Consider the following 61,803-nt stretch of genomic DNA (forward strand, 5'->3'; position numbering starts at 1 on the left):
TTTTTTGTGACCTGCCTACATCATAGTGTTATTTTAACAAAACAATATATCAGATCGGAATAGACAGAGAATATCATAACTCAAAAGATAAAATGGTGTCCTTAGTTTAGATAGGGTGTAGGACTACAGAACTAATTTTGTCTGAAAATTTGACAAATCTTCTCTTTGGGCAATGTACCTTATCGTGTCATCAAAATGGACAAAAAAGTAATATAGAAAAATGTAACTCTGGCCTGCACTCTCAGAAAAAATGGTACAATGTTGTACCAAAAAAGGTACAAACCCTTGTCACTGGGGCAGTACTTTTAATGGAACAGTACTTTAAGACAAAGAAACAACCATTGCAGTTTGAACCTTTAAGGACATGATTTGTACCATGAGAAAACAAAATGTTCCTTTGGTTTTTATAACCTGCAGATACAATATTGTACCTTGATCAAACGTAGAAATCTGATCCATGAAGGTACCACTAGTGACAAGACACTTTGTACTTTAAGTGTCAAATCTGTTCCTTTAAGAACTATTTAAAGGCATTTTGCAATATTCAAAATCATGGGTCAACTTATTTTCAGTAAATATCAAACATCAAATAAATGTTTAAACAAATGTTTTTTTTTAAAAAGGTTTATTTTTGTGTAAATGCACCTTTTCCATTTACAAAAAAAAAAAATAATAATAATTTAACATCAATCAAAAGATCTATTTTTGCTAATCATTTCACAACACTTTTCACAAAAATGTTACAGAAATACATTCTCCCATCTACAATAAAAAACATTTTACTCCTACTGCTTTGTAATTGAATTTACTTATTTTAAAACAGAAATTGAATTATGCAAAAAGTATTGTAACGAGAAGGCAATGTGGTGGCGCAGTGGGTAGCACTCTTCACCTTGCCCTCCACTTAAGGGGTCCTTGTCCCCAGCAAGCTACCCAGGGGCCAACCTTTCTCCCTTGACTTGGAGTGTGGACCCCAGAGGGCCCCCTTGCCCCACACCTAAGGGGTCCCTGACCCCAGCAAGCTACCCAGGGCCCAACCTCTTTCCCTGGACTTGCAGTCTGGGCCTCAGAGGGCACCCTTGCCCTCCACCGAAGGGGTCCCTGACCCCAGAAGGCTACCCAGGGCCCAACCTCTTTCCCTGGACTTGCAGTCTGGGCCTCAGAGGGCACCCTTGCCCTCCACCGAAGGGGTCCCTGACCCCAGAAGGCTACCCAGGGGCCAACCTCTCTCCCTTGACTTGCAGTCTTGGCCCCAGAGTGCCCCCTTGCACTCCACCTAAGGTGTCCCTGACCCCAGCAAGCTACCCAGGGGCCAAACTCTCTCCCTAGACTTGCAGTCTGGGCTCCAGACAGCTACTTTGCCCTCTAGCAAAGGGGTCCCTGACCCCAGCAAGCTACCCTGGGGCCAACCTCTCTCCCTGGACTTGCAGTCTGGCCCCAAGAGTGTCCTTTGCCCTAGACCTAAGGTGTCCCTGACAACAGCAAGCTACCCAAGGCCCAACCTCCATCCCTTGACTTGCAGTCTTGGCCCCAGAGGGCCCCCTTGCCCTCCACCTAAGGGGTCCCTGACCCCAGCAAGCTACCCAGTGCCCAATCTCTCTCCCTGGTCTTGCAGTCTGGGCCCCAGTGGGCGCCCTTGCCTTCCACATAAGGTGTCCCTGACCTCAGCAGGCTACTTAGGGGCCAACCTCTCTCCCTGGACTTGCAGTCTGGGCCCCAGGGGGCCCCCTTGCCCTCCACCTACGGGGTCCCTGACCCCAGCAAGTTACCCAGTGGCCAAGCTCCATCCCTTGACTTGCAGTCTGGGCCCCAGACTGCCCCCTTGCCCTACACCTAAAGTGTCCCTGACCCCAGCAAGCTACCCAGGGCCCAACCTCTCTCCCAAGACTTGCAGTCTGGGCTCAAGAGGGCGCCCTTGCCTTCCACCGAAGGAGTCCTTGACCCCAGAAAGCTACCCAGGGGCCAACCTCTCTCCCTTGACTTGCAGTCTGGGCCTCAGAGGGCCCCTTTGCCCTCCAACTAAGGGGTCCCTTACCCCTGCAAGCTACCCAGGGCCCAACCTCCATCCCTTGACTTGCAGTATGGGCCCCAGACTGCCCCCTTGCCCTCCACCTAAGGTGTCCCTGACCCCAGCAAGCTACCCAGCGGCCAACCTCTCTCCCTGGACTTGCAGTCTGGGCCCCAGAGGGCACCTTGCCCTCCACCTAAGGTGTCCCTGACCCCAGCAAGCTACCCAGGGCCCAACCTCTCTCCCTGGACTTAATGTCTGGGCCCCAGAGGGTGCCCTTGACTTCCACCTAAGGGGTCCCTAACCTCAGCAGGCTACTTAGGGGCCAACCTCTCTCCCTGGACTTGCAGTATAGGCCCCATGGGGCCCCCTTGCCCTCCAACTTAGGGGTCCCTGACCCCAGCAAGCTACCCAGGGGCCAACCTCTATCCCTTGACTTGCGGTCTGGGCCCCAGAGAGCCCCTTTGCCCTCTAGCTAAGGGGTCCCTGACCCCAGTAAGCTACCCAGGGGCCAACCTCTCTCCCTGGACTTGCAGTCTGGCCCCCAGAGTGCTCCTTGCCCTCCCCCCAAAGGATCCCTGACCCAAGCAAGCTGCCCAGGGGCCAACCTCTCTCCTTGGACTGGCAGACAGGGCCCCAGAGGGCCCCCTTGCCCTCTAGCTAAAGGACCCCTGACACCAGCAAGCTACCCAGGGGCCAACCTCTCTCCCTGGACTTGCTGTCTGGCCGCCAGAGTGCCCAATTGCCCTACACCAAAGATGTCCCTGACCCCAGTAAGCTACCCAGGGACCAACCTCTCTCACTGGTCTTGCAGTCTGCGCCCCAGTGGGCCCCTTGCTCTCCACCGAAGGGGTCCCTGACCCCAGCAAGCTACCCTGGGCCCAAACTCTCTCACTGGTCTTGCAGTCTGCGCCCCAGTGGGCCCCTTGCCCTCCACCTAAGGGGTCCCTGACCACAGCAAGCTACCCAGGGGCCAACCTCTATGCCTTGACTAGCAGTCTGGGCCCCAGACTGCCCCATTGCCCTCCACCTAAGGTGTCCCTGACCCCAGCAAGCTACCCAGGGCCCAACCTCTCTCCCTGGACTTGCTGTCTGGCCGCCAGAGTGCCCAATTGCCCTACACCAAAGATGTCCCTGACCCCAGTAAGCTACCCAGGGACCAACCTCTCTCACTGGTCTTGCAGTCTGCGCCCCAGTGGGCCCCTTGCTCTCCACCGAAGGGGTCCCTGACCCCAGCAAGCTACCCTGGGCCCAAACTCTCTCACTGGTCTTGCAGTCTGCGCCCCAGTGGGCCCCTTGCCCTCCACCTAAGGGGTCCCTGACCCCAGCAAGCTACCCAGGGGCCAACCTCTATGCCTTGACTAGCAGTCTGGGCCCCAGACTGCCCCATTGCCCTCCACCTAAGGTGTCCCTGACCCCAGCAAGCTACCCAGGGCCCAACCTCTCTCCCTGGACTTGGAGTCTGGGCCCCAGAGGGCGCCCTTGCCTTCCAACGAAATGGTCCCTGACCCCAGAAAGCTACCCAGGGACCAAACTCTCTCCCTTGACTTGCAGTCTGGGCCCCAGACTGCCCCCTTGCCCTACATCTAAGGTGTCCCTGACCCCAGCAAGCTACCCAGGGTCCAAGCTCTCTCCCGTTGCCCTTTTTTTCAAAAAAAAAAAAAAAAAAAAAAAAAAAAAATTTCTACTAATGTTTTGCTTCTTAGACTTTTACACACCTGAAACTTGTCTATAGCGCTTGTTCACTGCTGCTCTTATAGTTGTGTAAATTGCTTCCTTGTCCTCATTTGTAAGTCGCTTTGGATAAAAGCGTCTGCTAAATGACTAAATGTAAAATGTAAATGTAAATGTAAATGGACTTGCAGTCTGGGCCCCAGAGGGCCTTGTTGCCCTACACCGTAGGGGTCCCTGATCCTAGAAAGCTACCCAGGGGCCATCCTCTCTCTCTTGACTTGCAGTCTGGGTAACAGAGGGCCCCCTTGCCCTCCACCTAAGGGGTCCCTGACCCCAGCAAGCTACCCAGGGGCCAACCTCTCTCCCTCGACTTGCAGTCTTGCCCCCAGAGTGCTCCTTGCCCTCCCCCCAAGGGATCCCTGACCCAAGCAAGCTACCTAGGGGCCAAACTCTCTCCCTGGACTGGCAGGCTGGGCCCCAGAGGGCCCACTTGCCCTCTAGCTAAAGGACCCCTGACACCAGCAAGCTACCCAGGGGCCAACCTCTATCCCTGGACTTGCTGTCTGGCCGCCAGAGTGCCCAATTGCCCTACACTAAAGATGTCCCTGACCCCAGTAAGCTACCCAGGGACCAACCTCTCTCACTGGTCTTACAGTCTGCGCACCAGAGGGCCAACTTGCCCTCCACCTAAAGGGTCCCTGACCCAAGCAAGCTATCCAGGGGCCAACCTCGCTCCCTGGACTTGCAGTCTGGGCCCCTCAGTTCACCCTTACCCTCCACCTAAGGGGTCCCTGACCACAACAAGCTACCCAGGGGCCAACCTCTCTCCAATGACTTGCAGTCTGGGTCCCAAAGTGCCCCTTGCCCTCCAACTAAGGGGTGCCTGACCGCAGCAAGCTACCCAGGGGTAAAACCTCTCTCCCTGGACTTGCAGTCTGGGCCCTAGTGGGCCCCCTTGCCCTCCACCTACGGGGTCCCTGACCTCAGCAGGCAACCCAATGGCCAACATCTCTCCCTGGACAAGCAGTCTGGGCCCCAGAGACCCCTTTGCTCTCCCCTTAAGGGGTTCCAGACCCCAGCAAGCTACCCAGGGGCCAACCTCTCTCCCTGGACTTGCAGTCTGGCCCCAGAGGGCCCCCTTGCCCTCAACCAGAAGTGTCCCTGACCCCAACAAGCTACCCAGGGAAAAACCCCTGCCCCTAGATTTACAGTCTGGGCCCCTGAGAACCCCTTTGCCCTCTAGCTAAGGGGTCCCTGACCCCAGCAAGCTACCCAGGGGTCAACCTCTCTCCCTGAACTTGCAGTCTGGGCCCCAGAGGGCCCCTTGCCCTCCCTCTAAGGCAGCCCTGACCTCAGCATCCCTGACCTCAGCATCCCTGACCTCAGCAGGCTACAGTGCCAGCCACTGTCCCTGGGTGGCAGTTTGGGCTCTTGAGGGCCCCTTGCCCTCCAGTTGCACGGTCTGTGGCCCCAACGGGCTACCCCAGGGGACAGCCACTCTCCCTGGGTGGCAGTTTGGTCTCTTGAGGGCCCTTTGTCCTCCAGCTGCAGGGTCTGTGACCCAGGCAGGCTGCCCCAGGGGCCAGCCACTGTCTCTTGGTGACAGTTTGGGTTCTTGAGGGCCCCTTGCCCTTCAGCTGCAGGTTCTCTGACCTCAGCAGGTTGCCCCAGGGACCCGCCACTCTCCCTGGGTTGTAGTTTTGGCTCTTGAGGGCCCCTTGCCCTTCAGTTGCAGGGTCTATGACTCCAGCAGGCTGCCCCTGGGGCCGGCCACTCTCCCTGGGTAGCAGTTTGGGCTCTTGAGGGCCCCTTGCCCTCCAGCTGCAGGGTCGGTGACTTAGGCAGGCTGCCCCAGGGGCCAGCCACTCCCCCTGGGTTGCAGTTTGGGCTCTTGAGGGCCCCTTGTCCTCCAGCTGCAGGGTCTGTGACCCCAGCGGGCTGCCCCAAGGGCCAGTTACTGTCCCTGGGTGGCAGTTTGGGCTCTTGAGGGCCCCTTGACCTTTGGTTGCAGGGTCTGTGACCCAAGCAGGCTGCCCCAGGGGCCAGCCACTGTCCCTGGGTGAGAGTTTGGGATCTTGAGGGCCCCTTGCCTTAAGCTGCAGGGTCTCTGACCCTAGCAGGTTGCCCCAGGGTCCAGCCACTCTCCCTGGGTTGTAGTTTGGGCTCTTGAGGGGCCTTGCCTTCCAGCTGCAGGGTCTGTGACCCCAGCAGGCTGCCCCAGGGGCCAGACACTGTCTCTGGGTGGCAGTTTGGGCTCTTGAGGGCCCCTTGCCCTTCAGCTGCAGGGTCTCTGACACCAGCAGGTTACCCCAGGGTCCAGCCACTCTCCCTGGGTTACAGTTTGGGCTCTTGAGGGCCCCTTGCCTTCCAGCTGCAGGGTCTGTGACCCCTTTGGGCTGCCCCAGAGGCCAGCCACTCTCGCTAGGTTGCAGTTTGGGCTCTTGAGGGCCCCTTGCCCTTCAGCTGCAGCGTCTCTGACACCAGCAGGTTGCCCCACGGTCCAGCCTCTCTCCCTGGGTTGTAATTTGGGCTCTTGAGGGCCCCTTGCCTTCCAGCTGCAGGGTCTGTGACCCCCAGCAGGCTGCCCCAGGGCAATCGACTGTTCCTGGGTGGCAGTTTGGGCTCTGAAGGTCAAAATTGCCTTCCAGCTGCAGGGTCTGTGACCCCAGCAGGCTGTCCCAGGTGCCAGCCACTGTTTCTGGGTAGCAGTTTTGGCTCTTGAGGGCCCCTTGCCCTTCAGCTGCAGGGTCTCTGACCCCAGCGGGTTGCCCCACGGTCTAGCCACTCTCCCTGGGTTGTAGTTTTGGCTCTTGAGGGCCCCTTGCCTTCCGACTGCAGGGTCTGTGACCCCAGCAGGCAACCCCAGGGGCCAGCCACTCTCCCTGTGTTGCCGTTTGGGCTCTTGAGGGCCCTTTGTCTTCCAGCTGAAGGGTCTCTGAACACAGCGGGCTGCCCCAGGGGCCTGCCACTCTCCCTGGGTGGCAGTTTGGGCTCTTGAGGGCCCCTTGTCCTCCAGCTGAAGGGTCTGTGACCCCAGCGGGCTGCCCCAGGGGCCAGCTACTGTCCCTGGGTGGCAGTTTGGGCTCTTGAGGGCCCCTTGTCCTTCCAGCTGCAGGGTCTGTGACCCCAGCAGGCTGCCCCAGGTGCCAGCTACTGTCCCTGGGTGGCAGTTTGGGCTCTTGAGGGCCCCTTGTCCTCCAGCTGCAGGGTCTGTGACCCTAGCAGGCTGCCCCAGGGGCCAGTTACTGTCCCTGGGTGGCAGTTTGGGCTCTTGATGGCCCCTTGTCCTTCAGATGAAGGTTCTGTGACCCCAGTGGGCTGCCCCAGGGGCCTGCCACTCTCCCTGGGTGGCAGTTTGGGCTCTCGAGGGCCCCTTGTCCTCCAGTGAAGGGTCTGTGACCCCAGCGGGTTGCCCCAGGGTCCAGCCACTCTCACTGGGTTGCAATTTGGGCTCTTGAGGGCCCCTTGTCCTCCAGCTGCAGGGTCTGTGTCCCCAGTGGGCTTCCCCAGGGTCCAGCCACTGTCCCTGGGTGGCAGTTTGGGCTCTTGAGGGCCCCTTGTCCTCCAGCTGCAGGGTCTGTGACCCCAGCAGGCTTCCCCAGGGTCCAGCCACTGTCCCTGGGTGGCAGTTTGGGCCCTTGAGGGCCCCTTGTCGTCCAGCTGAAGGGTCTGTTACCCCAGCGGGTTGCCCCAGGGTCCAGCCACTCTCCCTGGGTTGCAGTTTGGGCTCTTGAGGGCCCCTTGTCCTCCAGCTGAAGGGTCTGTGACCCAGGCAGGCTGCCCCAGGGGCCAGCTACTGTCCCTGGGTGGCAGTTTGGGCTCTTGAGGCCCCCTTGTCCTCCAGCTGCAGGGTCTGTGACCCCAGCGGGCTGCCCCAGGGGCCAGCTACTGTCCCTGGGTTGCAGTTTGGGCTCTTGAGGGCCCATTGTCCTCCAGCTGCAGGGTCTGTGACCCCAGCGGGCTGCCCCAGGGGCCAACTACTGTCCCTGGGTGGCAGTTTGGGCTCTTGAGGGCCCGTTGTCCTCCAACTGAAGGGTCTGTGACCCCAGTGGGCTGCCCCAGGGGCCTGCCACTCTCCCTGGGTTGCAGTTTGGGCTCTTGAGGGCCCCTTGTCCTCCAGCTGAAGCAACTGTGACCCCAGCGAGCTGCCCCAGGGGCCAGCTACTGTCCCTGGGTGGCAGTTTGGGCTATTGAGGGCCCCTTGTTCTCCAGCTGAAGGGTCTGTGACCCCAGTGGGCTGCCCCAGGGGCCTGCCACTCTCCCTGGGTTGCAGTTTGGGCTCTTGAGGGCCCCTTGTCCTCCAGACGAAGGAACTGTGACCCCAGCGGGCTGTCCCAGGGTCCAGCCACTCTCCCTGGGTTGCAGTTTGGGCTCTTCCAGCTGCAGGGTCTGTGACCCCAGCAGGCTGCCCCAGGGGCCAGCTACTGTCCCTGGGTGGTAGTTTGGGCTCTTGAGGGCCCCTTGTCCTCCAGCTGCAGGGTCTGTGACCCCAGCAGGCTGCCCCAGGGGCCAGCTACTGTCCCTGGGTGGCAGTTTGGGCTCTTGAGGGCCCCTTGTCCTCCACCTGCCGGTATCTGTAAAGTACCAGTGGCGAAGCTCTCAGCATCACTGATGCACACAAGCCCTCACAGCACGTCAAGCTGCAAACCACATGAGGGACCCTAACCTAACCTACCCTACCCTAACAGACGCCACAAATCACTAAACGCATCGAAACACTCTGAAGAGTCCAGCGACTGACCAGCAACACGAGAACAACCGATCAGAAACCCTCAACAAACGTGCAGAAACCCACCTGAAGACCACAGCAATGCAGTAAAGACCACCGAGAGAACCAAGAGCCTCAAGTCAACAACACCAACAATCAATAAAAGCCAGCAATTTATGAAACAAAACATGCAAAAGGAAACTTACTGTGAACTTGCTCTACATCTATGTACAGTATATACATACACAGGCCTGCAGTGTGGTTTGGGACACTGTGAAGATTCAGCATCTGGGCCTCTTTCTGCTGGGCTTCTCAGGCAGTGGCTCTCCACTGATGTCCACATGGACTCGAGGAGCGATGCTGTTTGGTCTGGATCCACATCTGCTCTCCGTGATGAGGATTCGTCCATCAGCCTGCTCCGTCTCTTCCACTACAGGACACCTGAGCGCCTCCCACAGCCGCTGCTTGATCTCCAGGCCCAGCTGCAGGCTGTAAGGACGGTTCTTTATCATGGGCTCCACCACAGAACGGTAGATGTCCTGGTAGGCCTGAACACTGTAGCCATGAATGGTGAGTGGCTCCTCCTGCTGTCCCGCATCCACTGAAGACACTGGGGATGCTGGATGGAGAGGTGGACGTAGAGGTGGAAGGACAGCCTCGTTCCTCAGGTGATGCTGCTCCAAACCTGGGTCAGAGATACTGTAAGTGTGATCTAACCTGACCACAGCTGCAGGATCCTGAACAGATGGGACACCCTCCAGGCAGAAGTCTTTCAGATGGGCTGGAAGAGTCCTGGTCCTTCGGAGGCGTCGTTGCTCCATTAAGATCAACTTTCCAAATCAGACAAATCTGCTGAAACTTGTCAGACTGGAGAGTTCAAAGAGCTTGAGTGAGCAGATTCAGAGAGTTGTGTTGATTTCCAGTGTAAACTCAAGTCGCCGTGGTGACAGAATATTGAACTGGTTTAAATGTAAACAACAGTTGATCAGCAGAAAGTCAATCAGAGCAGTAGAAGAGCTCTTCTCCATTGATTCTCTGTTACACATTTGGTCTTTTTACAGAATAAATATGCAAATATAGTGTACACATTTAACAAATTTTAAGTTAAATGTGATTATATAATAATAATAATAATAATAATATTAATTAATTTTTTAGATCATAACTGGGTTTAGAACCCACAATAAAAATAAAAACTAAAACATACTATCTGCAATTATTTATTTATTTATTTATAAAGAAGATTTCAGTGATTTTTTGATTTATAGTGCCATTTTCTATATTAGAAATGCGGTCCCTTTTTTAATTTATATTACCCTAAAAATAACAGTGGCGTGGTTTTAAATATAAAATATAATATAAAGTACGAACAAACAAAGGATATTCGAGCAATGTGGCTAAATTGGGTAGGACCAGTGGGTATTTTTTTAATGATTTTAGTTGATTTTCTATATATATATATATATATATATATATATATATATATATATATATATATATATATATATATATATATATATATATATATATATATATATATATATATATATAGGTCTGCGAAATGGACAACTTGAATCACACCAAACCACAAGATGGCAGTATGATTATAAATGTTTAGTTGAAGCCAGACGGAAAAAAAACCCCGGAAAAAGCGTGTTGATCACTTGACCATCAGTGGATGCTTAGTGTTTTTGACAAGTTTTCGATTTATATATATTTCTTTTTCCTTTTTTTGTCCTCCTATGCTGCACTTAACGGATTTATTACAACTTAGCAACGGATTCGACCAAACTCATATGATAGTAGCGACTTAATAATATTAACACAGACATTTTATATAAAAATTGCATATTTAAAGTGAATAATCTGTTTTTTTTGTGGGGTTTTTTGTACATTTTAATTGTTTTCTGGATAGGCTAAGTTATACCGTCGTGTTTCATAGTGGACCGTGTCTGTTCGAGCTGACAAGACTTCCATATGTTTTCCAAACATTAAAAAGATATAAACTGTTTTAACTATAAACATAGCGTATTAAAACCAGACTACGCTGAATAAGTTATGGGATATGGCTACACCAGAGCTGATGCTGAGCCTTGGACTAATTGGTAAGTTAAAAAAACTGAAGTGTTAAACCATTTATATATGTGTAGATTATGTGTTAACAAAAGTTACATAAAATAAAGTGATAATTAAACAAGAAATACAATTCTCTTATTATTAATTGACCCTTATATATATTTTTTTAACCCATGGAAGAATATTTTTCTTTCTGGCCTGGTCACCATTCACTTTCATTCTGTGGTGACAATATACAGTGATAGTCAATGTGGACTGAGGCAGCCACTCTCTAGCATTTTGTCATTTGGTTTTGTGTAGAAGAAAACGCCATGAAATTGAATAACATGAATTCAGTATAATTTATAAAATAATTATTATATTGCTAGTAACATAATTTCTCTTTTCCACAGAGAAGGATGTAAATGCAGACACACTTTGGGTTTGGTGTTATCCTTCCATCGATGCTGATCTTCGAGAAGTGATGTTGAGAAAATGCTGCTTGACGCTGGACAATCAGGTACTGCACACCTTTGTATTTGGACAGTACTGTCGGACGTGGTACTACATCACCACTGTCGAGGTCCAGGAGCCCACTGTGCTTAAAAAGGTACGAGACTTAGAGATTTAACCTACTATCTACCTAATTCTAGAGTACTTTAATGGGTGAAAATTACAATAACATCACAAATGACTGGATGAGTTATGTAAATGGATAAACTTAAAAGAGTGGGGCTGAATAAAAATGTCTAGCATTGTGTTAACCACTTATTTAACAATCTCTGTGAGTGTGCATGAATAAAATTACTATTAGATAATAATTTAGTTTGAAAAAAAATCTAGAGTTGTGTTTGACAAGAATCTCAAAATGAGTCCCCAAAACATAACTTCCATCTGGACAATGTGGAGCATTTCATTCAGGTTTTAATATTTTTGTGGACAATTGAGAGGGTGGGAGTTATAAAATATTACAGTGCGTACTAAAATGTATTTTGTGACTTCTTCTATTTATATGTGTGTTAGCCTAAAGTACATATTTTTAATGTAAATGATAACTGAATGTTCCATTTCATTCAAAGGTGACACATTTCTCAATAGTTGTCACAGCTAAGGACTTCAACCCTGAAAAATACGCTGCATTCAGTAGAGTTCTGTGCAGGTATGTTTAACACACTCCCTGTGTTGTATGTGAATGAATGGTTTTAGTGTTAAAGTGCCACTAGGAGGAATTATAATAAATAAATTAAATTAAGTCCATATTTTGGTTTCGGAAGTCCCCAAGAACAAGTTGACATACAGGCAAGTAAAAAAAACAACAACCTTTTTTGTTTACAATACGCATTTATATATATATATACACACACACACACACACACACACACACACACACACACACACATATATATATATATATATATATATATATATATATATATATGTATTTGCTTTTTTTATAAACATTTATTTAAAGATTTGCAATGACACTGGTATAGGTGTCTCATGTCATCATATACAATAATATATTATACAATTATACTATTATACAATCGTCCATCGGCTAGTAATTCAAGTCTTTTATGAAGTGTAAAATTAACAATTTTTTTTTAAAACAAATATGAAATAATTATAAAAATAGTCTTTTAAGATACATTGTTCAAAAATTGCCATAGAGGATTCCAGATATGCCAGAAATCATCTGATTTTTGACGCAAGTCATGAGTCAGTTTTTCTAAGAGTAAGAAAATGGCCGATTTATCCACATATTGACAGAAGGAATGTTAGGAGGATGATAAATAACTGGAGATAGGGCAAAAGATTTACCAATAATCTTCTGAACTAATTTGTGGATTTCTATATATATAATATTTTTATATATTATAAATAAAAATTAAAGTATAAAATATTAAAGTTTTATCACAGTACGTTTTTATTACAATAGACATAACTTTTTTTATTTAAATGATATAAAGTCTGTTCTTTAAAACAAGATCAGAATGAGAATTATATTCAAAAGCATTCCAGAATTATATTCATAATTTCCAACGTTACTTTTGCTGGCCTACACCATTATTTATTATTTGGTCATTATTTTTGTCTGTAAGCATCTTTTTGATTTTGTCCAGGACATACATGAAACATGGAAGTCCTGTGAAGATGATGGAAGGCTACATTGCTGTTCTGACTAAAGGAATATGCCAGAGTGATGAGAACGGCTCTTTCCTTCTTAAAGATTATGATGTCAGGAAGGCTCTCCTGGCTGGCTCTTTAAAAGGTAACAATGAACATTTTAATGCACATTACAAGCACTTCCAGTAGCATTTAGCAAGAACTGAACAGCTAATGTCACCTGATGTAATGCATCATATACTTTTACTTATCATAGCCATGTGCTTAATAATAAATTTTATTTAAACCTTTCCAAAAAAACGTCTCATTTCAGTTAAAAAAAGCTTTATAGTTTGTTGCAGTATAGTTAAGACTTTATAAGACATATCATTTAAAAAAAATTTTTTTAGATGTTGTGTCACAGTTTGGTATGGAAACCATCATCCTATACACAGCACTAATGCTGAAGAAACGAGTGGTGGTGTATCATCCACGAATTGAGGCACTGCTGGAGTTCACAAGGTAAACACTGAAATTTCTATGAAAAATAAATTTCCTTAATTAGCATTCTTAATCCTATTGAGGAAGATTTACTAAAATATGTAGAAGTTATATTGTAAATTTAAAAATTACTTCTCTTGATTTTGTTATTCAAAATATCTTCATTGTCACATTGCTATTGAGAAATCATTCTGACATGCTGTTCTAGTGCTCAGAAAACAATGTTTTAGCAGTTTTTCCATTAATATAATATTATGGACATTTTGAAATTCCAGCTTTAAAAAAATTATGGATTGAAATAATGGATTGTAAATGAAAATAAAATATATAGATTATATATATAGTATATAGAATTATTAGCCCCCTTTGAATTTTTCTTTCTTTTTTAAATATTTCCCAAATGATATTTAACAGAGCAAGGACATTTTCACAGTACGTCTGGTAATATTTTTTCCTCTGGAGAAACTCTTATTTGTTTTATTTTGACTAGAATAAAAGCAGTTTTTAATTTTTTAAACACCATTTTAGGGCCAAAATTATTAGCCTCTTTAAGCTATATATTTTTTTTGATATTCTACAGAACAAAACATCATTATACAATAACTTGCCTAGTTAACCTAATTAACCTAGTTTAGCCTTTAAATGTCACTTTAAGCTGTATAAAAGTGTCTTGAAAAATATCTAGTAAAATATTATTTACTGTCATCATGGCAAAGATAAAATAAATCAGTTATTAGAAATGAGTTATTAAAACTATTATGTTTAGAAATGTATTGAAAAAAATCTCTCGGTTAAACAGAAACTGTGGACAAAAAATAAACAGGGGGGCTAATAATTCTGACTTCAATTGTACACGTCTAAAATCTACATAAAATATGTACATATACACAAGTATAAAATAATTACAAACTCAAATAATTACAAACTCAATTTAGGTGGAGATAGGTGGAGATATATATATATATATATATATATATATATATATATATATATATATATATATATATATATATATAGGACAACATGAAAAACTACAATAAAACCATTGATCAAATATAAATATGTGCAACAGAAAAACTCATATGACTTGACCACAACTGATCTCATGTGATTGGATAACAAGACAACTTTGTTGTCTTCGCAGCTTTGCTAAAAACATAATCAAAATATTTTTGCAGAAACAAAATACATTTGCAGCAAGATTCTTTGATGGTCGTAAAAGAATAATTTACAAATTTTATGAACCTTTGATAAAAAAGTGGTAAATTTTAAAACAAAACAAAAAATGTAACATGAAACTTTTAAATATAATTTTTTTGATAATAGTGATTTTTTTTTAAAAATGGTAACACTACATTATGGTGTGTTAGTTAATGATAATGAATTTCCTAATATGAACAAACAATGAACAAAACGTTTTTGCTAGTGATTGTTGGTTAATGCAAATTCAGTCATTCATTGTTAGCTCACGGTGCATTAACTAATGTTAACTAGCATGAATTTGGATGTTAATAATACATCAGTAAATGTTGGACTATGATTTATAAATGCTGTACAAGCATTGTTCATTATCAGTTCATGTTAGATACATTATCTAGTGAAACCTTATTTTAAGGTGTGATTTAAAAAAAAAAAAAAAAAAAGTTTTTTTTTTTTTTTTTTTGTGAAAGCAGAGCTCTTCCTGGTCTAGTGTGGCATAGGAAAGATTGGTCCATCCTTCACCCTTTTGTTCACCTGGACAATGATGAGCTGGAAAACCTAAAGGTCTGTACAGGTAAGGATCATTTCTTTTCCTTCTAATACACTAGATATTGATATGTTTACCACACTTTGCTACATGTAGTACTATTATTAATCATTTCTGTGTTCTCTGCAGGGTATGTGGCAGGGTTTGTCGATCCTGAAGTCAGAGACCGATCAGACTTGTATGATGTGTTTGTTAATCTTCCAGACAGTGAGATTACTGTTTCACAAAATGCCAAAGGTGAGAGATTTGTGACTGGCACTGAGCTGAATCGACATGTGGATGTTTAACCCACTGTACCGTCTGTTTATAGAGGCAATGTCAATGGGGAAACTCCATAAAGAGATCGGCAACTTCATAGTTCAGGCTGCAGAGGACGCTGATCGCACAGATGCACAGGTTATTAAGGTGAACTATGAATAACTACACAACATGCTGTATTTTCTGGTAAATACTTACAGTATTTTAACTTCTTTCCACAACATATATTACAAAAATGACTTGCATAATGCAACTCAAAATTATCAAAACATGCACAAAAAGTCTTCCGGAGATATCTTCCGGAGATTTGCGGTCATCACCCTCAGATGTATGATAAAATCAATATTTGTCCACTGATTTGTGCTATAAATGCAATTTCTGTATGATTCAAATCATTTCAATCGATTTTATGATCAAAATCGCTGTATTTTGCATATCTCCTGTTTAATTACACTGTAAGCAGCGAGGTGAGGCAGCACCGAGCTATGCCTCGCATCAAATTGTGCAATCCCTTGCAAACTGGGTTGAGCCAATGTGATGGTTTATTAAAATGTTTTTATACACTGTAGATGTTTTTATTGTATGTCCTCACTTTCCATGTAATAGATAATGTATTTCACGAATGTCTGGTAGTGTAAGGACATAAAGCCCCACTGAAAAGACATAAGGTGAGGCAGGCAGTAGCTCTACCTCAATGAAGGGGGCGCACGCGGGTTCACAGTTATTCTTTTTCGGTGGTTGCTCTTCTTCTACATAGTCAAGTAAAGTTCAAGCAGTCCGTTAGTTTATGTTTATCTCTGCTCAAAAATTTCTCAAAATTGAAAGAGCGAGCGAGCGAGCGGTCCGCGTATCCGCTGTGGTCCTGTGATGCTTATTATAGACGATTTCAATGTGTCAATTTCACCGGCCCATGAACATTTCCTGCTTGTGAAACTATTTCATAACTGTGACAAGAGGCAATTAAATTATATCTTAATGTTAAAACGGCTGCCATAAAATTTTTATCAATATGTGGACCTTTTTTGGATGATCTGAAGCTATAGATATTAAAAATCTAAAACAGGAACTAGGTTAGAACCATTGTTATTGTTTGCATCCCTCAAAATGGTCTATAGTTGTCTGTGGCATCCACCTTGTTTTTTGGGAGGCAAATAAATTGGGTGCATATATTTGTAAGTCAATGCCTCACCAGCCACAAACCTCACTGCACGTCACTTGTTATCTTCGGATCATGCAGACAAAAGCCCCCCAGAAAGTATTGTAAGAATGGGTTTTAACCACAGCAGTTCGAACTGTTGTTCTGTCGAGCGACTAAAAAGTTATCAGCATGATGGTATAATAATGGCAGTATTAATAGCTAAAATTGTGGGAGAGCGTTGATATTATGTGATTGTAGTGTATGCAATATGGAGCAATTATGTGTTGATGTTAAATCAAATGTAATTCACAAATACTTGAAAATGAAATGATTTAATGACAATAATTCTCTATGGTTACAACTGAATTAGTTACAAATAACTGTAAAAAATATGATAAAATTTGAAATTATAAAAACATATGATATAAGTTTTACCCAGCTTAAATGTAAAAATAAAGTTACTAAAGAAAGAGAGAGACAGGGGGAGAGAGAGAGAGACAAGTAGGCCTCAAAGAGGCAGAGAAGATGACCTCCAGAGCAGGAGAGAACCAGATCAGGAAAAGACAGGCCAAGAAAAGAGGCAGAGCAAAAGTTTACCAGCTATTTTGTCTCTTTCTTGACCATGTGACCAAAGCATAAATACTGAGACATTCAAACTGACCAATCAACATGGGACCACATCGTAAACCCCCCCCTAAGTCCACACACCAGGCCCTGACCTTATCAGTATCCGCCTTTGGAATTTGTGTGAGCCTTCTTTGGTGGAAAAAGACATATAAACAAATGCATATGATAATTTTCATTCCTACAGTATTGACATTTATAAGGCAAACCATTCTCAAATAAATGAAAAATGATTAAAACCCAAAGCCCCTTAGATTTAGACCATAAATGGCTGAACTCTGTTTGAACTGTCTGTGTCTGGCATTTTGATGTTCTTTTAAAATCTACTCATTCAAACCCTTTTTAGACTGTTAGTCTGATTTTCAACAAATATGACTCTTTTATAGTTAGATGATATCTTTTTCAGATTACAGAAACTTTATCCAAAAATGCAAACCCCACAACGTTAGTTTAACCTAACCACTTTTTTTTCCATGTTTCAATTTATCTCCAGGAGATTTCAGTCAAAACTAAAGAGATCCTCAGTAACTTGATGTCTCTGGCTGATGATGCAGACAACTCTAAACTGACTTTGGAGAGTCTGAAGCAGCGGCACTATCCTCCAGCGACTGAGAACTTCCTGTTTCACTTAGCAGCGGCTGAGCAACTGCTGAAGATCTGAACAGTCGCTGGATCCTGACCCACAGGCATGAACACATTCAGGAATTTACCATTTACAGTGAGATCACATATTGAACTGGAACATTCAAAAGAATATTGGTCTAATTTTGAAGATGCGAGCCGGTCATATAGAAATATAAAGGTATAAAGACATACAAAATATAACTACAAACAGTTAAGACACCCTATTAAATTATGTTTCTTTTTATATCATATTAAGACATTAAAAATGATCTGAAATCTGGCAGGTCTTAAAATTTCGGAAATAAAACCTCAGATGAACAACAACATGTAGTATTGACAGAAGTCAGGCACTGCTAATCAAATGCCTGAAATTATCATTGGGGGCCTTCAGGTGTTAACAATACACATCTGAGCTGAAATCATTTCATGCAACAAGTCAATGATCCCAAGCAAATCGACAACAGTAAGAAAAAATGTCAAGTGTTGCAATAGTCCCGTCAAAATCCAAACCTCATCCTCACAGAAAAATTGTGTGGGGATGAAAAAACTCCAAAAGTCCTCCAGAATGTTCTAAAAGACTGATAATGTCTTAAGGACAATCAGTACATTAAGGCCCAATCCCAATTCTATCCCTTCCCCTTCCTCTTGGCCCTTGAAACAGAGTGTGAAGGGGACGGGCTTCAAAATTTACCGCTAAGAAATGGCATAACACTACAACACCTGCACAGGTCGCCATATGTCATTATGATCTCTTGCTTCATATGAGATTGATGACGGAGACCGCTGTAGTTATTCCAGTTGCACTATTTTTTTGGTATTTATCTTCAGGAAATCACTGAAGGCAATGATATCATGACGATGTAATGTGGCAATAAGATCGTAACTGTACTGTGTATTTACACAGTGGCCATATTCATCTATGTAAACACACCAAAAACACCATTAACATTATAGCAGACACTGTAAAAAGGTCATTCACAGCCACTAGACTTTTCTGACAGGGTATTCGAGTGTCTTCGAGTGACAATGTTGTGGGACTGCTATATAGGAATTTAGCATTTGTTTTTAAAGCATGATTGTAGAACACGAACGCGGTTATGAATGTATTAAAACATGTGCTTGTTTGTTGTAAAAATTCGTAATGATGACAAAAATACTCATTTGTGCATCTCCTGACTTCTGTGTGCTGCCGTTGTGGCTGGTGTATTCTGTGAAATTTTCTTACCCCTTGGTTTCGAGTGTGGTCCTGGAAAATCTCCATTTCAAGGGCAATCTAGCCCTTCACTTTAGCCCTACGCCTTCAAGCTAAAGAGAATCATGAACACTCAAAATGAGGGGGAAGGGCTAAGGGGTAGAATTGGGATTGGGCCTAAGTAACTACTGCTAAAAGTGGATCTACAGTAATCGGAATCATAAACTATCCTAAGTTTGTCACCCATGGCTTTTATATCTTGGCTTTATATTGTAAATAATAACATGGTGTGATATGTCATGTGATGTTGTTCATCTGAGGATTTATCTTCCAAATATTAAATCCTGCCAAGGACTATGAAAACCATGAAATTCAATAGGGTGTCCTAAATTTGTTCATGACTGCTTAACGTGTCTATTTAAGATTTAATGCTGAATGCGATATTTCTAAGCATCAACACAGGTTTGATTTAAAAAAATAATAATTTTCAAACCTTTTGGTAGCACTTTGATCCAAGTTAAGGAACAATATATGCATAAGCATTCCTGAGGTATCTAATTAAGTTGTTCATAATCATAGTTTTGCATGCGGTTTTAACTTTTTTTTAAGATTAAAACATTGCACATTGATGTAAAAGGGCTCTCAGCTGCTTACTTCATACATAACTAAAAGACATTTAACTGTAAAACAATAATAGTGTTGTTAATGGCTAGTATGCACACAGACTTTAAATTTTCAGCCAGCCCAAGTGCTTCCAGTCACGCCATGACAAAGTTTCCACGTTTAAGATCTAATTTCTTCAAAGATCAGTGATCTTCAGTGCCTGATAGTTATATGATATAAAATGGGTATCAGACCAGGCAAGATGCACTGCATTAAATTCATTTTTTTGCACCATGTCTTTAAAATATGGAAATTTATTTTACAAATATAATTTTAATGGAGTTTCTGCCTGCTGCTACTGACGGTGCTAGTGTTTACATGGTCTTTCATCTCATTTTACGCTTGAACAACTAAATGAATGCTTAAGTCTATTTAACAGATTATATTTTAATTACATTACATAAGGAATATACATGCTGTATAAGGAAACTTATGAAATTTAAAATAGCCATGTAAACCTTTCACTGGAAGTTTATCATTGGCTGAAAAACAGTAGCCGTGAATATATGTCTTTGTTAATCTAAAATAGAATTGGGTTCCATTAAATGCTGAATGTAAAGAAATTAAATCCTGAAAAACCAGAGTGCCAAAATGATTGGAATGAATATGATTTTAATTAACAATCTGTAGGTATATTCCTGTAAAAGTACTTTTTATTAATATATAGTATTTGAAAGTATAAATATTCATTCCTAATTTTTAGATTCCTAACTTTGTTCCCACATTTTGCATTTCCATTGAGTGCATATAATATTGACATTTACATTCCTTTGTGCTTTTTGTTTAATCTTCTTAATGGTAATCCCCTTGTAATCAATTACTAATCTCTGTGCCTAAAGAGATCCTGAAAGACATTCTGATCATACATGCAATATGTCTTGTAATATATGAGGATGGTCAGACTCTACCTAACTCAAACATTGATGTTTCCTCTGATGTTTGAATAAATGTGAACAATTAATATATTTAAAACGTCCAAAAGTGAAAAAAGGGTCTGATGACGTGATGAATGTTTAAGTGTCTTTTAGTATTATTTGTTCAGATCCATTTCAGTGAAGTGTTTAAACCATTTTCATCCTGAAATGCAGCTATTAAATTAATACAGATTCAAAAACATATATTTGTCCCTCTTCCTTTAGCCATTAAAGTTCTGCTATGATGGGTTTTTAATTTAGCAGAGAGGTTTTTTGACACTGAGAAAAGAGTTAATGCTGCAATTTATATTAGAAGCATTTATTCATTTATTTTACCTTTTGTTGGAGACCATAATTTCAATCTTTTAAAATGGCGTAATCAGGGCTGTTTAAGCACTACTGTAGCATTGATTCATTATTAATAAAATATTTTTGTAAAGGCTGAGTTGCAAAAAATGAACTAGGCATTTAGTATACTGTATTATTTTTATTGTTCTTTTGTGTCTGCAAAAAATGTCAATAATAGTCACCCTCAAATAGGCAAGTTTGCAATGTCAGCATTACAATCCTCTGTGGTAAAACAGCTCCTCATTACCGTCAAGTGACTGAAACTCCTTTTCTAAATTCTCCTTCTTTATCTGCAAAAACAAAAGTTGCTTAACTTTAATTATACTCATCAATGAATGCATTTCTGATTTGCTTGAAACAATAATTATTTTAACAAGCGCTATACAACTAAACTTTAATTGAATTGAATTTTAAAAGATAAATGTGCTGTATGTAAGTTTCTGACTCTTTTAAAGCATGAAAATACAATAATATATTTGCAGATATTTAAGAAACATGCCAAGTGAACATTCTTGTTTATCTGAAAAACAATGCTGAAGTCAGATATTATGCTTTGAAAATGTGCATTGCGTGCCGGAACGACTGTCTTTGTTTTGGTCATTTAACCCGCCCAATGCCAGTTTAGCCAAATATATTTCAGCACCCCAGGTTGCCTTAGTGGAAAACCGCGTATTTCGGTCAGGAGGGCTCTCAAAGTGTGTGTCCTTGACAGAAATGTGACCTTCAGTGGACAGTAGCAGACTCCGAAATGAGACGCGGATTCAGAGTTCCACATGAGGTTATTCATTAGCAAACAATATAAAAATTATGAGCGTTAACATTAGGTGAGCAGGTAACATCGTAACCCTGTGTTCTAAAAACACTGTGAAAAAAAGCTATGTGATGAGATTTGCAGTGATAAGCAATCTGGCGAAACGCGACAGAAATTTAAATACAGCCATTCAGAAGCACAGAATAGTGCACTTACTGCATTACATCAAAATGGTAAGGTTTATAATCTAATTAATACATATTAAACCTCTTTAATAATATTAAATGTGCATGCTGAATCACTGATATGTGTTGGCTTGCACAGAGTAACAGTTCTAAAGTTCAATTTCAAATGGTTTATTTCATTTTTAAGATCTGAGGTTAATTATCTGCTGCCGGTTTCAGTAGTGTGGCAATAAATGTCATGTGAAATGACATTCAAGCACACATTATTAGCATTTAACACTAAATAAAAGCACATGAGGTGTACCTGAGGTGATCATTGTCAGTTTTCTGATGTTCAGCTGCAAGAAATAGAAGCTGTTTCTAAAATAATAATTTCAGGTGTTGGTTAGGACAAAAACTCCTTTTAATATGGAAAATATTCCTTCTATCGGGTGCCGTTGCTTTTATTTAGAACACGATTTAAATCAGACTTAAAGCTTGAGCACACTTCTGTGGCATGTGTTTTGAACCAGGCGTGCAATACCTAGTTCAACCACTGGGTGTCAATATGACATACTTCATCTTTAAAAAAAATCAGAAACTTGACGATATATTTATAAATATGAGCTGATTTGTTATGGATTAGCACTAACAATTAACATATGTCACACATCGAATGTTACCTTGCCCAGCTGCGGAAAAAGACTGAAAGACACAGGAATCATCAGGCCAAAAGTAATGACAGTACACATGCTCCCAATTGGAGCGATTAACCTTGGGTTCCTTTGGACAAACTTGGCCCTGAAACAACAAGAGCAGAGTACATGTTATTTATAACACCATCTCAGTAGTGTAGTTTGCACCGAACTATTGCGTTGCTGAAATCTTATACGGTGTTGATTTTTTAATATAACATTGTTTCAAGAAGTATCCTAGTGATCTAAATATAATTTAAATATATTCCTTTTGATGTTTTTTTAGCTCTGGTTTCCAAAAGACGTGCACTATAGGTGAATTGGGTAAGCTAAATTGTCTGTAGTGTGTGTGGGAGAGTGTGTGTGTGGATGATTCCCAGAGATTGGTTGCGGCTGGAAGGGCATCCACTGCGTGAAACATATGCTGGATAAGTTGGCGGTTCATTCCGCTGTGGCGACCCCAGATTAATAAAGGGACTAAGCTGAAAAGAAAATGAATGAATGAATGTTTTTTTAATTTATTTAAATAATTGATGACGTAAATGTAATAGATTTAAAATGAGGGAGGTGGGAGTAATTGGTTTACACACTAATGAAGGCACTTAGCCAAAATGTTTAGGGTTTTGTTTCCCCCCAAAAAAGTAAAATTAAAAAATAAATAAATAAATAAATGAACCCTTGTGTGCTGTCGGGGACATTTTCATCAACTCTGAGGTGATTTTGAGTCTTAATTTGGCCACGACTTTCTCCGTGCTTCAGCAAATAGAAAGATTTTTGGTGACAAATTTTGGGAAAATGCTCAACAGTACAATCTGGGCAAATCTGCTACCATTTTAAGTTAGTGGCTGTTTTTGCCCCATTGACTTCCATTATAATGACAATTTTGATTGCAAAGCCATGACACCATATTATTATGAATTCTTGATTGTTGGTGGTCTCCCTGTTAGGAAGAGGTCAAATTTGTAATTTTAGCTGTTGATCATCAATTGCAGTGCAAAAAACTTGGTTTCTGGCTTTTATATGGAGTTAAATGGAGTGCAGGGTGTGTATAAGTAAACTTTGTGCACTTACCTTGATATGTCTGAGAAAAGCTAAATAAGCTCCTCAGCTCTCAGAACATAGAAAATATAGTAAGTGTATTTATGCACATGTACTATAATTTCTTGTTTTACTCTGTAGAACTTCATAAAAAAGCCAGAAACTTTTTTGCACAGGCCTATCTAAAGGGTTAATGATGCCAACTGATGATCAACAGTAAAAATGACAAATTTGACCTCTTCCCAACAGGGAAAACCAATAACAATCAAGAATGCATTATTATATGGTGTCAAGGCTTTGCAATCAAAAAAATGTCCAGTGTTTCCTCTAGGATTTTTTCCAGCTGTGGCAGCAGACTGTTGGGCCTTTTACACAGATCTACCAACTACCTGTGGCGTTATTTCAATAACAAATGTTGTGAGCGCAGTATTAGTAGTCGAGAGCGCATTCAAGTAATATGAGCATGTGCTGATTTCCTCTGTTCGTGCACAAAACTTTTTGCGCACCCTCAAATATACGCTGCTCGAGTGCAGATTATCTTGTGTGCTCTCAAATAAACGCTGCTGAAGTGTGATTTAGTGCGTTTATGTAACAAGTATGTCTCCAACATTCATTAGATTTGCTAGGAATATTTATGAATGTCTCCAATAGACCTACCAAGCGGCATTACTGCGTCCTGAAGTAAAGTGAAACGGAAACTGTGTTCATCTTAACTGAAAGCTTCGCCGTGTTTGCTAGCATCACACACCTCTCAGTCAGTCATTCAGTCAGTTACCATGTCATGTTAAAGGGTAAACAAATGACGCACTGCACTTCTATGATTACAGAAAAGGTCGCGCTGTTATAATTCACTTACCTTTTAACACGTTTTGGTGAGGTTATATCCCGCTATTAAAAAAACAACCAGACTGAATGTTTTGAATGAGAAGTAATGTAGCCGTGGCGGGGTGAATTTTGGTGTGGCGCCCCGCCATGGAAGAATGAATGTAGCGGAAACCATGATGTAATATTAATGAAAGTCAATGGGGCAAAAACAGACACTAACATAACGAAAGGGTAGTCAATTTGAACAATAGACAGATGTTACTTCCTAAAACAATTTATAACACTAGCAAAATATTAAGGATCAAACTGTGAAGTGGAAAGCAAACAGTTTTGATTTGTACCTTTCTAAGAGAGCCATCAGAAAAGTAGGAAGAGCTGCAGTGGTACCAAAGAGAGTCGCTCTTGAGATAGCCGTTTCCTTTACAGCCTGAAATGAAATGATGCCAATAATCCATAAATGATTATGTGTGAGATATCAAAGAAAATGCACACAGTATTGAGTTCTGTTGCAGTCGCACCTTAAAACCAGCTTCCTTTGAGACTCCGACAACATTACCATTAGAATCGAACACGCTTATTCCATTTTCAGACTCTTCGCTTCTCACCACCAATATGTTAAATGCAGCTAGACCAGCTAAGAAAAACACACTTGATTTAAAATGTTTTAAAGGTTTTATTACTCTGGAGTAACAATATTGAAAAAAAAAACATGGATGATTTTGTACCTGCGAGAGGAACAGGCAAAAATGACCTACAGATGGTCTGAGTCACAGAACTGATGAGTCTCAAACGCTGGAGTATAATTTGAGGAAGAGCCTGGAAGAGACGGCAAAATCAGAAAAAAACATTTTAATTATAGTGTAGAATAGTACTGCGATGTATTAATTCGAAAATGCAAATAAATTCAAATGGCATGCATGTTCTCCACAAATTATTTGTTGTATTTATTTATTAATATTGTTGCCTTGCCAACATTTAATCTGCAAAACCAAAAATAAGTTTTAAAAAATATTTAGAGCCATGTTATCTTGTATTATTATGAACAAAATAATATTAATGACACCAACATTTGAGATAGTTATATACTATATATATATATATATATATATATATATATATATATATATATATATATATATATATATATATATATAGTTGAAGTCAGAATTATTAGCCCCCATTAATGTTTTTCCCAATTTCTCTTTAAAGGAGAGCAGATTTTTTTCAACACATTTCTAAACATGATAGTTTTAATAACTCATTTCTAATAATAAATGACTAATAATAAATAATCATCCTTATACAATAACTTGCCTAATTACCCTAATTTGACTAGTTAACCTAATTAACCTAGTTAAGCCTTTAAATGTCACTTTAAGCTGTATAGAAGTGTCTTAAAAATATCTAGTAAAATATTATTTACTGTCATCATGGCAAAGAAAAAATAAATCAGTTATTAGAAATGAGTTATTAAAACTATTATGTTTAGAAATGTGTTAAAAATCTCTCCGTTAAACAGAAATTGGGGAAAAAAATAAATAGGGGCTAATAATTCAGGGGGGACAACTGTATATATTTATACCTTAGTCTTGTTTATACTCTTTTATTATTATTATTATTATTATGAATCAGTTTCACAACTCTTGATTCCAATTTTACTGGCTAATAAATATAACGCTGAAACATCAAACATTGTAGGTGTTTAAGTACAGAATCAAATGTAAAAAAAACTGCATAGTCATCAATCTACAAATTAAATATAGATTAATCTTTGTAAAGGTTATTCAGAAAGAACATTACATTTTCTCTTTCTGCTTTTTTGAGGGATTAACAAACCTACAGACACCTGGCTGGTAAATTAGGATGCAGTCAATATATGATACAATGCACACATCCAGTAATAATGCACATCTTATTTATATCTTAGCTGCTCAATCCAATTGCTATTGAAGGCAACGTCCTCATCAAGACTGTTATATTTTGTATGTATTCGTTTATTCAAGAGTAAAAAGATGGAAAACAGTATACCAAATTGAGTAATTTCACATCACAAGCTTTAACACTATATAGGACACTCACTAAAACATTCTTTGGAAAAACCCTAGCATGTTACCAGGGGTAACATTTTTACTTTTAATCTTTATGACTTAATAAAAAATTAGGTTTTATGTGTTTGTTTAGACTATAAGATAAATAAAATAAGTTACATATATAAAAATACATTACTATTAATAAAATTACATTCATACTGCACACCTTAGTTTCAAACAACGAGTAGACACTAGTTCATCTACAGTATTAATGCTATTACAATCCAGCATAATTCATCTAGTATGACTTTGGTTATACAATCTGATCACTGTTGGTAAAAAAGACTTCCTGTATCATTCCCTGTAACACCAGGGCTGAATTAATCTTGAGCTAAAGAGCTTGCACATGATTGGACTGTATCAAAAAGGGCTTGACTATCGTGGTTCATCATACTAACAAATTTTGTCAATCATTCGATCGTGTGCAATCTCTTCTATAGTGGGTAGTACACACCCCTACAACAGAACCTGCCCTTTTTATAAGCTTATTTAATTTGTTTTTCTCTTTCACCAACAGTCCCCCTCCCCAGCAGGTTACAGCATACAGAATCACAGAAGACACCACAGATTCATAAGTCTTTAACAGTGTCTGACACAGACCAAAAGATCTGTCGTCCTAATAAATTAATGCAACTCTGACCCTTCTTGTACACCTCAACTGTATTTTCAGACCAATCGAGCTTGTGATTCCAATATACACCCAGGTACTTAAATGATGAAACTTTCGGCTTTCAGCAGTGACATTTGCATTACACTGAACTAAACTGAACTTCAACTGTGATAAGTGAACTGAAGCTTTAAAGTTTTCTGAAGTTTATTTTACTAGAACATCTATGTTAAGCTGCTTTGACGCAATCTACATTGTAGACATAAAGATGAGATTCTCTGAATTGTAATCAATGTCAATGAAGTTATCATGTATGGTTCTTTGCACAATAAAAATACAAATTTGCCAAGGTTTAAAAAGATTGGGCCAGTGACAAATTCTGTTGATCTGTAGCAGTTCTCTTTTATGATGACCCTAAGCCATCAGTAGGGCCAGACAGAATCTGCGGACGTTTTTTGCTATTTCTGCAAAGAATTTGTGTAAAATTTGCAGATTTATGCAGAATGATTTTAGGAGTATTATAACTAAAAACTTAATATTCATTCATTCATTTTCTTTTCAGCTTAGTCCCTTTATTAATCCGGGGTCGCCACAGCGAAATGAACCGCCAGCACGTTTAACGCAGCGGATACCCTTCCAGCTGCAACCCTTCTCTGGGAAACATCCATACACTACGGACAATTTAGCTCACCCAATTCACCTGTACCGCATGTCTTTGGACTGTGAGGGGAAACCGGAGCACCCGGAGAAAAACTTAATATATGAAAAAAATATATATACACATTTAGAACTTTTATTTAATGTTTACAATGCAAATCCAATTAGATATCTTATTTGATAAATAAAGCAAGTCTCTCATATAATATATCTACTTAAAGAATAATATATCTACATAATACTTTACAACCTGTATTGTAAATAAATCATATGAAAATTTTCACATTACTATTATTATATCATAATATTATTAGTGAAATGAATTTAAAAACTGAATAAATATAAATTTACACACATTTACACAATTAAATACATAGACTTAATGATGGGCAAAAAATCTGCAGATATCTGTGTGCATAGGTTCCATGTGAGCTTAGCCATCAGGAAGTCCCTATTAATGATCCCCAATGTGTATTAAAATCATATTAATATTAAAATGCACAACATTTTGATGAATTCAAATGGTCCTACATTACTGTACGTTTAATTTTCTTTAACTGAAATATTATCTCTTGAAATAATCTCTGTTTTGACACTAATGAAGCTTTCATGAGATTCACAAACCTGTCAACAACTCTCTCAACATAAGATATCAGAGGAATATGGTTTATTACTGAGAAACCAGGACTGTGACATAAAAAAGCTCTCTTACCCCTGTAACTGTTGAGTAGGAAACAGCTCCAAGTATAAGAAGGGACTGCTTCACTGAGGTTTTGTTATCCTAAGAAAAAAATAAATAACTGGATATAACAGTCTGCTAAGCAACACAAAGACCATTTGTTTCATTAAACTTCATTATCATGCATTCATTTTTTTTTTATCTTGGTCCCTTTATTAATCAGGGTTCGCCACAGTGGAATGAACCGCCAACTTATCCAGCAAATGTTTTACACGGTGGATGCCCTTCCAGCCACAACCCAACACTGGGAAACACCCATATTTAACTTATATTTCACCAAATTCAACTTATTCAATTCACCTGTCTCGCATGTCTTTGGACTGTGGGGAAAACCGGAGCACACGGAGGAAACCGCACGGGAACATGCGGAGAACATGCAAACTCAAACCAGTGACCTTCTTGCTGTGAGGCAATTGTGCTACGCTCTGTGCCACCGTGACTTAATTATAATAATGATGATAATAATACAAAATAACAAGTTTACCTTAGTTGCAGTTGCATTTCTGTTAGCATGATTGAATCCTGCACAGTATGTGTGGAGCACAAACTATAGAAAAAAATATTACAAAACAGGTTAATTTGACAAGAAATGACATAAAATCAAGACATGTAGACAATGTAGAATGTACTTACTTGCCAAAACATTGCAGATTTGATGCCTTTGTGGGCTATTAAACTCCCAACAACCTGCGGAAACAAGATTTTGAGCAATCTTTCATTTGAAAATTATTAAAAACATTTAGTCTTTAAAAACTCAACAATCATGCACGGACACCACATTTTACTATTTTTTTAACTCACCAAGGGGGCAGAAATAGGCAGAAAAACTGAAAAATCAAGAGAAACAGGTGTAATCAGAGCACATTCTCAATGCAAAATTAATGCAAAATGCTGTAAACAGCTGAAGGAATATTTTTATCTTATAAATTACAACAAACCACAAAAAAAAACTCAATTCTGCTACCTTGAGAACGATATGCTGGTGAAATTACGGATCCAGTATCGCTATGGACCGATGACTAAAATATGAATAGCAAGGTTTAGATTAGTGCAAAACAAACAGCCTTAAACCACATTTAGATATCCATTCAGTGATGTTAAGTTGGTTTTATATTCGCACATTTGTTCATTTTAACGGACCCTATATTGTTTACCATGCTAATTTGAATACTGTGTCTGAAATCTCATTAAACTATGCCTTCAAAACAACATTAGCACTATCTAATAGACTGCAAATGATGTTGTACTTTGATAGTCATTGGTGGTTAATATGATTTTAGAATTTTTAAATGACACTTTTCTGACATTATAATATTAAGGAGAATGTGTGAATATAAAACCAACTTTACCTCAGTCTACCATTCTCATCTGTAAAGTAACACTTTATAAGAATGATCTGTTTCATCTATTTTATGTTTAGCTAGTACTCTAAAATAAACAAATGTTTTTATAATTTTTGTTAATCCTTTTTAAAATACTCTGTGTTTATACATTTTTTGGCACTTGAGGGAATGCCTTAGCCTCTATTGTGACATTAGTGAGGAATCAGTTATCTGTGCATAGAAGTTATTCTCACTTGAAAAATATAAATGACAAAATAAACAATATAAAGCTATACAAAATAACTTACAAGAGACAGTAACCAGGCGTTAGAGACCTAAAAAGAGATAAAGAAATGCTGTCAGGTTATTAAACTCCTTAAATCACGGAAACAAACAGACAAGAGTTGCTTACCTTATTATTTTTTCCCTGTGTATTTCCCTCATTCTGAATAAGCGTCCGGGCCTCCTCTATTTCAGCCTATACAAAAGCAAACAGGGCATTATACTGTCGTTCATTTCATGCAAACAATATTATTTTTCGTTCTGTCCATCCTACATAATACATATAAATAGAGCTTTATATCATGTTGTTGTGCTGCTGCAGCAGCTACACACCTGTGATAACAGTAAAGTGGGGTCGAGGATTTTGGACCAGAGACCCAGTCTGCTCAGAAAAGACTGCGAAATCAAGGATGTATTATTTTAGTTCTGCACTCGTCATTTCATAAAGAAGACAAATATAATTCACAACGCGAATTTACAACAACACACTGAGTTAATGAAGTACCTGTCCATTGTTTTGCCAGTACTGTAAGTTGGGGTCCATTTTCGCTTTTTTATGAATGCTCTATTAAATTGAACAATTCATATTCTGGCTAATAAAGCTTAACTTGTGTAGGTCACGCAGGAGCGACATGCTTGAGTCTGCGACGCTTCCGCATGTCACGTGCTCACACATCATCCAATTACATTCCAGCATGGTCTGGGGGAATAAATAAATAAGGAAAATACTCCCAAAACGAAATTATTATTCTATAATTTTTCTTATTGATGAATTAAAAAACTGAAATATATAACTTTGTTTTTTAAGGTTGGATGATTTCAGAAATATTTCTTTGGTATATGACTTTCAAGGCATCCAAATTACCTTCTGATGCCTCACAGTTTAATAATTCCCTTTTATAACAAAGTTTTGTATATTCTAAAAGATATGTCTTCGTTATCCTTCAGAAGCCCCTTTTACATATACATTGCTATACATAAAACCTTTAATATATTTTAAATACATATTTTGCTCATTACTTAAGATTGTATAGGTCATGGTTTAACACAAACTTTTAAAAATACAGAATCCTAATAAAAAACAAAGACAATGAAAACGTGCATTTTAATAGACTGATGTAACAATGCATTTTTTTTCTGTATACAATTCAAGCAAACTGGTCATTTTAAAAATATGTCAGGCCATACAATTTTATAAATGTAGTTTTCAGAACTCTTTTAAACTATATTATGTATTTGTATTATTTGGCTATTTTTCAGAAACTGCTTGCAAAGGAGGCTGTGCGTCAGCAGCCTATATGGGGCACTGTTATGCAAAAGCAAAGCGCAGCTTTGACGCTCAAAGTGCTTTTCACGTATTGCACTACACATTGGCAAGATGGCAGCCACCATCGGGAGACTTCTCGGGACTTCTGTAAGTTTCATTTTGCAATAACGATAAATAAAGTGTCTGCGGCGAACAGTTATAATGTTGACTAACTGTTGATGTACCTTTCTTGGTAAATGTAATTGTGTTTGGTTCGGTGTTCGTCGTTTACTTAGCAGATGCGATTCACCGTATTTAACCTTTATACAGATTATACAATATGCACTAAGCGATTTACAAGTCATGACAATAATTAAGAAACACTATATATTTTTCAAATATTTTGTTATAACTAAGTTATTAAAGTGGGTATCTTTTTAACCCAACTTGAAATGTAACTTAGCTAGTTAATTATTAACGTGTGACACCTGTCTAATTATGCACAAACAAACACTTAAGCATGGTTTAATTTAAGTGAAAAATGGTAACTAGAAATAGTAAATTAGTATGTTTTTTGGTGCATTGATGAGCATTTGTATTACCGCCGTTAGTGTAGCTAAACTAGGCATGGCCCTTTGAACACAATATATTTTATTTTGAGAAACATTTAAAAATATTTTGCAGCAAAAAAAAAAAAAAAGCATGTCCGTCTAAATGAATCATTGACTTCTGCTGTCTTTATTAGTTTCAAAAACACTGATTTCTTTACAATTTAAAATGGCATCTTTAGATATCTTTTCTGCTGGAGATGCTGTGGTTCTAAAAAACCCAAAAAAGTTAATAAAAGTCTTACACATACCTTAGGAACGGTATAGCAGAATTTTTTTTTCGGTTTTAAAAACTTGACTTTTCCAAACCGCGGTATACCTTGAAATGGTTATCGTCCCATGCCTAAGCTAAACCTTGGTGATTTTGTAGTTATCATGATACAGCAGGCGAATGGGTAAAAAATTGTTAACAGGTATCAACATTATGTAAAATGATTATATTTAAAAGTTTTTTTTTTAGTATTACAAGTTTTCTAAAATCATGTTTGAATGTGCTAATCATTCTAGCACAAAATCTGAGTGAAGGTGAAGTCAGTTCAAAGATCTTATGTATTTATTCTAAATTTAATATTTATTTATTTTGAATCTCTTTTTACCATTCTAAAATTATAATTCAATTTTTATCCGAAAGTGTCGGTCAAGTGATGTCAATGTGAACAGCTGAAGCTGTCAAATTATTTGTAGTTCATTTATTATTAATGATGATGATGACTAAAAATAGTAATACTATTAATTTTATTCAATAATGCAATTAAAACATGTAATAGGTCTACATTAATGTGAAACGAGCTAAATATCGTCTTTAAAATCGTCATAGGTCTCAGCTCTTGGCGATATCTTTGCCTACCGTCAATACATGATTCTATAGGCACAACCCTAAGGCAAACATTATTTATAGAGTACAATTTTACACAACAATAGTTGATCCAACGTGCTTTACAATAATAAAAATAAAGTATAAATTTGTATTACAAATACAAGAGAAACCTAATATATGTATAGGGCGGCACAGGTTTCCTCCGGGTGCTCCAGTGTCCCCCACAGTCCAAAGGAGTTAGCTATAGGTGAATTGGATGAACTAATCTGGCTGTAGTGTATGAGTGTGTGTGTGTGAATGCGAGAGTGTATGGTTGTTTCCCAGTACTGGGTTGCGGCTGAAAAGGCATCCGCTGCATAAAACATATGCCGGAATAGTTGGTGGTTCATGGTTCATTCTGCTGTGGCAATTTCTGAAATAGAGACTAAGCTGAAGGAAAATTAATGTATGTATAAACTAAAATACAGGTAAAAAAATAACACTCAAAGGCTAGAGAGTAAAATGACGTATTTTAATATATTTTTTTATGATTATTTTAAAGAACTCGACTGTTAAACTTGGTGTATTTAAGTGTTGCTAATATAGAGATTTATGGCCCAGTGCAGGACAAAATAAAATGTAAATTAAAAACAACAGTGTCTTTTCTTAACTACATCCACATAGTTGACATTTTGTAGTAGTAAGGTTATAGTTAATTTTCATGAGGGAAACCCCCACTTAGCAGCACTGTACACATTATTTGTTCTACTTATTTAATGGGCCTGTTTAGTTTAAGAGGTGAAGGGCATGCTGCTATCTGTTGAAATGTGATAACCAGTCCATATAATGGCTCTTTCATTCATGTCCCTCCTTTTCACAACAGGCCAGAAGAGCTGCAGTTTGTGGATTGAAGACTTTGGTCCCTCGTAATGGTGCGCCTGTGATCAGGGCCCCACAACCACTCACTTGCATTGCTGCACAAAAAGCTTGCTTCTCAATCAGTAAGTCTTAAATTTGGTGAGTTTTTTTAGTCTTCTATTAAACACAGTATCATGACTAATCCATCATGGGTGTTTGTAAATATCAGGCACTGCCAGATGGGCTCCAGCGGTCACTCAAGCGGCGCCTCCCTTCAAGGGCACTGCTGTTATCAATGGAGAGTTCAAGGAGATCAGCCTTGGAGATTTCAAGGGCAAATACCTGGTCCTTTTCTTCTATCCACTCGATTTGTAAGTTAGGCATTATTTTCTGTCAAATAAAACATTATGCTTTAGTATTTGTCAGTATTTGATTTAGATGTTTTTAGTTTTATATTTCATTGTATGTATTTAGTTTTTATATGTACCTTTATGTAGAACTGTATTTGTAGGTTGTGACATATTTGTAGTGTGTATAGCAGGGTGTCCATGCAGTTTTGTATTGCAAAGAGATGCTTATTTCACAACAGCTGATAGACATTTTACAGCAAATTCTCTTAATTAAGAAAAATAATTCCTTATGATTATAACAGCAATATATCCCTTTACATAGGGGTGTCCAAACTCGCTCCCTCCTGGAGGGCCGGTGTCCTGCACAGTTTAGCTCCAACTCACTTTAACACACCTGCCTGGAAGTTTCTAGTACACCTAAAAAAGAGCTTGATTAGCTGGTTCAGGTGTGTTTAATTGGGGTTGGAACTAAAATATGCAGGACACCAGCCCTCTAGGATCGAGTTTGGACACCCCTTATTTACATGATCTTCCATTTACACAAAAACTATTTACGGAAGTAAGTGTGAGTGGACATAATATTGATAAATAGGCATGAAACTTAAGGTTTAATAAATTTAAAAAAAAAGTGTATACAACTAGAGTTTTCTTGTTTTTTTACACATTAAAATATGTGGTTAAGAACACCAACAACATTTGTTTTTTTTTTCCAATCCCATTGGACCAACTGGGCTGTTACAAACATCCTTAGTGTTTTGCCCATAGACTGTAAAAGATATGGACGCAGTATCTGTGACGTCACCCATAGGTTTCTGAAGAGCGCAATGTAGGCGTGGCCAACGCGTACCATTTTGTTTGCGCAACATCACACCGACTGGTGGATACCAAAAAAGGGCAAAGAGGTGGAGCATGAGCGGAACTACAGATGACTGCTAGCATATTGCTTAGACTGGCTTTTCTTTGGGAGGAACGCTCAATACTTCATTACCTGCGACTTGTGTCCTGACCGCTTGGTTGTGTACTATATTAATAAAGTGTTTAGTCTTGAACACTGTTGTAATACTTTTGAGCCACTAAACATTGTTCTTATGATGTTTTTCTTCAGGAGGAAAACCGAATTACTCCCAAAAACTTCAAATATAGTGTGCATTTGTAAATGCAAGGCTATTTTCTGAAATCCAGGCCTAACACTGTATGACAACGTTTCAGATGACTTATGATGTTTTATAGCCTAAAGCTAATCAATCTGTCAGATTCTGGAGTGCTTTACATGTTTAATTATATATGATAAATTATCTTAAGTAAAACAAATACTTTTATAGATATGGTATAAATATATAAATTCACTCACCTTCACTCACAGCATGACTTATTATCTGATAATTGTTGGTAATAATTCCAAAAGGCAATTGACTGTGTAAAGCCACATAAAACAAAACAAAAAAACAATATATATGCCGAATTCAGCAGCTAATCAGCCGGAATCAGCTGAGGTTACATAACGATGACCAGCGAGACCTAGCTGTCACTCAAGTGGCCACGCCCTTAATTATGCAGACTTAATAAATCTTAATAAAAATAGAACAGATGAGTTATAAAAAATTCACCCCCCCCTTACAGTTGTCATGAAGGGCAACATTAGTTATATGCACTAAAACCAACTTTTGTACCAAGCTGTAAAGATGTTTTTATCAGCTGTAAATTTGGCCAATTTAGCCTTGCTGTCAGTGAACATCTGGAGTTCCTGGAGCTAGCCCCCAAAGGCGAGTCGATGAATTGCAGTTTCAGTTACTTCCGTATTGGCTTCATGAGGGATAGTGTGATGTTTCCGCTTGGTTTAGCCCCGTATAACTCTTAAATCTCATTCATAATGGTCTTAAAAGGGTCTTAAATTTGACTGCAGGGTGCAGAAACCCTGGTATAGTGATTTCTGCGGACATCTTTCAATGGAAGCATACATGACTCTCATGACGTCAAAGCAATGGAGAACTTTAGCGCCAGCCCAGTTTTACAGCAGTGCTGGTTGTAGAGTATTTTTTTTTTCACATTTCATGTTTCTCATCTGTTTAAGGGATGTTTCACACAAAAATTTAAATTTCCTCACCATTTATGCACACTAAAGGGCTTCCAAATGTTTATGAATTTCTACTGTTGAACTCAAAAGAAGATATTCTGATGAATGTTGGAAAAAGCAGCCATTGACATCCAAAGTAGAAAAAAGTACTATGGAAGTTACTATGGCTGTTTTTTTTTTCACCAAAGATTCCTCAGTATTTCCTCCTTTGTAATATTGAACAGAAGAAAGAAACTCAAACAGGTTTTGAAAGAGTAAAGAATGAGTAAATGATGACAGAATTTTCATTTTTGGGAAAATTTTACCTTTAATTGTAATATGCATCATGGTACCATAGAAAACTAGCAACTTTTTATATAGTAACATCTTTATTTGTAAGTAACTGCTAATCAAAATCAATATGGAACATGCAAACAGAAAAAGATTCTCATTATGAGAATATTCAAAGAAACAACTTCCATTGTGATTTTATAATGGTTTATTTTTGTATTAATTTATGAAAGTATTTTAAATGCTTTATATTGTTGTTATTATACAATTATTTTGCATGATTTACAATAATTTAAAAGGATAGTTCACACAAAAATGAAAACGTACTCCCTATTTAGTAACCCATGTGTGGTTCTAAACTTTTTTTGTTGAACAAAAAAAGAATATATTTTGAAGAAAGCTGAATACCTGCAACCACTGACATCCATAGCAGAAAAAACAAACACCAAAGATGTTAATGGTTTTCAGCTTTCTTCAAAATATGTGAAGGGAGAATAAATGATTACAGAATCTTCATTTTTGGGTCAACTATCTCTTTTAAGTTACTTTTGTTTAATATTTCTTTATATCTGCCCACCCGGCAGCACATTTGTATGCCCCACAGAGATTGTCGCCTTCAGTGACAAAGCCAACGAGTTTCACGATGTAAACTGTGCAGTGGTTGGTGTGTCTGTGGACTCTCACTTCACCCACCTGGCCTGGACCAACACCCCGAGAAAGGTTTTACTACTACACTTTGCAAACACCATGCACACGCAGCCATGAATGCAGTCTAAACAGTGCATGTGACTGAAGTTGCACACATTTTGATTTACACATTGAAAACATTCTGGATTCTCTTAAGGAGGATCAAGGGATTGGGGAAACTAGCAGCAGAATTGCCAAATTCCTGCCAAACGTTAAGCTCATAAACTAAACTCTGCTTTTCCTGTAGAGTGGAGGATTGGGGAAAATCCAGATTCCCCTGTTGGCTGACCTCACAAAACAAGTGTCTAGAGATTATGGTGTCCTGCTGGAGGGTCCTGGAATTGCTTTAAGGTAAATAAGTTTTGGATTTAGCCTACTTGGTGGTTTGCTCTTCAGTTTATCCTTCACTAAATGATGCTTCACATTGTAGGGGTCTTTTTATTATTGATCCAAATGGAATAGTCCGCCATATGAGTGTAAATGACCTACCGGTCGGTCGCTCTGTTGAGGAAACTCTTCGTTTGGTCAAGGCCTTCCAGTTTGTGGAAACCCACGGTGAAGTCTGTCCTGCCAGCTGGACCCCAAAGTCACCCACGGTCAGTGGTGTAAAGTAACTAATTACAAATACTCAAATGACTGTAATTGAGTAGTTTTAAAAATGAGTTCTTTTACTTTCTCTTGAGTACATTTTTAGTGCAGTATTGGTACTTTTACTCCACTACTTTACGTCAACCTGCAGTCACTACTTTATTTTTTCTTGTCTATGGGGATTAAAAAACCAGCCCTGTGATTCCTGTCCAATCAATTCACACATAGACGGTAATTAGCACCATAATGAACTACTGCTTTACTTTGCGCTTTACTTTGCAGCAAACTGTTTGGAAGCATTAAAAGTGTCCAAGAAGATCTTTACACGCAATGACCCAGACACTGTTTAGATGCACATCTGCTAATGAGAAGATGACGAATGTTTACTGTATGATGACCGAAATGGCCTTAAACACCCAGCAGGCACAAGACGTCAACATGCCGTCAGATTGATATTGTCATTGTCATTAATGTCGTGGGGACACTTCATTTTGTTTGGAAAGGAAAATCGGGTTGACATCAGTACTCAACGTCAGACCGACGTTAATGTCAAACCTAAAATCAACCACATATCAACGTCTAATGATGTTACAGCTTGATGTTGTGTCAAAGTTACCACTATGACATCTATCAGACATTGGATTATGGTTGCCATACCTGACGAATAAATGTCAGTATTTGACATCAATAGAATTTTGGTCACTTTCTAACAACCAAAAATTGGCCAAATATCAATGTCATTTGATATCGTTATTGGACGTCAAAATAACGTTGTCCATAGCTAGCTAGACATTGAATTTTGGTCACCTGACATCATAACCTAAATCTAACCTGATATTAACATCTTATGATGTTGTGTGCCTGCTGGGCAATAACTAAATGTACTACAGAATATTACGTTTACACACAAACATCCACAAATGACATGTAAATGCATCAGCTTTTCTCAGCATAATACTCACTACTCATGAGTACTTTTAAAAGGTCTACTTTTTACTCATACTTTGGGTAATATTTACAACAGATACTTTTACTCTACTACATTTTTAGGCAAGTAATGGTACTTTTACTTAAGTATGCTTTTTCAGTAATCTTTCCACCCCTGCCCACAGTACAGTTTTACAGATATGCCATTGTTTGATTACATGATTATTGCATAAAAGACATCAAAAAGTTGAGACATCTCAACTTCTTAAACCAGCTAGACTACTAACACATCAATCCTTTTTATAAAAGTTTATGTGGTTATAAAAGATTTAATGGACAAGTCGAATAAATGTGTCTTTGTCCATGTTGATTACAAAGATAAATTCCAGGTCTGTGTGCAGGTGTCAATGAGTAACCATTTTTTTCCAATTTACTATTACTAATATAAAAAAACAGCACAAATATGCAAATTTAAGAACAATTTAAATATTGCATATATTATTATCAAATTTAGCACTTCCGTCTTATGTGGTTAGGAGAACAAAACCAACAATTCACGAGAAACTGGCTCAAATGATCAATAATGTTGGTGCAACCGGGGAAACCCCATGTAGCATTATTTTCCTATGAATTCCATGCAGAAGACATGTACAATAACAAGTGCTGTTGTGTCTCTTGAATTCGGAGGTCGATACCTGATTATTCACCATATTCACCATAGACCATTTCAATGTGGTCATGTCATTGGCCCATGAATATTTCCTGCTTGTTATCAAACTATTTCATAACTGGAACAAGAGGAAATTCAATCATAATTTAATGTTAAAACAGCTATCATAACACTATCAATATGTGGCTCTTTTTGGATTCTCGGAAGCTGTAGAAATAAAAAATGTAAGACAGGAAATATATTGGGACCATTGTTTTTGTTTGCAACCCCTAAAAATGGTCTTGTGAAAATCTTGCGAAACCGTTATATATGATAATTAAACAAAATCATTATGAGGCTTCATGTGTGATTTTCTGATTGGATCGCTATCTAATCGTGAAAAGGGCAGGTGTAAATGCCCCCTGAAAATGCAGATTTAAACCTGTCCAGTTTCTCCTAAAGTAGTTTGAGTGATCCGATTTATATTAGGAATATCAGGAATACTACTATAAATTGGATCACTCAAACTACTTTAGGAGAAACTGGACAGGTTTAAATCTGCATCTTGTTGTTGAAACGATGTATATGTAAGTTTAGACAAACAAGTGTAACAACATTATTGCAAACATGCAACACCACAGATTACTATTTGGGACGTTTCATCATATTATATTTTTTCATTTCATTAACTTGATTAAATTAGAATGTTACATTAATATCATATGATAGCATGAACAACAGACACATAATGTACCTGTAGTAGCCGATCTCTGTGAATGGGGAGAAAAAAAACAATAGAAAAATACATAATTTTGTTTGTTTACGAAGGCACAGTGTTTTGGCTGAGTAGTATAGGCAAATTAATATAAGGTCTTGTGTCTGTATGATAAAAACAAACGTTTTATGTAATAGTAAAAACTATTTTTATATGTAAAGAGTAATAATAATACTGAAATAAAATGCAGTTTATCTGACACTTTAGTCAACGTAACCTAGTCAAATTTACATATAGTGCAGGATTTGAAGATCGGAATCATATCCGTTTATCAGAGACACGTTTAGCCAAATGTAAATAGCTCTGTTTTATCAAATCGATTTCCAATCAGAGAAAATGAATTCAAGTGAAAACATCCCCTTTGACAGACTTTTGACAGGAATTCTAGAATGATCGAAACAACATTTGAGATAAATTGGGATTGGACTACTGGAATAATCAGCAGACCAATCACATGATCTGCAAAGTCATCCTTTTTATTGTTGCTCATCAATTAATTTATTAGCTAAACGCAGGATTCTCTCCTTCAGGAACAGCAGAATCAAGGACTTTAAAGCACCATTCATTTTAAATCAAGCACCTTTGTAATTCATACCCTAGCATATGTAGTGCCATGAAAGTTCTTATTGTACTTAACATTTCACTTACATCTAATTTTACATTAAATCTAAACATCTAAATTTACATTAAAATGTCAGCGTAATTATTTTCAAAAATTTGGACTGTTTTAAAATGTCATGTCCAAAGAATTGTAATCCAATTTATTACATTTAATCAGGGTGTCTGAGGGGTCTTAAAATGTCTTAAATCCCAAAATCAAACTTTTAGGCATTAATAATCTTAAATCTACTGAAATATTGTGTTGTACAGTTGAAGCCTTTAAATGTCACTTTAAGCTGAAAGATATCTAGTCAAATATAATTTACTGTCATCATGGCAAAGATCAAATAAATCAGTTATTAGAAATGAGTTATTACAACTATTATGTTTAGAATCTTCTCACCGTTAAACAGAAATCGGGGGTAAATAAACTGGGGGGCTAATAATTCAGGGGGTTTAATAATTCTGACTTCAACTGGAGGTCTTAAATCATCTTAATTTCACTTTATTCACGTATAGCTATTCAATTTGGCCAACACCCATACAATCACCAACAGTCCATCTCAATAAAACTTTCAACTTTTTATTTAAATAGGTCATTTTTAGGTTTGTTTAAAAGTGCTCCATGCTGAGGACACCGACCTGGGCATATTGTTGTGCATACATTTAGTTTATTATAGTTTTTCAAACTTTTCAAACGTTTGTTCATTTTTTTCATTTTAAAGAAAGTTTATGTTTGAAAACAAAATGTATAAATACAGCTTGCTTGTTTTTAAGAAAGATCTAAATATAAAATTGTTTTGTTATTAATGTATTATTACATGTATTAAATGAATTTTTTTGATAGGACAAATAAAAATATTTTCCAGTTGGGCCATTTGAAAAATTCCTTAGCCTTTAGCCCATTATGATGAGTCCAAAATCTCATTTATAATGCTCCTAGAAATGTTAAAAATTAAATAATTTTTTTTTAATTTAACTCTGTGAAACCTGCAGAAACCCTTTAAATAATGGTGATATTCAAATACAGTTTGTGAAATATTGATGATAACGTGGATTATTTGTCAGGGTTATTGTTCAAGATTTAAATGCAAGACTTTTGATTTAAGAATTCCTCGGTTTTTTCTTTCTGTGTTTGACAATTGAGTACAACGGTTGAAATAAACCCATAAACAAATTTAATTCAAGCACTTTAAAGGACATATGTTTGTTTTTAAGTACTTCCATTTATCTGAAATACAAGTACTTTTAAGAAGCGTGGGAACCCTGGAAATGTGTTTCCAATTTATTTACATGTATTTTTGTCAATTAAAAAAAATAAAGCTCCTCAAATGAGAATACACACTTTTATGCACATCATAAGATTTTACGGACTTGGCATTTCTATTCAGGATGGAATAAACAGCAACTGTAACAATGCAAACTTGATCAGAAGAAGTCATATTTTATTAGCCATGAACTTTGTCTGTTTTCAAGGCTCTATATAATGTTGGACGGCGTAAGGTTTGTTGTTGGTATTTTTTTATTGTGGATTTATGTATGTTTGTGTTTTTTTTTTTTAGATTAAACCCACTCCAGATGGCTCTAAGGAATACTTCGAGAAGGTCAACTGAAACCACACACAAAAAAATACACCTGTAATGAAAGATCACACAGATCTTAACCGTAATCTACATCCAAAATAAATCGAATTATTTCTAGCTGTCGTGTATCAGTGTGTTGGCAGTTGATAGGGAATGGGATCTGTTGTGATTTATGTATTTGTTAAGCTGTTCAAATAAAAGTCAAAAACACTGTTGAATTTGTCTCTTTGCCAGAGCAGATGCTTTCATTTCAAAGTGCTTCGCTATCACACACAAGCTATTGAATATTTGACATTTTAATGAAAGATTGTGGTCTTCAAATTTGGATAAAAGTCATTAAGGAACTGTTTGTAACTCAATAAAGCAATAACTGTAGGACTAGAGCATGAAATTTTGATTTGCATTTTGAATATAGCTGTTCAGGCTGATTGTGTGCGCAACAATTCAAATTTCCCCTGCTATAAGTCATTGAGAAATGCTTGTATTTTCCAAGAAAAGGAATAAATTCAAAGATTTTTGACTAACTTTAGAGATTTCAGATTAGCGGTGTGCAATATTTATTCAATTGTTTTAATGATGTGGTGGAAAAATGAGCAAAAACACAGTAGCAGGAGAACATTATCCTAATTCCGGCTATGAAGGCAAAGTATATTCCTGTAAAAATGTTTTGAAATGTAGTAATATCACATAAGAAAGAGACATTTTCATACCATTTCATGTGCATCAATATCAATGCATTAATGTGATAGCATATGTGATTGATTTTACACAAGTTTAACTTCATATCATAAAGGTAACATCAACAGAGTTATGTTTTTATTATTTTAGAATCAGAATCAGAAAGAGCTTTATTGCCAGGTATGTTCACACATACGAGGAATTTGTTTTCGTGACAGAGCTTCTACAGTGCAACAGGATAACAGAGACAAGACAAAAAACAGATAATAAATATATAAAAAAAAATAGAAGTAGTGAGTGCAAATATACAGATTGACAAGTGTATGTATGTGTTTATTACTATATACAATGTTATATGTGCAGCTGTTATTTGCAAATTGGCATGTAAGTGTGTGGTTAAATAAGTGTATATGTGTATAAAAGTGTATGGCAAGTAGTGATGTTGGCTCCACAATTATTATCATCAAGTGTTCATGAGATGGATTGCCTGAGGGAAGAAACTGTTTCTGTGTCGGGCTGTTCTGGTGCGCAGTGCTCTGTAGCGTCGACCAGAAGGTAAAAGTTCAAAGAGGCAGTGTGCAGGGTGTGAGGGGTCCAGAGTGATTTTGGCAGCCCTTCTGCTCGCTCTGGATAAGTACAGTTCTTGGGGAGTAGGAAGGGTTGTACCAGTGATTCGCTCAGCAGTCCGAACTATTCGACGTAGTCTTTGGAGGTCGTTTTTAGTAGCTGAGCTAAACCAGACAGTTATTGATGCGCAGATGACTGATTCAATGATGGAGGTGTAGAACTGTTTCAGCAGCTCCTTTGGGAGGTTAAACTTCCTCAGCTGACGAAGAAAGTACAGCCTCTGTTGAGCTTTTTTGACAATGGAGTCAATGTGAGTGTCCCACTTCAGGTCCTGAGAGATGGTGGTGCCCAGGAACCTGAATGACTCCACTGCTGCCACAATGCTGTCCATGATGCTCAGTGGGGGGAGAGCAGGGGGGGGGGGGGGGGTTCACCTGAAGTCCACTATCATCTCCACTGTTTTGAGCGTGTTGAGCTCCAGGTTGTTGTGACTGCACCAGACAACCAACTCCTTAACCTCCTGTCTGTAAGCAGACTCGTCACCGTCCTGAATGAGGCTGATAAGTGTGGTGTCGTCTGCAAACTTCAAGAGCTTCACAGAGGAGTCTTTTGATGTGCAGTCATTCGTGTACAGGGAGAAGAGCAGTGGGGAGAGGACACACCCCTGGGGGGCGCCAGTGCTGATTGTGCGGATACTAGATGAGAATTTTCCCAGCTTAACCAGCTGCTGCCTGTCCGTTAGGAAGCTGTTAATTCACTGACAGACAGAGGTGGGCACAGAAAGCTGAGTTAATTTGGGCAGGAGAAGTTTTGGGATGATAGTGTTAAACGCCGAGCTGAAGTCAACAAACAAGATCCTCACATAGGTCCCTGGTCTGTCTAGGTGTTGCAGAGCATAATGCAGTCCCATATTTACTGCATCATCCACAGACCTGTTTGCTCTGTAGGCAAACTAAAGAGAGTCCAGTGAGGGTTCAGTGATGTCCTTCAGGTGGACCAGCACCAGTTTTTCAAAAGACTTCATGACCACAGATGTTAGTGCCACCGGTCTGTAGTCATTTAGTCCTGTAAGTTTGGGTTTCTTTAGGATGGGGATGATGGTGGAGCGTTTGAGGGAGGAGGGCACTTCACACAGCTCCAGTGATCTGTTGAAGATCAGGGTGAAGATGGGGGCCAGTTGGTCAGCACAGGACTTTAAACAGGCTGGTGTTATAAAATCTGGGCCTGGTGCTTTTTTCCTCTTCTGTTTCCGGAAGACCTGGCGCACCTCATCTTCACTAAACTGAAGTCCAGGTATGGGGGAGGCGGGGGGTGGTGGAGGTGTTAATGGTGGCGTGAAGAGCAGTTCAGAGTGGGTGTGGGGGGTTTTCTCAAACCGGCAGTAAAACTCATTCAGATCGTTTGCAAGTCGTTCATTGTCTTCAGTGCTGGGGGATGGTGTCTTGTAGTTTGTGATGTTTTTCAGACTTTTCCACACAGATGCTGAGTCGCTGGAAGAGAACTGACTCCTTAGTTTCTCAGAATAGTTCCTTTTTGCGACTCTGATCTCCTTTTCCAGTGTGTATTTGGCCTGCTTATACAAGGCTCTATCCCCATTCCTGTAAGCAACCTCCTTGGCCTGACGTAGCTGTCTGAGTTTTACAGTGAACCATGGTTTGTCATTGTTGTATGTGAGTTGAGTCCTGGTAGGAATGCACACGTCTTCACAGAAACTGATATAAGATGTTACAGATTTACTGATGAAAATTATTTCAAACAAAGCTAGGGCCCATTTCAAAAAGGAGATTTAACCAACTCTTTAGTTTAAACTTGAGCTTTGAGTAGACTTTAAGATGGGAAACTTGTGTGTTTTCAGTTTGAACTCTGCTTAACGGAGTTATTCAATCAACTCAGAGCAGGTCGAGTTTAACCTTGTTTGACATTTTAAGTTGATGCTACTCTAAATTTGCACTTAGTAATTGTCATGGAGTAATCTGGTTTTCAATTACTACCAAACTGGCAGATAATTTTATTTGGCAAAATGCACATAATTCCGATGCCCCAAGTGAACTAAATATAGAGACTAAATATCTAATCATTTTCTTATAAACAAATATTCTTGATTTAAGATTAATATTTTATATTTGGCATGCGATTAAACTTAGTTTTGCAGTGCACAAGAATTAAATATTCAAACATTGCTTGCGCTTTCTAAGGGGTTTAGCAAAAAAAAAAAAAACTTGTCTTGACCAGGTTAGGGTCACAGAAAGTTACCATGGTAAGTTTCAGCTCTTTTTGAAATGGTTTTACTTGCTTGCTCGAATTTGACACTTTCCATTCTTAAACAAAAAAAAAAACTGTTATTCGAGAATGGTATAAACCGAGGTCGAAGCCAGCTCCAAGTGGGTCGGACTTGAGCTCCAAGTGGGCTGTACAAAACTGGAGATTTTTACTATTTAATGTTTGGAACATGACATGAAGTCCAATATGGTAATATGGGGTTTATGAATGTCTACACCTAGCCCAACCTCACATGGACTACGCTTACATGGACATCAGTAATCGAATGATTAGCTTTTATCTGAATAAGACAATCATATGATTAACGCGTTTACTTGAGTTGCCTTTTGAATGTTCCTTTCATGATCCTGTTTTACATGTTAAAGCACATAATTCAAGTAACTTCATTGCATCACCAGGTTATCCACATTTCCTCTGCAGTTTCATGTCATTTCTGGTTTCTCATTTTTTCTTTTTTGACTTTAACTGCAGTTTGGCACTTTTACTTTCATTCAGGAACATTTCATGCATGCCCCCCATGACAAACGAGCTATTGGATGCGAGTATAAACTGCTGAAAGTGTGTTTTAGTGGAATGTGATACCACACACTGAATGGGGGAAAAAATCTCTGCATTTTGTGATGCAGGTATCTGTGGTCCTTACTAGGTGCAAAGAATAGGGTCAAACAGCCGTGTGTGTATAGACCATCCTGTCGCAAAATGTGGCGAAAATCTGTAGTGCACTTCAATAATGCGAGTGAAATCAGCATACTCCACGTCCTAATTTGATTTCTGTTTAGTTTGATTATGACCTTAATCTGATTAAATGAATCAAAAATCACTGTTTACATGGTCGACTCTTGATCAGAATATTGTCTTATGTATTAAATATTACAATAAGTATTCAAATATCATTATCTGGTCCGTGTAAACATACTCCGTAACCTGTTGTGTTTTATTAATGTCTACTCCACCTAAACCCAGCCCACCTGCAGCACAAGTCCCTCCCACTTGGAGGTTACCCAACCTACTTGTGGTGTAATCCCTCCCACTTGGAGGTCTCCAGGGTGCAACAATACCTACCTGTAATTTTCCATTATTTCAAAGTTAACCTACTCAGTTTTTACTTAGCCCAGTGGACTCAAAACTCAATTCCTGGAGGGCCGCAGCTCTACATAGTTTAGCTCCAGACACAATCAACTCACACCTGTTTAATAGTCTTAAACACCTTGATTAGTAGGATCAGCTGTGTTTGATTAGGGTTGCAGCAGAACTGTGCAGAGCTGCGGCTCTCCAGGAATCCAGTTAAAGACCTATTAGACTCTTTTTATGAAATGGCTGCTCGAGCAAAAATGTGAATCTCAGAGCAACAATGTTGTGTTTTCCTGAACAAATCTTTGTTTTTTTTTAAGGAACTGACTCGAGTCTTTCATAAAGACAATAGGTGCATCCCAAATCGCATACTTATGCACTACACTACACCATTTTGTAGTATAAATAATGCATTCACACAGAAAACTCTGAAAATAATAAGTGCACTGTAATTACCTAGATGATGCACTTATTCAGCCGTTAAAATGAAGTGTAGACTGTTGGACACTTCACACACTCAACAACCACAGCTTTGATCATGGAGCGGAAGGGGCGGAGCTATCAGGCGTTGATGTTGGATTACTTTATTTTGGATTGTGAAATCAAAATTCTCCTATGAGAGTGAATATATCACATCCTGATTGTGAATGCGCTTATACTCATGGCAGGTATTATTTGGTAGTTTGGTCATTTATTTCACTAATATGTCAAACATCATCTTGGAAACAGTTTGAATTTCCGCTTAGTTAAAAACCCACTAGTGTTCCACTTGGGATGACACTACATACATATACCATGCTGTTTAGTGTGTAAATTCATAAGTCCATAGTGTATAGTGTGCCATTTGGGACGCAGCTCACCATTTGCTTAATTTTAAACAATTCTCCACTTTGAATGAATCATCTGAGCAAATGATTCAAATGAATCACTCATTAAAGCTGCGGTCACACTGGGCTTTGTGTGTGTGCTGCGAAAAGGGGCGGGATTAAACAAGATGATTAGACATTTTAAAAAGCTTGTTTAATCCCGCCCCTTTTCGCAGCGCCGCATGACAGAATATCGCATGCCCAAACTCTAATGTGACCGCAGCTTCAGACAGGGATGTGCCACCACCTGCTATTGGTTGTAATATCATTAGGGATACTCCAATCTGATCTGGCCGATCTCATCAACTGATTTATGAGTTTACAGATGCACGTGCACACCCGGGTTATGCATCAGCAGCGCTACAACACATGAGCAATGTTTCCAAATTGCATTCTTAATCATTTTTCTTACCATTTTTTGTAAAGTTGCTTCTGACCATTACATGCATGCGACATCCTTAAATTATTATCTTAGCTAAGGCGAGGTCTTATACTTAAAGGGTAACTGTGCTTATGTAGTGGCAAAGTTATATAAAGCTTGAAAAATCTGAATCGGTACTCGGTATCGGCCGATCACCATGACAAGGAATCGGTACTCGATATCGGCTGCAAAAATCCTGATTGGAGCATCCCTAACTATATTTCTCCATGACAAAACATGACAATGTTGATTGTAGAATTTGTTAAATCCCTAATTCTTTAATGACTGCCATCATCTCACAATTGATGTTGACAAACACACTATGTTGAAGACATATGAAGCTGCCATCCCACCATTAGTTTATTCTATTGAAAAGTGCAATCAGTTTTACATACTGAGAGTGTGTGATTCTTGTAGTTCCCATTCAATGACTCTGCTCTCCTCCTGCAGAAATCTTTAATTAGAACAACTGTTCCTTCATATATAAACCATGCCTACATAACCTCAAAAACAATGTTTATTTCTTTTTTCTCCTTTTTACAGCAAGTTAATATTGTGTTTAAAATGTCTCTTCAGACTTCACATGGAACATGACATGAAGAACCAGAAATCAATATGTTTTTTTTTTTTAAACTGGGAGAAATGAGGTTTAGAAAAAGGCTTTGCCACTTCTCAAACGTTTTTTTTAGTTACATACTGTATTTACACAATGGAACATAAGAAAAATAAGAACAACAGCTTGGTCTAAGTGTGTCTGCACTTAGCGACCATGAAAAACATCGAGTAAAGTGTACAATAACTTCACTTTGTACAGTATGTCTGCAGAGATTTAGCATGTGTGCCTAAATTGTGTCTTGACATTCACAATTTTGGTTCAGATCATGGATACAAAAATAAGCACGAGAGAATCGGCCATCCAAGACAACGAATAGCCTTTCAACTCTTTAAAAAAACCCCGAAACAAATTATAATAAAAAAAGCTGATGACTATCTCCTCTATGAGCAGCACAAAGTCAACAAAGCACTTATTTTTGAGACCGTCCTACAAGATGCAAATGAACAAGGGTAGTGATGGGGGTCACCTTAAAAAAAAGTGGAATTCTGATTAAAAACAAACAAACAAATAGAATTGGATCGTATGATTTGGTGAATAATCCATGCAATATCAGGCAAGATGTAACCAAATGTGCCACCCCAACCTTCAGATAAAGTAACAAACAAACCTTAAACCTTAGACTGTCCATAAAAGAAAGAAAAGACACCCTTTAATAAATCTGTACAACCAAAATACATTTGAGATCTACATCTACAGTTACATTATTAAGGTTATATACATGGCCACCCCCTCCATATATTATCTTTACCAGCAGACTTCATTCAAACCCAAACGACAACATAAGACTAAACTGGAAAAAAGGAAACATCACGTCACACAAGCCATTAAAACTATCTCAGATCGTCTCACTAAATTCTGCCGTGGATCGTGACGTGTATCTGATGTACCAAGCGACAGGAAAGCAAACGCTAGAGCTAAACTTGGACGCTTCGCATCGTATCCCATCAATTTATCTATGGAAAAAGCAAAGAAATTAAATATTTTGGAATTTTAAACCACATTGTGTTTTTGGTGTGATTTGCAAGCGCGTAAAACGATACCACAACAATGGCGACTCTAATACAAAACAGACAAGCAAGAGGATGGACGTAAACCCCACTCTCCAAAATATTCTCATATAATAGAACAAAGGCTCTCAATACACTTTGGCCTCTTCACTGAAGAGAGCTAGACCATTCCATCAATAAAGATCTGTTCAATGGTTGTTTTGGGTGGGATTGAATTTCTAAGAAATAAAAGCAATGCTGTGGTGTACTTTCCCCTTTTACTGCCTGCGTTTCCTCTGGAGAGAAAAAAAACATCAACGATTTAAAAAAAAAAAAAGAAAGAAAAAAAAATTAAAAGTCATGTTTATTTAACCTCTCGGTTTCCCCTTGTGTATGCATCATGCCGCAACGTTTAATTCATTGAGAAAATGGAAAACTAGATTTTGTACAAGATACCACAATCTCATCTTGCAAAATAAATGGAGACTTTGTGCCCGCTTCGATCGGGAGGAAGTGTCGGCTCTTCCGCTGCGTCTCTGCAGAGTTTTAGTCGATTTTCACATTTGTGTAGATCTTCCTCACGAAGGCACTTGTTCCCATGTAACCCACCGCTCCTAATAACGAAAAGTTGAGGTGTTGTGTCTATTACGCTTCATTCCCATGCAGCAACATTTGATTTAAGAGGAGTTTTTCTTGTACTCACCACACATGATTCCCAGAGCAGTGCTGAACACAGCCATGTAGCCAAAGTAGAATGACGTCTGGAATAAGCCATACATCCTGGGGGGATAAATTCAGAAATCAATATAATGACATGTAGTTATAAAATACCTCTTGTGGATCCATTCAAAATAAGATAGACAGGTCCATATTTTGAATAGCCAATGGAAAAAACAAAGTCACTTTCAAGAAAAGTCAGTTCACTTGGCAGTCATCCGAGACCAAAGTCCAATCTAAATAAATGGGGCAATCCTGAAATCTCAAAAACTGTTTGCAGAAGTCACGGTTCGATTACATAAATCAGCAGCAGAATCTGAAGTAACCCGTCCCATTGTGGCTGTTGCTTAAGCTACTCTGCCAGAGCTACTGCAGGTGTGCAAAGATCAGTGAGACGCCAATTTCCTTTAAGACTGTTTCAATGGTAATCAGAAAATGCAAACACTGAAAGACAGAACTTCAATGTACGTCATTGATTACATTAAACATGTGCCCACTATATTCAGAACAACTGAATGTGTTTAAACCACAGGTCTCAACCTGGATTCCTGGAGGGCCGCAGCCCTAATCAAGTACAGCTGATCCAACTAATCAAGGTGTTTAAGACTAGCCAAGCAGGTGTGAGTTGGAGGTGGTTGGAGCTAAACTGTGCAGAGCTGTGACCCTCCAAGAATTGAGCTGGAGACCACTGGTTTAAAGGGAATGCCCTAAATCCTTGAGACTCGAGCACCTGGAAACTTTGGTGACATCGCATCCGTATGGCATTCTGGGACATATAGGTGCTGAAGTGTAAGCAGACATGCTCCCTCAGTGGAAATCGAGGAGGCGAGGAAATGTCTAATTAAGCTTCCTTCATTGACTTAATGAAGTGGAACGCACTTTAAAACAGCGGCAAGGATTCCCCAGAGATGTCTAAAAATGGAGTGGAAAGCAGCCCCCAGTAGTCACCAAATGATGGCTTATCAGCGTTCAAGAGAATCTGTACAGACTTCTACCCAAAGAACCATGAGATATAAAGATTGATGATTGGTTTCATTGGGAAGGCGGAACTTCCTTCGATGTTTATATTGAGCATTGCACTTTTATAATAATACAAGTGAATTGACTTATATATATATAGTCTTCAAATATAATTTCTTAAATATTTCCCTACAATTTCACTGATAAAAATATCATCTCTTATGATAACTACAAAAATTTTGATAGGATTCTAGCCACAGAACCACTTGGCTGGAGCTCCAACTCCTCCTCCTATAAACGGTTTAATGCGTACACCTACCCCGCCAATAAGCCCAACCCCCAGTGATATCACTTATAGAAGAAGTGCAGCAATGAGAAGATGGAGTTCAAGTCCACCCATGTGGCTCTGCAGTGAGTACCACTTGAAAAATTCACTCATCTTAATGACCGTACCATTTGTTCGCTTAATGTAACTTGTTTTTCATAAAAAAAATAAAATTATATATATATATATTTTTTTTTTTATTTATTTTTTTTACATAAACTAAATGCTAAGCAGATTTTTGTTTCAGATTACAGTATTGGATGGTTTTTTTCTGCAGTCACGCTACATATAAACAAAACTACTACTTGAACACATTCAAATTTCCCAGTATAAACAAACATTTATGCAAAAACTCTGGTATTCACTCCAGCACACCCACATAATTATAATTACATTAATCTTAATTCATTTGGCCTGCAGTGCTTAAAAGCAGGCCGTTTTGAAGCCTTGCCAACTACATGAAGCCTGTTAGCAAAGAATGTATGACTACTTGCCATTTTAATGGACTTCTTTTTTTCTCTTGAAGTTCTCAAGTATAACTATTTGTACCTAGTGTAAAATAGACGTATGCAAATATTAAAGGTGGGCATAGATAAAATTTTTTATTCTAGATTAAATCGCACTGTAATCTTAGAATTAATCTAGATTAAAATGGCTCATTTGAATTCTGTCTTTGAGAACATTAGACCAGGGGCTCATCTCCTTTTTCCAAAATGCATCACAAACTGCTTGAGAAACTGTTCTACTATGAAAATTGGTGATGAAAATAAATTATGTTCAATAAGATGTACTTGTGTTTACTAACTGTTTATTCAGTTAAACATACATTTTGAACTGTAGGCCTACATAAGCTCCAAACAGCGATTTTTGATTACTTTAATCCGACTAAAGTCATAACTATAGGACTATATGCAAATAACTAGATTACAAATGTCCATGTAATCATAGTCAGTGGTGTCTTTGAAGTAAGTGAAAGATCCAGTAGGGCATTCTGCTGATTTGATTCAGAAGGGCACTTTTTTGTCAGACGGCTCACCGGTTTGATTTTCATTCACCGTCATTCATTTTAAAAAGCACCCGGTCCATTTTATTTGTATAAGTTTTACTCGAACGCAGAAACTCTACAGGTGCCTGATAGGTAGATGTTGAGCTAATATTAATTAGATTCACTCTAGTGAACTGCATCCATGTTAGCACGTCATGTTTGATGTGGTTATTTCACAGTAGGAATACACAGGTTCGAAGACTCGTTCTTGCCACCTACAGTGCAATTTGGCCAGGTATACATCCGCGCTAAAATATCAAGGTGAAAGTCATCATAGCTTGCGTAGAATAGACCCAGCTCTAGGGCTGCTCGATTATGGGAAAATCATAATCACGATTATTTTGGTCATATTTGTAATCATGATTATTCAAAACGATTATCAGTTGAAGTCAAAGTATTCGCCCTTCTGTGAATTTTTTTTAATATACAAATATTCCCCAAATTATGTTTAACAGAGGAATTTTTCACAGTATTTTTTCATAATATTTTTCATAATATTTTTTCTTGTTGAGAAAGGCCTATTTGTTTTATTTCGGCTAGAATAAAGCAGGTTTAAATATTTTGAAACCTATTTTAATAGCTCAATATTATTAGCCCCCTTAAGCATTTTTGATTGTCTGCAGAAGAAACTACTGTTATATAATGACTTGCCTAGTTAAGCCTTTGAATGTCACTTTAAGCTGAATACTAGTATCCTGAAAAATATCTAGTAAAATATAATGTACTGTAATCATAGCAAAGATAAAAGAAATCAGTTATTAGAAATGAGTTATTAAAACTTATGTTTAAAAATGGGTTGAAAATAAATCTTTGCATTAAACAGAAATTGGGGGAAAAGGGTCGCTAATAATTCAGGAGGGCTAATAATTCTGACTTTAACTGTATATATGCACAGTTATTTTCCTCCCTGTAAATAAGGAAAGGGAAAAAAATATAACAGAATAAAAATATGAAACAAACTGTGCTTTAAGCATCTTCACTGTAAGAAAAAAAAAACTAGCTACAAAAGTCCTTCAGTCAAGAGCAGGGAGTGATTTTGTCCTTGTTGTTTGATTCATAATAAAAACAGGCGGCAGCAGGATTATTGCGCGCTGTCACTTTAAGAATAGTGCGGCTCTGATATGGTTTCTCTTTCACGTGTCTTTTCATTCTCAACTTGTTTGTTTATTACACAAATGAGGGTTAATATGAATAATCACTAAACACAGTGCTCTGACACAAATGTGCATGTATTTGACCATTAAAGCGCTCACATTAAGATGGCGTTAGATGTGTGTGCTCTGCTCGTTTCCTAGGCTAAGCGCACGCGCACACACAACAGCCTCACTCTTTCACGCTTTTAAAAACCATGAATGACGCGCATCCTGTGCTGCAAACGTTACATTACCGTACATGTTTTTAGTCTTTTTCTCGTGGAACTGAGCTTTGCAGAGCAACAAATGTGTACAACTGGAAAGTGGGCGGTATATGATGCAATAATCGTTTATCTCGAATTTTCGATTAACTGCATAGCCCTACCCAGCTCCCAACCCAACTTTGAGAATAGATTAACGCGATATTTTTTTTAATCGCCCGATAAGAGTCTTACGTTAACGCAGCATGTTGACGCCGATAACGGCCCACCACTAGGAAATATATGAAGTTAAATAAATAAAAATATTTCAGCAAAAACTAAGCTATTTGCATTACAACAGCCACAATTATCATAACCATACAATAAAAAAGACAAAAGGTCCATGAGCGCATATAAAGGTCCACAAATGTTAATAAATGTTTTTAACAACAAGTTTTTACCATGTTGTGTGTGTTTGTATTTAAGAAACAAAGTTTAACATTTAATAAAAGGAAATCACACAGGTTGAGTGACTTGGGATAAACAAATTAGTATTTGCAAATGTAAAGCATTCATATATAACAACATAAAAAAGCAACCCAAACTCACTTTGTTTTGAAGAAATAGTAGTAGAAGGAGTACATGTAAACATAAACTGCTGTTGACGCTGCAGAGAGAAAGCTTGTCCACTGCCTGAACGAAACAAAAATGAAAATAACATTAATCTTACATTAATTACTGTCATGATGTCATCTAACTATGATGCATTTATATGCCTCAACAACATTTTAAACGCCTCTGTGGTCTGATCCCAAATCCCATTGGAAGGAAAGATGTAGAAACTTAATTAAAATGCATGAGCAAAACAACATTTCCAAAGACAATACGCCCTTACCATCTGTAGTCTTCTGCATTGAGAAGGAAGTAGGTACAGACGATGGTGACGCAGACAGTAACGATGCACAGGATTACCAGCACCAGCATCATAAATCCATACACATAGTAAATCTTGTAGGCCCAGAAAGATGTGAAAATGAAGTACCTAAATGGAGACATGAGGCGCTTTTAAATCTGGATATATATATAGATGTCTGAAGTATCTGTAAAAACTAGACTTACATTTCAATAAATATAGAGCCAAATGGAAGGATGCCACCTAAACACACGATCACTGCTGGCTCCATAAACCTGTCAATCAGAGAATGATTGTTATGTTAAGTTATAACTATCAATTTCTGCATTTATAAAGTATTTACATTTTCACTTGTTTGAGCATAACGTAATTATGCTCAGAATTTTTTTTTAAAAACCTGGACAAACATAAGACAATAAGGGTGTAACACTATACAGATTCACATTGAATTGTTTGGCACAAGACTTTTGGTTCAGTATGCATGTACTTTAAAAAACTCTGCATCTGAGAAAGCTTCTGCAGTGCTGTGTTGAACTAGTTATATTTGCGTATGTGTTTTTAAATAATAAATAATAATAATAATAAATAAATAATATTCTTTATATAAATATTTATTATTGGCCACACAATTTAAGTTTCATTTTTTGTTTTATCAGTTTAAATGTTTAGCAGTGTAATAGTGACTCAAGTAATGTTTAATAGGTCTATACTTTGTACCTCAATGTCGGGACAGATCCACACGTCGCCATTAGATGGCGACACTACCTCGGATAGTGCTCTTGTGTCCACAGAATACAACTTTCCCTGTAATTTAGTCGACTCTTTATTCCAGCGTGATAAATAAACTATTAGTCAGTCAACAATTCAAATATTAAGTCCAGTTGAATTGAGCAGCCTAATATACTTTAACATTCCACCTTGAAAAAAATAATCATACATCGTTAGTAAGAGTATATCACTTTCCTTTTCCTTTGGGTTAGTTCATTTTTAATAGCCTAGTTTTAATTCATTATAAATTCTATTTTTATAAATTTGTAGTATCATCTAAACTTGCGACAAGTTCAGGTATTACATTTGAGGTGCTACGCTGTAGCACGGAATTAATGAAGACATAAGGACAGATGACTTGCAGAGAATAATAACAAATGAGCATCCTGCAGCTGTATTTATAATGTACATAGAGCGCACATGGTCGTGACATGCAAATGTGAGCATAAAAAAAAAAAAAAAAGTACATAGTTGCGCCCACATAGCGATTTCATAATCTTGCATATAGTCAGCAGCTTCGTCACATTATAGGACTACACAATTTCATAATGTTATATACACAGTAGCCTAGGTAGGTCTACAATTACATCCCTGAAAGACGTCCAGAATAAAGCAGGTCGTTTGCTTCCATGATGATGGAGACACCCTGCCTAAAAAAAAAAAAAAAAAAAAAAAACGCAAAAAAATTTACGCAAATTACAGAGGTCCCCCCATTGAGCTCGGAAAATATGGAAATCCATATTTATATGGAAGAATCACAACCCTGCAAGACATTATCAAAAACTTAGAGCGCTCAAGGCTTCAATATTAAATTTATTTTTAACAAGGACCTGTTTTTGTTTTATATGCAGCTAAAAAGACTGCAGAAGATGGGTCAAGTATAGCTCCATCAGTGTTCAAAACAAACACAAGATAATGCTTCTAATGCTTAGCTTTAATAAATTTGTCTAAAAAAAAAACACTGAGATGCATCGAAGTGAACTGTGGATTTTGTAAATTGTTACACCCCTAAAAGACAACTAAGCAGGTTTTAGGCAATCTGTGAAGTATAAATACCATTTCTTTTCTGGGATAGGTCTGGGTACAGCATTGACTCTACAAGGAAAGTTGGGCTGTCCAGAGAGGTTTCTGCCCAGGATCGTCCCCACCAGGTTCAGAGGTAGAATTACAAATAAGCAGATGCAGCACACCGCAACCTGATCAAACAAATGAGAAACATGACATTTCAACAGATACATTACATACAGTACTGTGTAAAGCTATTAACACTTCAAATGGCTTCTATTGTGCTTAGTTTGAATATTACAATAATTGTTGTGTGCAACCGAGCTGTCAGTTAACTTTAAAGAGTCGCATCAATTTATAGATTATAGTGCATCATACAATGGGCTACTGTCAAAAACAAGTCAGTCATTTCAATCCTCTTGTACAAACCTATTTACATTTGTAACATTTGGTCTTGAGTTTTAAGGTCTTGTGCCATCGGGCTGCATGATATTAGAAAAATAAAACATTGCGATGTTTCTGCGAGATATATATATATATATATATATATATATATATATATATATATATATATATATATATATATATATATATATATATATAGAAAATTATTACATTACAATTATTACATTGTTTCCAAATAGGGTTATTCAAGTCATCTGGTCAAATTGTATTTATATCGCTATATATGTAACAATGTAATAATTTTCAACCGATTGGCATGATTTCGTAGGGGAACAAATCATGCACGAAATGTAAAATACAAATATAAGAGTGAAATAAAAACAGTGCTTAATGCTTTTCAGGGTATAGTCAATCGTATTCAGCTACAGAAATTTGAAGAAGAAAAAAACAACAACCTTAAAATAACACTGCAAAGACTTACTGTTTATACAGTTCTATAAAATTATTTTCTATTGAATATTGTTTCTAGTCGGCACAATAGCCTAGTGGTTAGCGTGCTAACATATGGTGCAGTAACACTTCAGGGCGTCCTGAGTTCGAATCACAGCTCCCGCCTCTACCCCTCTCTCTCTCCTACTTCGCTTCCTGTCTGATATACTGCGCTATCCACTTAATAAAGGCAAAAAGGCCAAAATATAAATCTTTAAAAATATATATAAATATATTGTGTCTGAATGCTCTTAGCACTTAAAAATGTGCAAACAATAACCTTTTACTCCACGATGGTTAAACTCTGTAGTGACTCCAGAAATGTTGTGTATTTTGAACTGTGGCTATATAATCCCAATATAATAATATATATGATCCTAAACTATACAATCCAACTCACCATTGCAGATCCTGTTATGTGACTATTGCAGATGTGCATGTTAATTTCATTTGAACTTAATTGATTCTTTAAAAAAGTACAGGACTATTATGGTTTATAACACAGATTATGCAAGTGCTGAGAAAGCCTCCATTGATAAAATTCAGAAAACCAATCACTGAAAACTGGGCAATGTGACCAATCAAAGCAGAGCAGGCTTAGAAAAAGTCTCTGCAGGGTTTCATTTAGAAATGTGGCTTATGCACAAAACAGGTGAAAACATGTATATGCGTTAGGTAACATATCCGACTTCAATATTCACTTTAAATCATCATATGAGCCATAATCATGAATAAACAAATTTCTATTTATTCTGACATACATTCACTTTTAGAAAGATTTGTATGCAAAGTTTTATTAATAAGACCCCAAGGCTGGGCAAGTAATCATAAAATCAATTGTGCAACTGACCTTAATGTTACGGTTTGTTTCCCAAAAGCATCGGCAAAGGGAGTTCACCCAAACATGAAAATTTACTCACCCTCAAGTGGTTCCAAAACTTTATGAGTTTCTTTCTTTTATCTGAACACAAAAGAACTACATTTTGAAGAAAGCTGAAAACCTGTAACCATTAACTTCCATGGAATGAAAAACAAAGACTATGGAAGTCAATGGTTACAGGCTTACAGCTTCCTTTAAAAGTTCTTCTTTTGTGTTCAACAAAAGAAAGAAAGTCAAGTAGGTTTGAAACATCAACATCTTTAATCGTTAAAGCCCTTTGTGTATCGTAAGAAGACAGAATTATGAGGTCACCTGCAGGACAATCATCAGATTGCAGTTTCAACTATCATAAAATTAAAGGTTTTGATTGTACTTTTATTTTGCACTTCATCACTCTTTTTACATAATGAATAAATAACTTGGGTAATTAAGAAGAGCAGGTGTGAAAAAAGAAATCTTACACGACTGAACAAACATTTTTATAAAAGAAGATCAAGTTTTTTCAATCATTTTGCCAGTGCCTCAATCTGTCAGTAGGTGCTTTATATAGACTTGTTTTGATTGCAAATACACATGAGATGACAATTATTGGGTTAAACGTTCAGGATATGACTCCATTCAGGTTATATTTTAGCACTTCACAAATGGACAGCAACTGCTATGCAGAATATGGAACACATTTCTTGCATGTTTATGAAACTCATGTAGAAGTGCAATGCTAAAATAGAGAAAGAAATGCTACCATAGTGTTTATTATTAGATTATTTGAGTTGTTTTTTGAGTCAGGATGGGTTTAAAGGGGAAATGAAGCACTCAGTCAAGTTTACATTATTTTGTACATTGGATTCCACTTTAATGAAAATATATTAATCAAATTCGATTAATGTAACCATTTAGAAGAAAACGGCATGTTTTATTATAGCTTTTAGACCTAGAGCGCCGCCATCTTGGAATGTCGCCGTGCAAGCATCAGATCTGCGTCTAACATAAAAATATATATATATTTGTTCTATTTTTCCCCTTTTACAGGGTTTCTGCAGATAACAATGTCAAATTAAAGACTTTTTAAGACCATTAAGTATTAAATTTAAGACCTATATCACAATATCAAAAATGTAGAGAGAAAAAAAAAAATCACAAAATTAGTGGTAAAATAAAATTATTCAAATTGAACAGTACTAAAAACAGGTTAGATGCACCATTGAACAACAGAAAAATCAAACATCTTAATGCTGATTTATACTTATATAAGGTGCATCGCACCTCACGAAACGGATGAGGCTTTTATACTTGACGCGTTCGCCATTGAGATATTCTTTTGAATGACAGGGGGCGGTCAAAAGAAACAGACAGTAAAATCTCACAACTAAAAAGAGAATCATTAATATCATTGAAGATGTTTTTGGAGGCCTCTTTTTTTTGTTTTAAACTTATCACTCAGGTTTTTCCAAACTTTTACAAAAACTTTCTTTCTTTCCCACTGCTATTGCAATTTCTAGCCAAGCATTATTGGTCATCTGGTTCTCCCTATGATCACGCATGGACGGATCATAAAGATGTCTGTACAGACGTATCTGAGCACAGTATTACAAGTCAAGAGCATATTCATGTAATACGAGTGAGCGAATCTCATGCACCGATTTCCTCTGTTTGTGGACAAAACTGCGTACTAGCTCTCAAATATAATATGTTGCTCATGCGCAACTTTTCTTGCATGCTCTCAGTACACTGTTCCCTCTTCCTTTCATGCTTTTTGATATGATTTATGTTAGTACACTATTTATTACTAATAACCAAAATACTAAAATAGACTTACAAATTACATTTTTAATCTAATAAACCATAACATTTTTGGCTGTATGTTATACGAGATATTTCCAGTCTCAAACACTTAAAGACACAGAGAATAGTTTTATTTTGAAAACATTTATTAAACATCCATAAGGTGCACCATACTAATAAAATAAAAATAACATTTAAATATAACTAATGCAAGCAGAAATGTAACTGTGATAGAAAATGGGGAGTCTTATAGAAAAAAGAAAGAGTTGATAAGGTGAAAAGATGACTTGATAAGGTTGATAAGATTATAGCCTACTGTACTATTCACTCTTCAAATAAATCTCACTATCAATACCATTTTATCATGGCAACTAAAATAAAGTGAACTAGTCTCATTTGTCAGTGAAATAACGCCATACTCTGCCAGCCAAAATCATGTCGCACGCACTCAAAGCGAACTTCTGCAAACACAGCAATAATGTCACATTCGCCGTGCACTGAGTTTAATAAAAAAAGGCTGATTGACTATTGCAAGTTGACCTTATTTGTAGTTGTAATACTGCAAATTACAATTGGACTTATAAAGTCCAACACCAAATAAAGAACTACAACACCACGAAAACCTAGCAACAATAACAAAATAGAATTTAAATGAGCATTAGATGTAGCGTTACATGGACATCGCAAAAATAAGACCTGTGCAAAAATATTTAAGACCTAGAACAGCGAATTTAAGACTTTTTAAGGCCTTAAATTTCGATTTTAAAATTTTAGACTTTAAGACCCCGCGGAAACCCTGCTTTTAATTACCGATCATTTGATGTGCTTTGGTCCACTCTCTGTATTACGCTGCCTGACTGCCTATCTGGGTTTCAATCATAGTAGTAACGGACTGAACACGGAGACTGGACAGCCTAATTTAACCCAATGCATGAAGTTGTGGACGTGCATCGCAGAGCTGGAGCAAATACAACAAATACAAGCATTTAAGTGTCCTAAATTGCGTATTTTTCTTTTGTTAATTCTTTTCGTTTGATGCGCTGTGGTCCACTCTCACGCAGCTACAATGCTGCCTAATGAGGGGTATTACATTCAGTCTAATGCTACGATTAAAATGATATATAACTTCACATGAAGTCATATATCATGTGGATTATGTCAAGACATATTCCCTTTTCAAGTCGATCTACTCGATCTCTTAACATGTATGAAGAATGTAAAGACCTGCCATGTAGAAAAACGCGACGATCTTAGTTTGGTTTAAACATGAAAAAAGGTGAGGGCTGTAGTAGTGAAAAGTGAAAGTACCCGCTCCTGTAACGTCAGTAGTGGACCTTGTTGAAACCAAGGTTAAAAGCCATACAGGCAGTTAGGCAGCATAATACAGAGTGGACCAAAGAGCATCAAATAATCGGTAATTAAAAGGGGGAAAAAAAAGAAATATAGAATAAATATACGTACATATATTACTTTTATATTATATATATTACTTCCACTGTATCTGTTCAGCTAAGGGAATGAAACCAACCCTGTGACGTCAGACACAGCGATATTCCAAGAACCCTAGGTCTAAAAGCTATAATAAAACATGCCGTTTTCTTCAAAATGGTACCATTAATAGAGTTGGTTTAATATATTTTAATTAAAGTGGAATCCAATGTACAAAATAATGTAAACTTGACTGAGTGCTTCATTTCCCATTTTAAACATTATCAGAGCAGTCAAAATAAAATGAGGAACTTTTAATTGCATAATACGTGCATTTAAACCATGGTGCAAATTACTTCCAACCAATTTCAAATTTAATATCAAAAGCACTACGAAATACATAATGCCACTGACATGCTTACAAACAAATCCAATTGTGCACATTATCATTATGACTCTATCCCAACTCACCATAGTGCCGAATGGGATTGCTCTTGAGGCATGGTAGTAGATGGCGATGAAGTTGA

At 38.2% G+C, this 61,803-nt stretch overlaps 4 protein-coding genes across 4 annotated transcripts in view; 2 read left to right on the plus strand and 2 right to left on the minus strand.

The window, feature by feature from the left end:
• The first annotated feature begins 10,045 nt into the window (after window positions 1-10,045).
• dennd10 (DENN domain containing 10) lies at window positions 10,046-20,414 on the plus strand. Its single transcript, XM_056470575.1, has 9 exons — window positions 10,046-10,495; window positions 10,859-11,055; window positions 11,525-11,604; window positions 12,569-12,717; window positions 12,962-13,073; window positions 14,726-14,826; window positions 14,929-15,036; window positions 15,110-15,204; window positions 17,313-20,414. The coding sequence occupies exons 1-9, from the start codon at window positions 10,456-10,458 to the stop codon at window positions 17,478-17,480; spliced, it is 1,050 nt and encodes a 349-aa protein (XP_056326550.1). The 5' UTR covers window positions 10,046-10,455; the 3' UTR covers window positions 17,481-20,414.
• Window positions 20,415-20,515: 101 nt separating this feature from the next.
• On the minus strand, window positions 20,516-30,389 carry sfxn4 (sideroflexin 4). Its single transcript, XM_056470577.1, has 14 exons — window positions 30,236-30,389; window positions 30,064-30,126; window positions 29,861-29,926; window positions 29,757-29,783; window positions 29,091-29,145; window positions 28,928-28,953; window positions 28,760-28,813; window positions 28,611-28,673; window positions 28,100-28,168; window positions 24,759-24,849; window positions 24,552-24,667; window positions 24,375-24,460; window positions 22,159-22,276; window positions 20,516-20,850 (listed from the first exon to the last, which is right to left on the minus strand). Exons 1-14 carry the CDS (start codon window positions 30,272-30,274, stop codon window positions 20,773-20,775), a joined length of 951 nt encoding a protein of 316 aa, XP_056326552.1. The 5' UTR covers window positions 30,275-30,389; the 3' UTR covers window positions 20,516-20,772.
• A 649-nt stretch (window positions 30,390-31,038) lies between these two features.
• prdx3 (peroxiredoxin 3) lies at window positions 31,039-41,959 on the plus strand. Its single transcript, XM_056471129.1, has 7 exons — window positions 31,039-31,144; window positions 33,264-33,381; window positions 33,468-33,609; window positions 36,517-36,652; window positions 36,867-36,970; window positions 37,050-37,215; window positions 41,721-41,959. The coding sequence occupies exons 1-7, from the start codon at window positions 31,109-31,111 to the stop codon at window positions 41,769-41,771; spliced, it is 753 nt and encodes a 250-aa protein (XP_056327104.1). The 5' UTR covers window positions 31,039-31,108; the 3' UTR covers window positions 41,772-41,959.
• Window positions 41,960-47,870: 5,911 nt separating this feature from the next.
• Window positions 47,871-61,803, minus strand: part of tm9sf3 (transmembrane 9 superfamily member 3) — a 26,230-nt gene continuing 12,297 nt past the window's right edge. The window contains exons 9-15 of the mRNA XM_056470768.1: window positions 61,748-61,803; window positions 56,344-56,483; window positions 54,726-54,794; window positions 54,502-54,648; window positions 54,216-54,299; window positions 49,930-50,006; window positions 47,871-49,840 (exon numbers count right to left, since the gene is read on the minus strand). The exon at window positions 61,748-61,803 is cut by the window's right edge and continues 75 nt beyond it. Coding sequence (XP_056326743.1) covers window positions 49,773-49,840; window positions 49,930-50,006; window positions 54,216-54,299; window positions 54,502-54,648; window positions 54,726-54,794; window positions 56,344-56,483; window positions 61,748-61,803 — 641 coding nt within the window. The 3' untranslated portion in view covers window positions 47,871-49,772. The remainder of the gene's footprint in view (window positions 49,841-49,929; window positions 50,007-54,215; window positions 54,300-54,501; window positions 54,649-54,725; window positions 54,795-56,343; window positions 56,484-61,747) is intronic.

The sequence above is a fragment of the Danio aesculapii genome, chromosome 13, assembly GCF_903798145.1.
Source record: "Danio aesculapii chromosome 13, fDanAes4.1, whole genome shotgun sequence".
In the NCBI taxonomy this organism is placed as follows: domain Eukaryota; kingdom Metazoa; phylum Chordata; class Actinopteri; order Cypriniformes; family Danionidae; genus Danio; species Danio aesculapii.

Bases quoted from the DNA above. Each gene is read 5' to 3' on its own strand.
- prdx3 (XM_056471129.1), top strand. From the start codon at position 31,109: ATGGCAGCCACCATCGGGAGACTTCTCGGGACTTCT. The intron at 33,610-36,516 runs GTAAGTTAGGCA...CCCACCCGGCAG, and splicing joins TTCTTCTATCCACTCGATTT to CACATTTGTATGCCCCACAG. The intron at 36,971-37,049 runs GTAAATAAGTTT...TTCACATTGTAG, and splicing joins GGTCCTGGAATTGCTTTAAG to GGGTCTTTTTATTATTGATC.
- dennd10 (XM_056470575.1), top strand. From the start codon at position 10,456: ATGGCTACACCAGAGCTGATGCTGAGCCTTGGACTAATTG. The intron at 15,037-15,109 runs GTGAGAGATTTG...GTCTGTTTATAG, and splicing joins TGTTTCACAAAATGCCAAAG to AGGCAATGTCAATGGGGAAA. The intron at 15,205-17,312 runs GTGAACTATGAA...ATTTATCTCCAG, and splicing joins CAGATGCACAGGTTATTAAG to GAGATTTCAGTCAAAACTAA.
- sfxn4 (XM_056470577.1), bottom strand. From the start codon at position 30,274: ATGGACCCCAACTTACAGTACTGGCAAAACAATGGACAG. The intron at 29,784-29,860 runs GTAAGCAACTCT...ATCTCTTTTTAG, and splicing joins CACAGGGAAAAAATAATAAG to GTCTCTAACGCCTGGTTACT. The intron at 24,668-24,758 runs GTACAAAATCAT...TGTTTTTCTTAG, and splicing joins TTTGCCTGTTCCTCTCGCAG to CTGGTCTAGCTGCATTTAAC.